Source organism: Oncorhynchus keta, chromosome 28, assembly GCF_023373465.1.
Source record: "Oncorhynchus keta strain PuntledgeMale-10-30-2019 chromosome 28, Oket_V2, whole genome shotgun sequence".
NCBI classification, from domain to species: Eukaryota; Metazoa; Chordata; class Actinopteri; order Salmoniformes; family Salmonidae; genus Oncorhynchus; species Oncorhynchus keta.
Window position 1 is genome coordinate 36661176 of NC_068448.1, and position 72089 is coordinate 36733264.

Here is a 72089-nt window from a genome sequence, read left to right on the forward strand (position 1 = left end):
GAGGAAAAGGTAAATGAGGCGCTCCAGAACCTCAAAGCGTCTGTTTGGCCACAGTCAATGTACAGGGTATGTACGATACAGTTGATTTGAACTGAAAATATTGACAAATCTGAAAGGGAAAGTGTAATCTCAGTTAGTAATGAACATGGAGCAAAGAAGCCCTGCGCTTCCGGATAACCTCATTTTCTATATAGCTAATATCTTCAGATTTGTTCACTCAATATAGCTCAACAACCCCATAATGCACAGCTCTACTGTAGTGATTTCAAGGACACTTTTGAAAAGTATATACAGTATACTAATCATTTAAACCCATTCTAATCCACACAAAAGGTGGCAGGTGAACTGTCAGCAAATTATAAAATGCTAATTGAATTCTGTACCCTCTTCCAAAATTAATCTTTGAGTTTGGCTTGTTTAATGTTTGCATTTAGGCTCCTCCATTACCCCCGCTGCATCTTGCTCTTCATCTTTGCCACAGAGACCTAATATTGATCTTAATAATTCTGCAGGTAGCCTAGTGGTTAGTATTGGCCCAGTAAACAAAAGGTTACTGGATCGAATCCCAGAGCTGACAAGGTAAAAATCTGTTGTTCTGCTCCTCAGCAAGGCAGTTAACCCACTGTTCCCCGGGTGCCGAAGACGTGGATGTCGATTATGGCACCTCTCTGATTCAGAGGGGTTGGGTTAAATGTGGAAGACACATTTCAGTTGTACAACTGACTAGGTATCCCACTTTCCCCTTTTCTGCTTGTGCCAATGTCTTCCATTCATCAAATTCCTTCTGTTTTGCTTCTTGGTGTCTTTAATGAGGCTTCTGCCTCTTCCTGCTTGGCCATTGCCGCATCCAGGACTTTAAAATGTTTTTGCTTCCCTTTCTCTTCTTGATTAGATTTGTATTGGTCTCTTTTCTTTTTCAGCTTGTCAAGTGTAGTTTCTGACTTATACTGCTAGTCAGTGCTCAGTTGTCAAAGTTGTAAAGCATGTCCTGACTGATAGAGCTCTAAATCGGTCTTCAGCATCTCCTCTTGGTCTTCTCGTCAGTCTCTTCTTTTACTTGTGTGTCTACCTTTTTTATCATATCCTCTTGCATTGAGTTTATTTTTATTTTCTTTGATGACTTCTTTGCTTGTACCTTTTACTATCTGCTCCCTTATGCTTCATTCCCCCATCCATCCCACTTCCCAGTATCTCTAGCTCTTGCATGAACAAGTCCTCGTTGCACTCTTATTTTGCTTGTCTACAGTCGTGGCCAAAAGTTGAGAGAGATGCAAATATTCATTTTCACAAAGTCTGCTGCCTCAATTTGCATGATGGCAATTTGCATATACTCCAGAATGGTATGAAGAGTGATCAGATGAATTGCAATTAATTGCGAAGTCCCTCTTTGCCATGCAAATGAACTGAATCCCCCCAAAAAAATTCCACTGCATTTCAGCCCTGCCACAAAAGGACCAGCTGACATCATGTTAGTGATTCTCTCGTTAACACAGGTTTGAGTGTTGACGAGGACCAGGCTGGAGATCACTCTGTCATGCTGATTGAGTTCGAATAACAGACTGGAAGCTTCAAAAGGAGGGTGGTGCTTGGAATCAATGTTCTTCCTCTGTCAACCATGGTTACCTGCAAGGAAACACGTGCCGTCATCATTGCTTTGCACAAAAAGCGTTTCACAGGCAAGGACATTGCTGCTAGTAAGATTGCACCTAAATCGACCATTTATCGGATCATCAAGAACTTCAAGGAGAGCGGTTCAATTGCTGTGAAGAAGGCTTTAGGGCGCCCAAGAAAGACCAGCAAGCACCAGGACCGTCTCCTAAAGTTGATGCGTGATCGGGGCACCACCAGTACAAAGCTTGCTCAGGAATGGCAGCAGGCAGATGTGAGTGCATCTGCACGCACAGTGAGCCGAAGACTTTTGGAGGATGGCCTGGTCTCAAGAAGGGCAGCAAAGAAGCCACTTCTCTCCAGGAAAAACAGGGACAGACTGATATTCTGCAAAAGGTACAGGGATTGGACTGCTCAGGACTGGGGTAAAGTCCTTTTCTCTGATGAATCCCCTTTCCGATTGTTTGGGGCATCCGGAAAAAAGCTTGTCCGGAGAAGACAAGGTGAGCGCTACCATCAGTCCTGTGTTATGCCAACAGTAAAGCATCCTGAGAACATTCATGTGTGGGGTTGCTTCTCAGCCAAGGGAGTGGGCTCACTCACAATTTTGCCTAAGAACACAGCCATGAATAAATAATATATAATAATATATGCCATTTAGCAGACGCTTTTATCCAAAGCGACTTACAGTCATGTGTGCATGCATACATAAAGAATAAAATAATAAAATAAAGAATGGTACCAACACATCCTCCGAGAGCAACTTCTCCCAACCATCCAGGAACAGTTTGGTGACGAACATGACCTCTTCCAGCATGACAGAGCACCTTGCCATAAGGCAAAAGTGATAACTAAGTGGCTCGGGGAACAAAACATCAATATTTTGGGTCCACGGCCAGGAAACTCCCCAGACCTTAATCCCATTGAAAATTTGTGGTCAAACCTCAAGAGGCGCTTGGACCAACAAAACCCCACAAATTCTGAAAAACTCCAAGTATTGATTTATGCAAGAATGGGCTGCCATCAGTCAGTCAGGATGTGGCCCAGAAGTTAATTGACAGCATGCCAGGGCGGATTGCAGAGGTCTTGAAAAAAGAAGGGTCAACTCTGCAAATATTGACTTGTTGCATCAACTTCATGTAATTGTCAATAAAAGCCTTTGACACTTACGAAATGCTTGTAATTATACTTCAGTATTTCATAGTAACATCTGACAAAAATATCTAAAGACACTGAAGCAGCGAACTTTGAGGAAATTAATATTTGTTTCATTCTCAAAACTTTTGGCCACGACTGTACTTTAACAACGTCTACTTTGACATTCTGTTCCTTTGGACTTTCTTGTGTGATTTTATTTTGTCTGTCGTCTTTTTTTAACTCTCTCACAAATTCCCTGTTCAGATCTTCAGTGTCCCTTTTTCTTTTAGACATTTGAAATGTTTCATGCATCTCCTTCACCCTTTCCTGAAGGCTCTCTTCTCTCATTATCTGCTTATACTCTCCATTTTCCTCTTCTCTCTCCCTCCCCCAAAGGCTCTCCTCTTGCATCCTCTGCTCATTTTCAATTGTATCTCTATTTTTCTCCTGTCTCTTCCTCTCCCGAAGGCTCTTTCATTTTGTAATTTTCAATGGTGTTGCCGTTGTTCTCCATTTTCCTCCTCTCCTCTCCGTCTTAGTTTTTATTTTCCTTCTGAACTTTTTTCTCAAGAGTATTTCCTATTAATTTCTCTCACCCATCACTTCCTTCTCTTTTTTTTTTTCATAACTTCACGGTCACTTGACAAGTCTGTCTCCTCCATTTTATTGCTCTCACTTTTCTATCCCATCTCTTCCTTGTGCCTTTCCAGATCTTCCATGACACTTTTCATGTCTTTTCCGGCCATGTGTTTTTTGGTCTTCCCTTTTCGTTTAGACATTTAGATCTCCCACTCCTGCAAGCTCTCCTTAATCATCCTCTATGCATTCTTCATTTTCCTACTTTTTACCTTATTTTCCTTCTGAACATCCTTTTATTTTTCCAAAATTATCTCCCGAATCTCAGAAAATGTCTCTTTCTCCCATTATCACTGATTATTATCCCTTCTGTTTGAGTTTTTTTGCTTTTCTGCACCGTTTCTCACAATCAGTTCTCTCCCCCCCTCCCATTCCTTTTGTAATCTATTGATTATTTTATCTAGTTCACTCATTACAAGAACCTGGAGGTTATCAATTCGCTCGTCAACCCAAATCCTCTCCTGGAAAAACATGACCTCCATTGCCTCCCTATCCAAATGCCTTCTCATTATGAATTTTTTAAAAGTAACACAATAAAATAATGAGGCTAAAAACAGGGGGTACCGAGTCTATGGGTAAGTAAAGTTGAGATAATTGAGGTACAGAAACATGAAGTGTGGTAGGTAGGGGTAATATTCATAGATAATAAACAGTGAGTAGCAGCAGCGTAAGAAAAGGGGGTCAATGCAAATAGTCCAGTTAGCCATCTGATGAACTGTTTAGCAGTCTTACCGCTTGGGGGTAGAAACTGTTAAGGAGCCTTTCGGACCTAAACTTCGTGTTCCGGTACCGCTTGCCGTGCGGTAGCAGAGAGAATAGTATGACTTGGGTGGCTGGAGTCTTTGATAATTTTTAGAGCCTTCCTCTGACCCCGCCTGGTATAGAGCTAATGGGTGGCAGGAAGTTTGGCCATAGTGATGTACTGGGCCGTACGCACTACCCTCTGTAGCGCCTTTCGATCGGATGCCCAGCAGTTGCCATACCAAGCGGTGATGCAACCATGCTCTCGATGGCGCAGCTGTAGGACATTTTGAGGATCTAAGGACCCATGCCAAATCTTTTCAGTCTCTTTACGGGGAATAGGCATTGTCGAGCCCTCTTCACGACTATCTTGGTGTGTGTGGACCATGATAGTTTGTTAGTGATGTGGACACCAAGGCACTTGAAGCTCTCGACCCACTCCGCTACAGCCGTGTCGATGTGAATGGGGGCGTGCTCGGCCCTACTTTTCTGTAGTCCACGATCAGCTCCCTTGTCTTGCTCATATTGAGGGAGAGGTTATTTTCCTGGCCCCACACTGCCAGGTCTCTGACTTCATCGCTATAGGCTGTCTCATCGTTGTTGGTGATCAGGCCTACCACCGTTGTGTCGTCGGCAAACTTAATGATGATGTTGGAGACTTGTGTGGCCACACAGTTGTGGGTGAACAGGGAGTACAGGAGGGGATCATGGAGCAAAGAAGCCCTGGTGTGGCAGATGTGTTGTTTCCTACCCTTACCACCTGGGGGCGGCCTATCAGGTAGTCCAGGATCCAATTGCAGAGGGAGGTGTAAGCTTAGCGATGCGCTTTGAGGGCATTATGGTGATGAACACTGAGCTGTAGTCAACAAACAGCATTCTTGCGTAGATGTTCCTTTTGTCCAGATGGGAAAGGGCTGTCAATTACCCATTGGATATTTTGACAGTATGAAGATCGCAACATTAAGTTGATTGTCTTTATAATTCTACCTTACTGGCATATCAAAGAGGGAAAAAAGTCAAACATTAACAGCTATGAGAACTTACCAGTTTGTGAGTGTCCTCTGCCAGGTCTAATGGTCTGAATCAGCATCTGGTATCCAAACCACCCGTGGAATGTTTGATGTCATAGATCAACAAAGCTCTACAATGCACCCGTATTTGTAATGTCATAGACAAAGATCCCCAATTAAATGTCATCCTTTTATGACATAATGCCACCTCCATCTGTCCCTCTGTCATTATTTTCCACCCCTTTCCTCTGTTTATTTCAAAAACGTTTTTTACTGTTCTTTAATTTCCTCTGTATATACAGTGCCTTCAGAAATTATTCACACCCCTTGACTTTTTCCATATTATTTTGTGTTACAGCCTGAATTTAAAATGGATTAAATTGAGATTTTGTGCCAATGATCTACACACAATACCCGACCATGTCAAAGTAGAATTACATTTTTAGAAATGTTTACAAATAATTGTAAAAAATGTACCTGAAATGTATTGAGTCAATTCAAACCCTTTGTTATAAGCAAACCTAAACACGTTCAGGAGTAAAAATGTGCTTAACAAGTCACAAGTTGCAATAATAGTGGTTAACGTGGGTTTTGAATGATTACCCTATCTCTGTACCCCACACATACAATGACCTTACACAGCCTGAAGGTGTGTTTTGGGTCATTGTCCTGTTGAAAAACAAAGGATAGTCCCACTAAGCGCAAACCAGATGGTATGGCGTACCACAGCATTCTGCAGTGCTGGTTAAGTGTGCTTTGAATCCTAAATAAATTACAGACAGTGTCACCAGCAAAGCACCCCAACACCATCACACCACCTCCTTCATGCTTCACAGTGGGAACTACATATGCGGAGATCATCCGTTCACCTACACTGCGTCTCACAAAGATACTGCGATTGGAACCAAAAATCTCAAATTTGGATTCATCCAGACCAAAGGACAAATTTCCCCTGGTCTAATGTCCATTGCTCGTGTTTTTTGACCGAAGCAAGTCTCTTCTTCTTATTGGTGTCCTTTAGTAGTGATTTCTTTGCAGCAATTTGACCATCTGGGGCGGCAGGGTAGCCTAGTGGTTAGAGCGTTGGACTAGTAACCGAAAGGTTGCAAGTTCGAATCCCCGAGCTGACAAGGTACAAATCTGTCGCTCTGCCCCTGAACACTGTTCCTAGGCCGTCATTGAAAATAAGATTTTTTTCTTAACTGACTTGCCTAGTAAAATAAAGGTAAAAAGAAAATCTGTACTGTTGATGTTGTAGGTTATTTGAACTCTGTGAAGCCTTTATTTGGGCTGCAAGCTGAGGTACAGTTAACTCTAATGAACTTATCCTCTGTATCAGATGTAACTCTGGGTCTTCCTTTCCTGTGACGGTCCTCATGAGAGCCAGTTTCATCATAGCGTTTGATGGTTTTTGCGACTACACTTGTAGAAACTTTCAAAGTTCTTAATTTTCCCGATTGACTGACCTTCATATCTTAAACTAATGATGGACTGTCATTTCTCTTTGCTTATTTGAGCTGTTCTTGCAATAATATGGACTTGGTTTTTACCAAATAGGGCTATCTTCTGTATACCACCCCGACCTTCCACATTCCACGAATTAACAAGACACACCTGTCAATTGAAATGGATTCCAGGTGACTACCTCATGAAGCTGGTTGTGGGAATGCCAAGAGTGTGCAAAGCTGTCATCAAGGCAAAGGGTGGCTACTTTGAAGTATCTCAAATATGAAAGCAGACACATCGATGGCCCTGAACTAACTTAATTTGACTCTATGTAAACTGGAAAGCACATATCCTGAGGATGCATTTATTCTAGCTGGGGATTTGAACAAGGCTAATCTGAAAACAAGGCTCCCTAAATTCTATTAGCACACCGATTGTGCAACCAGGGCTGGCAAAACCCTATATCATTGTTATTCTAACTTCCGCAACGTATATAAGGCCTTCCCCCGCCCTCCTTTCGGGAAAAGCTGACCACGACTCCATTTTGTTGCTCCCAGCCTATAGACAGAAACTAAAGCAGGAAGCTCCCGCGCTCAGGTCTGTTCACCGCTGGTCCGACCAATCGGATTCCACGCTTCAAGATTGCTTCGATCACGTGGACTGGGATCTGGTCTTCATTGCTGCGAACAACAACATTGATGTATACGCTGATTCGGTGAGCGGGTTTATTAGCAAGTGCATCGGCTATGTCGTACCCACAGCGTCTATTAAAACATTCCCAAACCAGAAACCGTGGATTGATGGCAGCATTCGTGCAAAACTGAAAGAGCGAACCACTGCTTTTAATCAGGCCAAGGTGACTGGAAACATGACTGACTACAAACAGTGTAGCTATTCCCTCCGCAAGGCAATCAAACAAGCTAAGCATTAGTATAGAGACATAGAGTCGCAATTCAACGGCTCAGACACGAGAGGTAGGCAGGGTCTACAGTCAATCGCAGACCAGGATGTCTTGCTCCCAGACAAACTAAACAACTTCTTTGCTCGCTTTGAGGACACTACAGTGCCACTGACATGGCCCGCTACCAAAACCTGCGGGCTCTCCTTCACTGCAGCCGACGTGAGCAAAACATTTAAAGGTGTCAACCCTCGCAAGGCGGCAGGTCCAGACGGGATCCCCAGCCGCGTCCTCAGAGCATGCGCAGACCAGCTGGCTGGTGTGTTTACGGACATATTCAATCAATCCTTATCCCAGTCTGCTGTCCCTACATGCTTCAAGAGGGCCACCATTGTTCCTGTTCCCAAGAATGCTAAGGTAACTGAGCTAAATGACTACCACCCCGTAGCCCTCACTTCCGTCATCATGAAGTGCTTTGAGAGACTAATCAAGGACCATATCACCTCCACCCTACCTGACACCCTAGACCCATTCCAATTTGCTTACCGCCCCAACAGGTCCACAGACGACGCTATCGCAATGACACTGCACACTGCCCTAACTCATCTGGACAAGAAGAATACCTATGTGAGAATGCTGTTCATCGACTACAGCTCAGCATTTAACACCATAGTACCCTCCAAACTCTTCCTGACGGGGCGCCCCCAGGTGGTGAGGGTAGGTAACAACATCTCTGATCCTCAACACTGGGGCCCCACAAGGGTGCGTTCGCAGACCTCTCCTGTACTCCCTGTTCACCCACGACTGCGTCGCCATGCACGCCTCAAACTCAAGCCTCATGTTTGCAGACGACACTACAGATGACACTACAGTAGTAGTAGTAGCCTACTAGGCTTGATTACCAACAACGACGAGACTGCCTACAGGGAGGAGGTGAGGGCCCTCGGAGTGTGGTGTCAGGAAAATAACCTCACACTCAATGTCAACAAAACAAAGGAGATGATTGTGGACTTCAGGAAACAGCAGAGGGAGCACCCCCCTATCCACATCGACGAGACAGTAGTGGAGAGGGTAGAAAGTTTTATGTTCCTTGGCGTACACATCACGGACAAACTGAAATGGTCCACCCACACAGACAGCGTGGTGAAGAAGGCACAGCAGCGTCTCTTCAACCTCAGGAGGCTGAAGAAATGTGTCTTGTCACCAACAACACTCACAAACTTTCACAGATGCACAATCGAGAGCATCCTGTTGGGCTCTATCACCGCCTGGTACGGCAACTGCTCCGCCCAGAACCGCAAGGCTCTCCAGAGGGTAGTGAGGTCTGCACAACGCATCACCAGGGGCAAACTACCTGCCCTCCAGGACACCTACACCACCCGATGTCACAGGAAGGCCAAAAAGATCATCAAGGACAACAACCACCTGAGCCACTGCCTGTTCACCCCACTATCATCCAGAAGGCGAGGTCAGTACAGGTGCATCAAACCAGGGACCGAGAGACTGAAAAACAGCTTCTGTCTCAAGGCGATCAGACTGTTAAACAGCCAGCAATAACATTGGGTGGCTGCTGCCAACATACTGACTCAACTCCAGCCACTTTAATAATGGAAAAATTGATGTAATAAATGTATCACTAGCCACTTTAAACAATGCCACTTCATATAATGTTTACATACCCTACATTACTCATCTCATATGTATATACTGTACTCTATACCATCTACTGCATCTTGCCATCTTGATATAATTTATCACTAGCCCCTTTAAATAATGCCACTTTTATATGTTTACATACCCTATATTACTCATCTCATATGTATATACTGTACTCTATCATCCACTGCATCTTGCCTATGCCGTTCTATACCATCACTCATTCATATATTTGTTTATTTATTCATTCCTTTACACTTGTGTGTATAAGGTAGTTGTTGTGAAATTGTTAGGTTAGATTACTCGTTGGATATTACTGCATTGTCGGAACTAGAAGCACAAGCATTTTGCTACACTCGCATTAACATCTGCTAGCCATGTGTATGTGACAAATAAAATTTTATTTGAAAATATCAAAACAAACTCTGAACCAATGACATTAATTTGGGGACAGGTCGAAAAGCATAAAACATGTATAGCAATTTAGCTAGTTAGCTTTCACTTAATAATAATAATAATATATGCCATTTAGCAGACGCTTTTATCCAAAGCGACTTACAGTCATGTGTGCATTCATTCTACGTATGGGTGGTCCCGGGAATCGAACCCACTACCCTGGCGTTACAAGCGCCATGCTCTACCAACTGAGCTACAGAAGGACCACTTGCTAGCTAATTTGTCCTATTTAGCTAGCTTGCTGTTGCTAGCTAATTTGTCCTGGGATATCAACATTGAGTTGTTATTTTATCTGAAATGCACAAGGTCCTCTACTCCGACAATTAATCCACACATAAAACGGCCAACCGAATCGTTTCTAGTCATCTCTCCTCCTTCCAGGCTTTTTCATCTTTGAACTTATATGGTGATCGGCATCTAAACTTTCATAGTATTAACAAGACTTCCGGCAAAACAGTTTGTCTTTCAATCACCCACGTGGGTATAACCAATGAGGAGATGGCACGTGGGGACCTGCTTCTATAAACCAATGAGGAGATGGGAGAGGCAGGACTTTCAGCACGATCTGTGTCAGAAATAGAAAGGAGTTCTGTCTCATTGGCGTGCAAGAGCAGTGTGTGTGCAATAATTGGTAGAGCATGGCGCTTGTAACGCCAGGGTAGTGGGTTCGATCCCCGGGACCACCCATACGTAGAATGTATGCACACATGACTGTAAGTCGCTTTGGATAAAAGCGTCTGCTAAATGGCATATATTATTATTATATTATAATTGAATAACATGGATTTCTAAATTTATATTGCGACGCTCGCGCACTCAACGAGTCCATTCTGGTCAGCATGTTAGTAAGGTTACCACTTCATATTTTCAAGCAGGTGGTGGCTGTATCATGTTATGGACTGCTCGTCATGTCATCAGTAAGAGAGTATTTTGGGGGGAATAAAAATTTACTGAATAAGGCTAAACACTGGCAAAATCCTAGAGCAAATCCTGGTTCAGTCTGCTTTCCAACATATATTGGGAGGAAAATGTACATTTCAGCAGGACAATAAGCTAAAACTCAAGGCCAAATATACACTGGAGTTGCATCTCAAGATGACATTGTATGTTCCTGAGTGGCCTGGTTAGTTTCGACTTAAATCGGCTTTAAAATCTATGGCAAGACATGAAAATGGTTGTCTAGCAATGTTCTACAACCAACTTGACAGAGCTTGAAAAATACAAAAAAGTGCCAATATTGTACAATCCAGGTGTCCAAAGCTCTTAGTGACTTGCCCCTACAGACTCGCCGCTGTAAGGGCTGCCAAAGATGATTCTTAACATGTATTATTGACTCGGGGTTGAATACTTATCTCATCAAGATAGTGTTTTATTTTTACAGAATATTTTGAGTAGATATTTTTGCTTAGCCTATTTCTTTTATTTTCATATTTGCCTGTGTCTGGTCGGCGGAGGTCTCACTTTAAAGACTAATGGTGCAGTAAAAATCGTGCACTTGATGCAGCTGTTCTGGCCTACCGGGTCAACTAAAAACCTAATCAAGCTTCTCCAAAGTGGGCTTATTTTACTGGGTTGGGCGGGTTTTTGTGTCTGATTGGTCTACTAAGTGTCAATCAAATCTGGAAACACTTTAAGTACACAACTGTTTGACTAAAATCATATGGTATCGCCAAGGAAGTGTTAGGCTGAGGATTGGTGAAGATTTAACCCGAAAATGAGAGCTTTTTCCTTATTAATATTGGCCTGGATGTCCTTGCTTGTGGTTTTACCAGTGATACGTTGTAAAGAACAGCGAGAACTATCCGAAGGTAGGACAGCTCAAATAGCAACTCAACTTGCATTCCAACGTTTTAAATGTTGCTAAGTATTTTGCAATCACGCTAGATATAAAGATGGAGTCATGGAAGTCGCTATTCAAACGTTATTACATTGTAATTTGCATGTAACTCTCTCGGACTGATAAAAAGCAATTGCATTGCAGATACAAAGTTCCACCGGGTGTTCTCGAGAGTTCCATGCCGCTGACGTGGACTGGATCGTGTCTGATTTAATTCAGACTTGTGCCTAATGTTCTATTGAAAACAAATACATGTCAAGAAAGATGCAATATAGGCAGGCCTACAATGCTTGATAGCATATTATGGATTTCATCAGGGGTTGAAGTATGTTATGCGCAAGTGGCAGAGATCAGTTAATATTAGGTTACTTACTTTTAGCCTAGTGTAATATATTTTTTTCTTGTAGGAATTTTCTAGCTACTGTACACATACTAATGTTTTTTTTTCTACTTCAGTTTAGCATAATGTTTACTGAGCTATAAATCAACATTGCATGTGTGCTGGAAATATTTTCTTTATTGATAGAGATTGATGGAAAGTATCACTTCACAGTTTTAACAAAACACTCATTAAACATACACTAATGACATACAGTATGCTATCATAAGAGAGAAGGGGAACATTTCAATGGTCAAGCAGACACATCTATACATTCTCAGAGACCACCTCTGGATATATTATCCAATTGAGCATGGTTGGTACAGACTGTTTACTTCAAGTTTTATGTGATTTTACATTGCACACACACTACACGGGCCAATTCTCGCATCAATGACATACTTCCATTGTTTTACATTTCTTTCAGGCAACCTTTTAGTTGTGACTGTTGCGACCAAAGAGACAGATGGCTTCAGGCGTTTCATGCGGTCTGCCCGACACTTTAACTACACTATCAAGGTATGGAAAGTTCTGACAAGATAAAACTGATCCGACATTTGTGTCCAGACAATGACTAGCAACCATTCACTCTCTCCCTCTGGAAAATATCAATACCTTTGTGAGGAAACAAGCCTTTTAGAAGAAGGCATATATCTTTTTGTTGTGGAGAATGTGTTTTGCAGTTGTTCTCTTTGGGTTTGAAGGTGCTTGGCAGAGGGGAGCCATGGAAAGGTGGGGATTATATGACCGAGCCAGGAGGGGGTCAGAAAGTGCGCCTTCTTAAAGCTGGTTTGCAGGAGATGGAGGAAGACAAGGTTGTCCTCTTCATTGACAGGTAGCCTTCAATCTGCCTTTACTCTTACCAGCATTATTGAATATATTATTGAATATATTCACACACAAAATTCAGTGTACATCAAAATTCAGCTTGCCCAACGACTGGTTCAGCACTGGTCTTACCCCACCAGACATGCCACCCGGAGTCTTTTCGCAGTCCCAAGGTCCAAAACAAATTCAAGAAAATGTACAGTATTATACAGAGCCATGATTACATGGAACTTCCTTCCATCTCATATAGGGGAAGTGAACAGCAAACTTGGTTTCAAAAAACAAATAAAGCAACACCACATAGCCTCTTCCCCATGTGACCTACTTGTGTGTATGTACTGACATGTATGTGTAACTGATAGATGCACACACACACACACACACACACACACACACACACACACACACACACACACACACACACACACACACACACACACACACACACACACACACACACACACACACACACTAAAAGTTAATGTTTTTAAATGTATGTCAATTGTAAAGTATTTAGTCTGTAATATCTTTTTCGTTATGTGTCAGACCCCAGGAAGACTAGCTGTAGCCATTGGCGTCGGCTAATGGGGATCCTAATAAATCCCCCCCTGAACAATGAGGCTCATAAAGGTTCTCTTTTCTCTCACTCTGACCAGCTATGATGTTGTCTTCGCCTCCGGTCCCAAAGAGCTGCTGAAGAAGTTCCAGCAGACAAGACACAAGGTGGTCTTCTCTGCAGAGACCCTCATCTGGCCCGACAGACACTTGGAGGACAAGCACCCCCACTTCCGAGAGGGAAAGAGGTTCTTGGGCTCAGGGGGTATGTAAACACACGCCTCTTGATCACTTAGCAATGGAAGGCAGCCATTTTGTTAACTGTCAACAGCAAGTTTTTGTCAGTTAAACACTAATACTAACAAACACAGTTTTGCTTTTTAAACCATTGACATGCAACAGTCCAGTTAGAAGTTGTCTCAGTCATTTTTATAGAAAGGAGGACATTGGGCCTAAGACATATGAACTGGGCATGAATTCACCTGACAGTTTATCCACTAAGGTTTGAGACTGTGAATGGCAGTTTTATAATCTTAATGTTTAAGTCAGCTGCTGAAAACAAGAGCGACCGAAGTCCAAACACGAATATGAAATAACATGAATTGGACCTCTATTACATTGACCATTTGTTTTTGAAATTCCGGTTCTACTGTTCAAACTGCTTTGTCTTTGTCATATCAAATCAACTTTTATTTGTCACATGTGCCGAATACAACTGGTGTAGAACGCACAAGCCCTTAACTAACAATGCAGTTTTAAGAAAAATAAGTGTTGAGTAAAAAATAGTTAAGTAAAAAATGTAAATAACAAATCATTAAAAAGCAGCAGTAAAATAACATTAGCGAGGCTATATACAGGGAGTACCGGTACAGCGTCAATGTGTGGGGGCACCGGTTAGTTGAGGTAATATGTACATGTAGGCAGAGTTAAAGTGACTATGCATAGATAATAAACAGAGAGTAGCAACAGTGTAAAAGAGAGGGGGGAGGACAATGCAAATAGTCTGGGTAGCCATTTGATTAGCTGTTCAGGAGTCTTATGGCTTGGGGTTAGAACCCGTATCGTTCACACGTTCTATCTTTGTCCCTAGGATTCATTGGCTATGTTCCTAACCTCAAAGAGATGGTTGCTGACTGGACAGGGGAGGACAGTGACAGTGATCAACTTTTCTTCACCAAGATTTATATCAACCCAGAGAAAAGAGTAGGCATCTACCTCTATACTGATCTTGTTATGGTTCTTTAAGTGGTCTCTCTCAGAACTACCTTAGCACTTTACTATCTATGCATTTCTTCTTGGTATGAGTACTGTATGTGTATTATACTGTAACATTATATCTATGCAGTATGTTTCCTCATGCTGTTTTTCTTTTCATAATAAGTGATATGTTTTTTCTCTCTAGAAATCCATCAATATAACACTGGACAACAGATGCCGAATGTTTCATAATCTTCATGGATCCCTTGGTGAGTTTTTAACAAATTACACATCTCTTTATCTCTTAGAGTATGTCTCGCCATTGTCTCCCACTTCACCTCTAGCCAACAAGTATACACATGTACTTCAACATTTTCGAATGAAAAGGCCACTGCACCACTGAAACCTACTGACATCAGCTTTTAAATTGTTGATCCTCCCCCTCCTGGGACAACAAAACGGCTGTTTCAGTTTACACTTTTCCCCGTTCTGTAAAGAAATGCTTGGAGAAGAAAAGAGGAAAGTGCGACCTCCCTCTGGTTTCACTTCCTGACTGTGTTAGTCGTGATTGGCTGATTGAGGCTTTGATGAAGGTGTATGAGTGTGATGCAGGTTGTCATATCCTTAGGCTTTCTGGTTCAGCCGACAGACTGCTTTGAGCCTTTCTTCCCTCTCTTTTACTCTCTTTCTCTCCTCCTCTTCCCCTCCCTCTCTTTTTCCTGTATGCCGCTGGCTGAGGCTGAGCCTGTGTTAGGAATTTATGAGTTTGCTGTGAGAGAGGGATGTGTCTGAGCTCACGTAGACCAGAGAGGGAAGGGGGAGGGGTCGGGCACAGCTCCTCCATGCTTTTTCCAGATGTTCCCAAAGCACAGGGCTGGATGTGTATAAACTTTTTAAGCAGCTGCAAGTTAGGTGGGCGTGCTGAGTAAACGCTACATCCTACCAACTCCACAGCAACGGCTTCCTGTTAATACAGTGCCTTGCGAAAGTATTCGGCCCCCTTGAACTTTGTGACACATTTCAGGCTTCAAACATAAAGATATAACACTGTATTTTTTTGGGGAAGAATCAACAACAAGTGGGACACAATCATTAAGTGGAACGACATTTATTGGATATTTCAAACTTTTTTAACAAATCAAAAACTGAAAAATTGGGCGTGCAAAATTATTATTATCAGTACTGTGGATTGATTAGCCACTGAGTGGCATGCTTCAAGTCTCTCTTGGAAGACACGTGGCCGGCCAACAATTGGCAGGCTTTACTGACTTTATTGTCCCCATGGGGAAAATTTGTTGCAGTGGCATGTACACGTTTATTTTTTTTAAAATTTCACCTTTTAAGGAATACCTAGGATAGGATAAGTAATCCTTCTCACCCCCCCCCCCTAAAAGATTTAGATGCACTATTGTAAAGTGGCTGTTCCACTGGATGTCATAAGGTGAATGCACCAATTTGTAAGTCGCTCTGGATAAGAGCGTCTGCTAAATGACTTAAATGTAAATGTTTATTTAACCAGGTAGGCCAGTTGAGAACAAGTTCTCATTTACAACTGCGACCTGACCAAGATACAGCAAAGCAGTGCGACAAAAACAACACAGAGTTACACATGGGATAAACAAACGTACAGTCAATAACACAATAGAAAAATCTATGTACAGCGTGTGCAAATGTAGTAAGATTATGGAGGTAAGGTAATAAATAGGCCATAGTGGCGAAGTAATTACAATTTAGCATTAACACTGGAGTGATAGATGTGCAGATGATGATGTGCAAGTAGAGTTACTGGGGTGCAAAATAAAAAATAACAATATGGGGATGAGGTAGTTGGGTGGGCTATTTACAGATGGGCTGTGTACAGGTACAGTGATCGGTAAGCTGCTCTGACAGCTGATGCTTAAAGTTAGAGAGGGAGATATAAGTCTCCAGCTTCAGTGATTTTTGCAATTCGTTCCAGTCATTGTGTCGCAGGACTGGTACTGATGTTACGGTTTGTGTGTTTGCGCCTAGATGAGGTGGTGTTGAAGTTTGAGGACGGGCAAGTGCGGGCCAGAAATGTGTTGTATGATACATTACCCGTCATTATTCATGGCAACGGGCCCACCAAGGTAACCTTCCAACTTTTGACCCTTTGACCCCTATTGACCATTGTAATTCTATTGACCATTGAAATTCAGACACAATAAATAGAATGTAAATATAAGACCAGAAAAATCATCCAAATATTTGGAAAAAGGTAGATAAACAGTATCAGGAAGTGGTAAAAATAAAAATAAATGTTTCTTGTTTAAGCTCCAGATCAACTACTTGAGCAACTACATCCCCACAGTGTGGACGTTTGAGACGGGATGCAGTGTGTGTCTTGAGGACCTGCGGCCACTCTCAGGACTCAAGGTGGGTTGCCTGTCTGTTTATGTGAAGTATTCTGGTAATACACTCTTAGGGCGTATTCTCATTGAAGAGAGTTGAAGCAGAGGTATCGTGATGATATTTCAATTGATCTAATATGTACATACACTTTTCAATTGACATGAGCAACGGAATTTCACGTGCCTATAGAAGGTTCGGTGGATTGGCGATGGATATTCTTGCTTCGCAGCTTAAATTTACCGTAAATATCCCAGTATAGCCACCAGCCAGTAAGCATCCTTTTAACAAACTATTCAACTATGCAAGCAACTTCATCTTAACCAACTTTTCATCTTAAGCATATTACACTCTCTTGTATAATGCAACAATTCACAACCGTGTGCAGAGTATTAAAGGGTTTATTTTCTTATCCGTACACTCAATATATTTCAGGTTAAAAAAAGTCTTAAATATAAGGAACACATTTCAGCTGTTTCAAAAGCATTGCTCTGCCATTTCGATATTTACTGTAGGAGCATTTCGCTTGAAGAGACCATTCTGTTTACTGTTGACTGCTCAGATAGCCTGCGACCTCCGTAGGAGAAGTGACAAGTTTACATTACACTAAAAGGTCTAGCCGAGGTTAGTTTCTCTAAACCTCTAATGTAGCTCTCGTAGTGAGAATACACTCTTACGATGAATTGTAATACACCTGCGTCGGAAACGACACGCACGGCCGACACGCAATGAATACCGGTGCGATTAATGGTCACCTGTGGAGTGTGCCGATGGAGCTTGATTGCAAGTTGGGTGACAAGATTCTCTGGGGGGGATTGGATGAAAAGGCATTTGATTTTTATATGCAAGGTTTTCAAGTCGACTGCAATGTACATGACAATGTTATTACATGATTATTTTTAATACCGTACAGGAGAGCGAATACCCACTGGTGGTTATTGGAATCTTCATCCAGCAGCCCACCCCCTTTGTCAGTGTGTTCTTTGAGACCTTGCTCAAACTGGAATACCCAAAGAACCGACTCAAACTCTTCATCTACAACCAGGTGAGAGAAACATATTTTATTACATAGTACCATCCATCTAACATTTAAAGGGATACTTTGGGGGTTTTGTCAATGAGGCCTTTTATCTACTTCCCCAGAGTCAGGTGAACCCATGGATACCATTTTGATGTCTTTGCATCCAGTATACAGTATTGATTGTTAGCTAGCTGTTACCATAGACTTGTAGTCATGGCGCTATCGCTAGTTACTGACTTCCTTCAAACTGCATGCAGAGAAATAAAAATTGTATCCACGAGTTCATCAGGCTCTGGGGAAGTAGATCATTGTAAGTAGATGCAAGAATCCCTTTAATAAATGTGTATAATTAAATATTTTCCCTTTTGATTTGAGTAACCGTTTGGTCTTGTATGAATGGAACACCGTGTTAGTTACACCCAGTAACCTCTTGTGCATTTCTCCCTCCGAATTGTTGCCAATCCACACATGTGCTCACATGCCTCTGTGGATAGTATAACAATGACGAGGAATGTGTCGGATCTGTGCAAGTACCAGTCAAGGGTCAACCGACTTAACTTCAGGGTCCGTGCATGAGATATGTTGACATGAATCAAAGTCGTATTACAACACTTGAAATTTGTTGTTAAAAGTTGATGCTTTCATAAGTTCTAGTCTTCCAGAATTGAAGTAGAGAGGAGATTCAGCAACTCTTAGTGGGCAATAGAAGTTTGGGAAAACCCTGAAGAAGGCCGAAAGCTGGAACGCGCTGGTTTTCCTTTCATTAAAAAAAAAAGCGTTTCTATTCACTTCTAATTTCCATCAAGAGTTGCTGAATCTCTACTTCAGTTTTGCTCCTCAATTCATACACCTTGGTTGGAGAGTGAGGTAGCCATATTTATCAAGAATTGAAATGACAGAATTCATTGAACAGATTACCATATCCCACATTGTAGCTCAATGGCTTTGTTTAATATCAACCTCAAGCATCTGGTGGGCTGTAATGCTCTCATTGTAACTCTTTATTTTTCCTATATGTGAATGTGACTAAGACTGTTACAGAAGCACAACAACTCTTGTCTTTGCTACTGTCCCACAATGTCCTCTTACAGGAGCAGCACCACGAGGTAGTGGTCAGCTCTTTCCTGAAGGACCATGGGAAAGAGTACCAGGATGTTAAGGTCATCGGGCCTGAGGAGAACCTGGACAGGGTAGCTTCCCGCAACCTCGGCCTGTGAGTTCACCTTGGCTTTCTCTCTCACACTAGCTTTGGATGCGCACATAGAATCTAGCTTGACATTATTCCCATGTTTTTCAAAGATGTTCAGCATGTGACCCGGGGTAGTTTACTGATTAGGTCCGCTGCCTTCAGCGCATACATGCACTGTATCAATCTGGGTTCGAATCCCCAATGAAGAAAAAAAAAATGTTAGGTTTGGGACTGCCCCATAAATGTGTGTTTACTATGTTTCCTATTTTTTGGTTCCCAGTGATATGTGCCGACAGGACAAGGACTGTGAGTATTTCTTCAGCATGGATATCGAAGTGGTTCTGAAGAACAAGGACACCCTAAAGATTCTCATCGAGCAAAATGAGTAAGCGGCAATAAAAATGAGCCTGTCGATTATGCCTGACCAGATTCCCGATCTCTGATGACGCATGCAATAACTGTTCTCCTAAAAATACTGGACACTCACACACACACGTGTATTTGGGTGGATACACTTTCAAAGCTCAGCTGGTTTTCAGTGGGACGTGATTAATCATCCCCCTGTCACCCTTCAGGCCTATAATTGCACCCATGATAACCCGAGAAGGCCGCCTGTGGACCAACTTCTGGGGAGCACTCAGTGCTGATGGTTACTACGCTAGGTCGGAGGACTATGTGGACATTGTGCAAGGACGCAGAGTGTAAGTCACACACACATTATTTCCCATAACTGATTATACCAATATGGTCATTATGGAACAATGTTATTTTATAGAGAGCTGAGGTCTGATGTTTTTTTTTATGACTCTCCCCGGGGGGCAGAAATGCTTGTTTCCTGCTGTAGGATCATATTTTGCTAAACTCGGCAACACTACTACAGCTTCCATGCCAGTATCATAGTCTTGTTTTAGAGAGCGCTTCCAGCACAATGTATGGGAAGCCTGTTCTAAATATAATTTATTGTCACTACAGTGGTGTGTGGAATGTCCCTTACCTGACCAAGGTGTACCTGGTGAAGGCCAGCCTCCTTCACGAGGAGCTCTCCAACAATGACCTCTTCAGCTCGGGCACTCTGGACCTCGACATGGCCTTCTGTCACAACGCCAGAAACAAAGTCAGTGTTGGAAAGCTATGGTCAAATTCTCCATTTCATTTTGGGCATAAAATAATGCATGACAGGCCTCCAAGTGGCGCAGTGGTCTAAGGCACTGCATCGCAGTGTTAGCTGTGCCGCTAGAGATTCTGGGTTCGAATCCAGGTTCTGTGGCAGCCAGCCGCGACTGGGAGACCCATGGGGCGGCGCACAATTGGCCCAGCGTCGTCCGGGTTAGGGGAGGGTTTGGCCAGCAGGGATGTCCTTGTCCCATCGCGCACTAGCGACTCCTGTGGTGGGCCGGGCGCAGGCTGACACTGTGTTTCCTCCTACACATTGGTGCGGCTGGCTTCCAGGTTAAGTGGGAATTGTGTCAAGAAGCAGTGCGGCTTGGTTGGGTTTCAGAGGACGCACGGCTCTCGACCTTCGCCTCACCCGAGTCCATACGGGAGTTGCAGCGATGAGACAAGACGATGAGACAAGACTGTAACTACCAATTGGATACCACGAAATTGGGCAGAAAAAGGGGTAAAATATAAAATAAAACAAAAAATGTAAGAATACTTTACTGTCCATTACCTTGCAGAGAACTTAAATGTGTCTTTATGCTCACAACATAAAGAAATGGGTCAGCAGCACCCTTGGAAAAATTGGAGGAATTAAGTGCCTTACTCAAGGGGGCACCGGCAGGCAATGGCATGTAGGATTCCATCGTAATTTATTCTGAAGTCTCGTCTTGCTCTCAGTCCTTCAGTGTCCAGTATTAGTCACGGGTGCTTAGGTTTCAAAAGATTACAAAACTCTGATTAGAAGTGAGACACCCAAACAGCGTCGAACCCGTAGAAGTCCCAAAACTTAGGCCAGGTATTAAAATGATAGCTTCAAACTAAATGATAAAAAAAAGGTTTTAACGCCCTTTGCTTCAATTTCTCAGGGAGTCTTCATGTATGTTACGAATATGCACACCTTTGGACGGATGCTGTCGACAGAAAACTACCAGATGAGCCATCTCCACAACGATTTGTGGCAGATCTTTGAAAACCCTAAGGTGAGAATTGGGTTGTCAAGTAGTCATTGGGGGGGGGAAACAAAGGCTCCCCTTGACTCAATTCAGGCCTAGACAGCATCATGTATCTCACAACTTTGAATTAGTTTGAAGACGAATTGCAGCACTTCAGCTGAAGAAGGGCTTATTGCATGTCATTACATGCAAGTGTATTTTCTGCAGTGCTTTGCAACAGTAAGAATGCCATTGTCTTATATAAATCTGCTTATGTGGACACTTTGTATCTGTTCATGTGTTAACTTGTCTAATCACAATAACTATAGGAATGCATCTCTACACTGAGTATACCAAACATTAGGAGCACCTTCCTAATATTTAGTTGCACCCCCTTTTACCCTCAGAACAGCCCCAATTCGTTGAGGCATGGGCTCTACAAGGTATCGAAAGCGTTCCACAGGGATGCTGGCCCATGCTGACTCCAGTCTGATCGCCTTGAGATAGAAGCTGTTTTTCAGTCTCTCGGTCCCTGCTTTGATGCACCTGTAGTGACCTCGCCTTCTGGATGATAGTGGGGTGAACAGGCTGTGGCTCGGGTGGTTGATGTCTTTGATGATCTTTTTGGCCTTCCTGTGACATCGGGTGCTGTAGGTGTCCTGGAAGGCAGGTAGTTTGCCCCCAGTGATGCGTTGGGCAGACCTCACTACCCTCTGGAGAGCACTGCGGTTGCGGGCGGTGCAGTTGCCATACATGGCGGTGATACAGCCCGACAGGATGTTCTCAATTGTGCATCTGTAAAAGTTTGAGGGTTTTAGGGGCCAAGCCAACCTTCTTCACCATACTGTCTGTGTGGGTGGACCATTTCAGATCATCAGTGATGTGTACGCCGAGGAACTCGACGCTCTGCACCTTCTCCACTGCGGTCCCGTCAGTGTGGATAGGGGGTACTTCCTCTGCTGCTTCCTGATGTCCACGATCAGATCCTTTGTTTTGTTGACATTGAGTAAGAGGTTATTTTCCTGACACCACACTTCGAGGGCCCTCACCTCCTCACTGTAGGCTGTCTCGTCATTGTTGGTAATCAAGCCTACCACTGCAGTGTCGTCTGCAAACTTGATGATTGAGTAGGAGGCGTGTGTGGCCCGCAGTTGTGGGTGAACAGGGAGTACAGGAGGGGGCTGAGCACGCACCCTTGTGGGGCCCCAGTGTTGAGGATCAGCGTAGTGGAGATGTTTCCTACCTTCACCACTTGGGGGGTGACCCATCAGGAAGTCCAGGACCCAGTTGCACAGGGCGGGTTCAGACCCATGGACCTGAGCTTAATGATGAGCTTGGAGGGTACTGTGGTGTTGAATGCTGGGATAGGGTGAGATTGAATATGTCTGTAAACATTCCAGCCAGCTGGTCTGCACATGCTCTGATGACGTGGCTAGGGATGCCGTCTGGGCCGGCAGCCTTGCGAGGATTAACACGCTTAAATGTCTTACTCACGTCGGCCACGGAGGAGAACCCACAGTCCTTGGTAGCGGGCGGCGTTGGCACTGTGTTATCCTCAAAGAGGGCGAAGAAGATGTTTAGCTTATCCAGAAACAAGACGTCGGTGTCCGCTCCGTGGCTGGCTTTCCCTTTGTAGTCTGTGATTGTAGACCCTGCCACATATGTCTCGTGTCTGAGCTGTTGAATTGCGACTCCTTTTCATCTCTGTACTGAAGTTTTGCCTGTTTGATTGCCTTACGGAGGGAATAACTACACTGTTTGTATTCAACCATATTCCCAGTCACCTTGCCATGGTTAAATGCGGTGGTTCGCGCTTTCAGTTTAGCTTTCACCTGGATTCAGCTGGTGAGTCCGTGTCATGGAAAGAGCAGGTGTTCTTAATGTTTTGTACACTCACTATATATTCTTCATTTTCCTCAGGATTGGGAGGAGCGTTACATCCATGAGAACTACACAAAGATAATGAGAGACAAACTGATTGAAACAGTGAGTACTTGTTTTTCTATCAAAGTATAATATTTAAAAGCTCACTCAAGATCACTGACATTGCCTATTGCTCTATATAAAATGATGATAATGGCTAATAAAGGTGATAACCAAAGTTTCTTAATATATAATAATATATACCATGTAGCAGACCCTTTTATCCTAAGCGACTTACAAATCATGTGTGCATACATTTTACATACGGGAGGCCTCGGAAATCAAACACACTATTTCAAGCGTCATGCTCTACCAACTTAGCTACAGAAGACTATTTCCGGGTGGTCAAAGTCCAGTTGGCTACAAATGAAGACCACAAACTGCATGCTCAAAAATATTAATAGAATTGACTGTTTATGGAGAGAGTAGAAATTCCATGCCTATCTACTACTCTTTGAAAATGCAAGGTCACTTTTTTTGCCCCCTTCCAGCCTTGCCCTGATGTATACTGGTTCCCGCTATTCTCTGATATCGGATGTGACCACATTGTTCAAGAAATGGAAAACTTTGGACAGTGGTCAGGTGGCCGAAATACGGTATGTATTTATACTCCTAAACCAATGTAGCCTACAATTATTATCTTACCTAACAAACCTGTAAATGTAGTAACTTGAGCATTGTAATCATGTTTTTATATGTTCTTATTTACTGAAGGACACAAGGATCCAGGGTGGCTATGAGAATGTCCCCACCATTGATATCCACATGACTCAAATCAATTATGAGAAAGAGTGGCAGAAGCTTCTGTTGGATTACATAGCCCCAATCACAGAGACAATGTATCCTGGATACTACACCAAGGTATGTTTAAAAAAACATCAACACACATTTGTATTCATTTTAGATTGATTTATGCGCAGCTCAACAGAAATTCATATTTTCATTACTCTTTTTAACTCCTGAATTATATCATTACAATGTGGAGAACAATAGAGAATGCATAAATGATCAGGAAAGTTTTATTTGACATTCCACTTTCAGCTGAGGGGTTGTTTGTGTGGTTATAATGGTACATCGTGGTTCTTGCTTTAGTAAGTCCCACAAAATGTAAATATTTCTGCAAATTTGTGCACCGTTCTGTTACCTATCGCCACCTTGTGGCCTGATATCCGTTGATTTAGCCAAGTAGAGTTATGTTTGTTTATCTAAATATGTTTAAATGCACACCTCTCCTGTTATTTTGATTAACTTTTGAATATTACTTTGTTCACAGGTTAACAATATTAATATTCTTATGTATGTTTTCAAAATGTAGAATTATACTGTATGCTGCAGGATTTACAGTAGAATAGTCTACATTTATACAATTCATCATTCATTTAATTCAAATGCAACAGACGTGTTTAATTATATTGCAAAAATATATTTTGAATAGAATCTTATGTATAGAACAGGGTCCCTCTATGCTACCATGTTGACCCTGACATGCGTCTCTTTTCTTATCAGTGTATCTCTTACCTCAACTTCGTAGTGAGGTACAAACCTGACGAGCAGCCCCTGCTCACCCCGCACCACGATGCATCTACTTTCACTATTAATGTAGCTCTCAACAGCAAAGAAATTGACTATGAGGTAAATGAGTATTAAGGGTCCAGTCCAGTAAGACACACTAAACTGGCAGGTAACCTAGACAAATACCCCTTAAGCCCTTGTTTGAGGACAGGATGCAGGTGTTTTGTCCTCTTTCCTGTCTCTTCTCTGGGAATGTATGCTGGAATCGGGGAGCTCTTTCTTTTTCTTAGCTGAGGTTTCAACCAGGAGGTCAAGGGGCATGCGGCCTGTCCCGGCAGCCCTCCCGGCTCGTTTGTGAATGCTGCATGACTCTTTGCATCACTCTGGTATTTTCTGTCTGTCTCTCTCTTTGCAGGCTCAGTTTGACTTGGCGTTTGTAGTTAGATATAAGCCAGACGAGCAGCCCTTTTTAAGGCCACACCATGACGCGTCCACATTTACTATAAATATTGCACTCAATCAAAAAGTGCTTGATTACCAGGTGAGTGTGTTTGTGTGATGATTTACACATTGACTTGGGGAGTTGGCCTCTAAAGACTGGGTTGGACCAACTTTGATATGTGAACACTTGTAGGGCTACTACCCCCATGGTAATATTTGTAACACTTATGGATGTGCCCTGATTTGTTATACCCTCAGGCACCTCTGTAATTAAAACCCTGCGCCCCACTATTATTAACATCTATTACAATTGGTTAGGATAACCCGACTACTGTATACGGTCATTTAGTGTGAAATTGGAACAGAAAGATCAGTGAAGTTGTGTGTTTTCCTGAAATGTTGCAATCAAGTTTGCCAATCAACTTATTTCAAGTAGGAATGCAAGTGTATGAATGTACAGTATGTCTTCTGCAATGTTCTAAGCATGCAGACCACCAGTTGCTTTGTATGTTTTCATCACTGTTTGTTTCTATGAATACAATTATTCCAAGGGTGAGTTTCCCAGAAACATCAAGACCGTCTTTAGCATTAAGGTACTCGTTCCTCCATTACCCACCAATGGATTTAAGATGATCTTATTGCTAAAGATGGTCTTTATGTTTCTGGGAAACTCACCCCAGATTGCTTTCATCAGCATCATTTTGGTGACTCTCATTCTTTCTCCTTTGCACGTAAAAAAAAACCCAACCATCACTTGAAAGGCTTTTGAAGATGTGTTGTATTGCATCCGTGTCATTACCCTGCATCTTTCGAACTTGGACAAGAATAGGTGCATAATCTGGTTTGTTTTGAGAAGAAAGTGCTTTCCGCACAGTTACTGTTTCTCCACTGTTCACAATGTGTTATTTGCACATAGTTATGTACCTATGATGAAAGCCTTCAGTGTTCTGCTGTGCAGTATGACCTTGAGTCTTAGACAAGTTGACGTTTCTCTATGTATAGAATGTGAAGCATGTGTGAATCTCCTGGCTGGATATACCTTTCCTGACTTCATCTCTGTTTGCTTTCCCATTGAAGGGTGGGGGATGCAGGTTCATACGGTATAACTGCTCCGTCGAGGCACCCCGCAAAGGCTGGGCCCTCATGCACCCTGGACGGCTCACCCACTATCACGAGGGCCTGCGAACCACTGCAGGCACTCGATACATCGCAGTGTCATTTGTGGACCCCTGAGTGCCAATGGCAATGTGCTGCCACTTCCAGGTGTCAGCTGTTGTTTCTATGGTGCCTTTACTGAACGTTTGTTAATTCAGGAAAACTCCATTAGCCAAATCCAAGTGTGCGTTGCGGGAGACCTTTTCTCTTGAAACCCCTTTCCACTGAAAGTCATTTGAAACTTTTGTGAGACAAATGTACTGTTTTAGTATTATAATAACTTGTTTTGTTGAATCAAGACACTCCTTCCTACATACAGTATGAGGCAATAAGAATAACTTTATTTGTAAAGTGCCCTTCATTTCTAAATACACTCCTAATACAGTAGGCAATGCACCATGGTCTTGGAGATTATTAAAACATCTGTCCTATTTATTATTTTGATATTTGTATAAAAGGAGTTTATTCCAAAGATTCTGTGTGGCTTTTCAAATGTGTAATATCTAAAGAACACAGCTCGTAACACATTCTCAGTCCCCTTGTCACTTTCATGTTGAAAGCAAGTCCATGTTCAGCACCCAAACATTGTCGATGCAATGAATAGAGCCGACATGAGTCCTTATTCTACATGTCAGACAGGCATGTTTGTTCTACATTGCCTACTTCTATCAGAATGTTCCAAAACGTTGCATCCTGCTGAAAGCACACCAGAACATATACTGTATGTTTCTCTTAAATAACTATACATTTTTTTAACATTCCATGACAAGTAATCATTTCGGACAAAGTTTGACTGAATTGATCTGATGCTGCCTGGGCATACTCTGAAGAATGTTGTAAACACTAGTAGAGATAGTTGTGAGAATTTATATTTTGGTCATTTGTCAATAAAACACTGAACCAAACTATGATTCCATTGTGCAACCAATCCTTTGAGTAGTTAGTACTGTATCAAAAGCCAAAACACCATTTTTATTGTGGCCCTAACAAAGATAGCGGAATGAATGAATTACAGAATGGACTGTTCAGTCAGAGGTTATGCCAATGACATGTCCTAAATAAATGTATATTCATCGATTGGTCCCAACATAGTGTATACAATACCTTCTTCTCCACAAATCTAATGGCCAAATGCCTTTACTTTGAATATTTAGACAGTGGCTGCTGTTTAGGCTGGGGTAGGGTGAAGGTGCCCCTAGGCTTAGATTCAGATCTTGGGTCAGTTTAGCATTTTCCCCACTAATGGTTAAGGTTTGAATTGGGGGAGGGGAAAATAATCCTATATCTGTATTTTGGGGAAACAGATTTTAGGCTGTGACTTTTCAACTGATGTGTTGTCGTTATAGTGATTACAGTTTGTTTTTTGATTACTCTATTTCCATACATATTTTTTGAAATATTTACTGATAGATCTTACTAGTTAATTATTTATTTTTTTACTCTCAAGCCACAAAGTATTGTCTCTCGAGATACAAGGCGTATATGGTTTCTTTATCTGGAATTATTTTAAAATGTGTTGATTTATCGATATTTTGTATTTATTTGCGTACTTTCTGTATACCCACATTTACGTTATTAAATGATTGATTCATCTATTTACAGTGATTGTAGGTAGTTCCACTCCACTCCAGTAGGTGGCGATAACGTGTCTTTGCTGTAGTTGTCAACCACCACAAAACTGACAAGGACATGAAAATGACAAAATTTACTCCTTTTCCATTCATTGGCTAGGTCATTTAATTGGATAGGTCGGAGAAAACAGCTAACTAACTAGATTTTGTAACATTTAAGTACATATTCATTGCTATAAATCGAAGGACCAAGATGCAAGAAGACTGGTTATAAATCAGTCCACCCTTTCGTGGTAAGACTTCTCCAGTGATGCTAACGTTCGTTGGCTAATGTTAGCTAGCTGCTAACGTTGTTACATTCACATGAGACAACGTGAAGCATCGGAGCCTTCTAGCTATCTACCTTTGTAGCTAACTCTTTAGCTAGCTATGTCATGTCCAAAGTCAGAGAGAAACTTGTAAAAAAATGTCACTTGTGGTTAGTTAACGGCAGCAAACTACCCGCCATTAGCCAGTCTTTGGCAAATGACAGGAGTGGGATGTTCGCTAAAAGACCGGTAACCCAGACTACACAAACTAGCTACGCCACAATAATACCAAAGTCAATATCAGCATGTGAAATATTTAGCTAGCTCTAAAATTTCACAATTGTCAACGTGATTCCAGTTTTCGCAAGGCCAACGGCCCTTTCACACAGAAACAAACAGGGCGAGTAGGACAAGACGAGAAGCAAAAATCACGGAAAAACTGAGCTGATTAATTTGGTTCACTGTTTCGTTTTAGCACATGTCGGTGAAATATATATACTCCGTCATGACGATATACAAGGTCTGTGGTCTATCTATAGGCAAATTATCCCCTATCTCCAGTCATGAGAACGTTATCATGACGTCGCACGTTTCATTTTTAGGGTGGATTATCCCTTAGGTCACTGCGGTAACGTTAATGTAGTCTGTTTGACCACTGCAGCCTCAGCTGAGTCTCTTGCGAAATGTAGGTGAATGGTAACGATCAAGTTATTGTCTAGCTAACTAGATACAGTAACATTAGCCTAATATTTTCCCTGAAGGTTGATCTAACAAGTAGGTAAGGTAAGTGGCACCTACCCTCAGTTTTACTCAATGCTGAATCGCTTTTGATGGGAATTTTTCTACTCTTTACACAAAAGGTCAAATGGGGTCCGCTTATAGTTGTCCTTTTTCACATATGTACAAGTGTGAAATGTAAATGTTTTTTTTTTTGTTGCAAATCCAGCTCTCCCTGAGGAACCCTCGGACTGTTGGGTCAAGGGCCAGGGATCACAGGCAGTCATCCAGGGGGAGTGGTGCCTATGCACATAGTCAGGCAGTTTGCTACAGATTGTACATAAACCAGATAATGTGATTAGTGCTTTTAAGACAACTAGGAATCCATTAGTTAACATTTGCATACTCTTTTTGCCTATAGCTTCCTATTAGTTGATTCTGATATTTTTCAAGTGGGAAACTGAGCAATTTTTTTTTGTCTCGAAAGCGGCATTAAAGGGAAAATCTACCCAAACTCTTTTTTTTTTTTTCATTAGTCAACTGTTGATACAGTCCCAAATTGTGTTGCATGTCAGCAGTCACATTTTCAAGATATTGCACGTTTGACTGCTTTAATGCAAAACACATTTGAGATTGCAATTGAGAATTGACTGCAAAGAGTAGGCTGTGGCTGAAAAAGACATCTGAATTTTACATGGGCTACAACATGCTTGTGGCTTGAACTTTGTCATTACTGACAGGGCAGTAGTCCATGTGAACCACGGCTGTCTGACACTGGGAATGGGGACAGCTGCCAAAAGCAAATCATGCTTGTCCTTACAGTGTAGGCCTTCCTGAAGGTGACTCACAGAGCTGCTCTCTCTCTCTCTCTCTGTTGAACACTTATCTCTGTTGAACACTTATTGGCTGAGTCACTAGGGTTGGGTAGGTTTAGGATCATATTGAACAATAATAAATTAAGATTCTTTACTTTGAGCTTTTTACTATCATTATTAAGAGTGCACTCTAAGATCCTTTTCGATATTATGAGTTGATGCATTGCTTGCTGATGTCAACTCTACAATATGACAAAAATAAGGTTTCAGGAGTTGTAGTTAACTCACTCAGGCACTTTAATCACAGATTACCATGGAGTTTTGGTAGATTATCAGATGGCAATGTCTAAGGCTTCTGTTAGGTTGACACCTGACACTAGTAACCTGGTGCCAAGAGCTCCTGGTGACAGTCAATTGGCTGTGAAGTCTGGCACTCCTGCAGAGCACGTGCCAGTGCATGTGCTTTTTGGCTTAGACCTGTAGGCCCATACTGTCTGTCTCCAGGACTACAAAAATGCTTTGATAGTGTCTTCTATCTTTTTATATCTATCAGGAAGTCAAATGAACCCGGTTGAGATGTGTTTACGATGGTTGTGTGATTGACTAGGCTACTGCATGAGTAATATAGGCTATATGACGATTTCATTAGTTAAGATTAAAACTAGAGCCGGGAATTTAACCTTTATTTAACTAGGCAAGTCAGTTAAGAACGAATTCTTATTTAAAATGACGGCTGAGGAACAGTGGGTTAACTGCCTTGTTCTGTGGCAGAACAACAGATTTTTTTCCTTTATCAGCTCGGGGATTCGATCTAGTAACCTTTCGGTTACTGGCCCAATGCGCTAACCACTAGGCTACCTTCCGATACTATATGTAGGCCTATTGCGATTCTCAAGATTTATTGTGATTTTATGTTTCAAAAATATTGCTCACCATATGTTTGCTGCAGTGGGCCAATTCCACGGTAACAAAGTGATGCTGAGACTCACGTTATTCACTTTAAAATGTATGCAAAACAAAAAGCAATGATTTCAAAGTGAAAACAACAACTCTATGCACAAGGACTAATTTAAAAAGAAACTCCTCGGACTTTGACAAACACATTTTACTTGAAGAACAGTGCAGATGCGAAGTTTGTTAAAATAATCACAGATTGTGCTTTTAATGCCGTCATTCTGTTACCAAACTATGCATATGCACTGAAACATTTTAAAGTGGAAAATGTGAGTCGCGGCATCACTCTATTAATGTGGAATTGCCCAGAGGGACAAGAGAGACATGAGAAAACAAGCTTTGATCCGTCATGGAAATAAGTGCTGAAAACAAATTCGCTCACTATTGAAAAAAGATGGAGAACAAGATATGTAGGGAAAATACTGGTGTTTTTATGCAGTTACAGCCAACTAACACAAGTAATATTGCGTTATAGCGTTAAATAATATCCCGATATGTGACTATTGACCCCCCCCAATCACAAGTTAAAAATCAGCTGATTGACCATTAGCCTATTGTTTGTCAATGTTATTTATGGAAACTAAACTGATTCTATTCTAGCTGGTTTTCATTCTGAAGTAGATTTTTCTCCTGTGTAATTGTCATCTGATAATGAGGTGTCGTTCAGCTCCGAAAATATTCACAATCTATCTTGCTTGCATATGGTACCCAAATCTAAAGCAATCTCCTGAAAAAGTCAACTGTAAAACAAGTTTAGAGTGGATAATAGCCTAGGCTTACTAGCTGAAAAGGGATCTGGAAACATCCCGGTTTCCTTTCTGTGGGATCCTAATAGGAGAGTGAATGTATTGTTTACATCCTCACCATTTTGAACAGAGCAGCATTTTTCCTATTAGCAGCTGGCATTCAAAGGACCGTTCTACTCTACATTTGACTCCCCAATGAACAATGTAGCCTATGTTTTAAATAGGGGTCAGTTAATGAAGTTGAGTTTTTCTGCTACTATTTGACTAGTAAGGTGTCTTGTCATTCCTTCTGTTTTCACTGTTGAAACACTTCGAATGCCTTCTACAATTTGTATTTTATAGCAGGTAGGCTAAGAAATGTAGCCTAATCACATAACATGGTATTATCTTTTTTTTAAAGACCTTGTCAACCGGGATATGATAAGGATTTGGCTTTGTTTTATTTTATTTTCTCCCTGGGTTTTTAACTTTCAGTTCGGATTAGTCGCTCGCTAAGCCTATCCTTCCAATGCCATCACCGTTTCAGAGGAAGCTAGGGCCTACATATTAGTGACAGCCTACATTTGTAAATGAGTTCATCCTTTTTTCCCTCTTTTTTTTTCTTCTCTTTTCTCTTTTTAATTTTTTTTTTTTTTTACCTAGGATGATCTGTTTTCAGTATTACACATTTTGTCTCTTTGCTCTCTTTTTCAGTGCAATGTCTCTGGTTTTCACACGACCTAACCCCAACGCTATTGGCAAGAAAGACAAAAGACTCATGGCGGAGGTGAACGCCAGCCCGCTCAAGCACTTTGTCACGGCCAAGAAGAAAATCAACGGCATCTTCGAGCAGCTGGCCGCGTACATCAAAGAAAGCTCCTACTTTCTGGAAGGTAGCTACCAGCCTTCCACCTTACCACAAGTTGTGGTCGATAAAGCTGGCTTTCGTTTACACCATTGAACAGCACAATGTTTTGTGGTTTGGAATTGATTGACACTTGCCTGTTCTATTGGCAGCTAGGTTTCAGTCCAAACAGCACTGTGTGTAGAGTACAACGGAAATATTATTCCGTCTGTCTTTGGCACTCAACACCCACACATGTCATTCACTTAAGTGAATTTTCCGGCTCAAGTTTGCTTTGTAGTGCTGATTACAATGTATTTATGCCACATTCTCTCAGTATTGGTCCAGTTTAGAGGTGTGTGTACAGTGGGGCAAAAAAGTATTTAGTCAGCCACCAATTGTGCAAGTTCTCCGACTTAAAAAGATGAGAGGCCTGTAATTTATCATAGGTACACTTCAACTATGACAGACAAAATGAGAAAAAAAATCCTGAAAATCACATTTGTAGGATTTTTAATTAATTTATTTGCAAATTATGGTGGAAAATAAGTATTTGGTCAATAACAAAAGTTTCTCAATACTGTTATATACCCTTTGTTGGCACTGACAGAGGTCAAACGTTTTCTGTAAGTCTTCACAAGGTTTTCACACACTGTTGCTGGTATTTTGGCCCATTCCTCCATGCAGATAGTTGAAGTGTACCTATGATAAATTACAGGCCTCATCTTTTTAAGTGGAAGAACTTGCACAATTTGGTGGCTGACTAAATACTTTTTTCCCCCACTGTATGTGTGTATGTGTGTAATAATGACAATTACAACAATACTGAATCAACACTTTTTTATTTTAACTTAATATAATACATCAATAAAACCAATTTAGCCTCAAATAAATAATGAAACATGTTCAATTTGGTGTAAATAATGCAAAAACAAAGTTTTGGAGAAGAAAGTAAAAGTGCAATATGTGCCATGTAAAAAAGCTAACGTTTAAGTTCCTTGCTCAGAACATGAGAACATATGAAAGCTGGTGGTTCCTTTTAATATGATGAGTCTTCAATATTCCCAGATAAGAAGTTTTAGGTTGTAGGAATTATAGGACTATTTCTCTCTATATTTCAATTGTATTTCATATACCTTTGACTATTGGATGTTCTTATAGGCACTTTAGTATTGCCAGTGTAACAGTATAGCTTCTATCCCTCTCCTCGCCCCTACCTGGGCTCGAACCAGGGACACATCGACAACAGCCACCCTCGAAGCAACATTACCCATCGCTCCACAAAAGACACGGCCCTTGCAGAGCAAGGGGAACAACTACTTCATGATCTCAGAGCGAGTGACGTCACCGATTGAAACGCTATTAGCGCGCACCCCGCTAACTAGCTAGCCATTTCACATCGGTTACACCAGCCTAATCTCGGTTGTTGCTAGGCTTGAAGTCATAAACAGCTCAATGCTTGAAGCACAGCGAAGAGCTGCTGGCAAATGCATGAAAGTGCTGTTTAAATAATATATAAAAATAATATATGCCATTTAGCAGACGCTTTTATCCAAAGCGACGTACAGTCATGTGTGCATACATTCTACGTATGGGTGGTCCCGGGAATCGAACCCACTAATTACAAGCGCCATGCTCTACCAACTGAGCTACAGAAGGACCACAGAATGCTTACGAGCCTGCTGCTGCCTACCACCGCTCAGACTGCTATATCAAATCATAGACTTAATTATAACATGATAACACACAGAAATACGAGCCTTAGTTTCCAGATTTTACCATATTAATGACCTATCTTTTCGAAAACAACGTTTATTCTTTCAGTGAAATACGCAACCGTTCCCTATTTTATCGAATGGGTGGCATCCCTAAGTTTAAATATTGCAGTCACATTGCACAACCTTCAATGTTATGTCATACTTATGTACACTTCTGGCAAATGAATTGCAGTCTTTGTTAGGAAGACATGGTCTTCACACAGTTCGTAACGAGCCAGGCGGCCCGAACTGCTGCATATATCCTGACTCTGCTTGCACGGAATGCAAGAGAAGTGACACAATTTCCCTAGTTAAAAGAAATTCATGTTAGAAGGCAATATTAACTAAATATGCAGGTTTAAAAGTATATACTTGTGTATTGATTTTAAAGAAAGTTTTTTATGGTTAGGTACATATTGGTGCAACGACAGTGCTTTTTTTGTGAATGCGCTTGTTAAATCATCACCCGTTAGGTGAAGTAGGCTGTGATTCAATGAGAAATTAACAGACACCGCATTATATGCAACCTAGGACAAGTTAGATAAACTAGTAATATCATCAACCATGTGTAGTTAACTTGTGATTATGTTAATATAAGTTTAATGCTAGCAAGCAACTTACCTTGGCTCCCTGCTGCACTCGCGTAACAGGTAGTCAGCCTGCCACGCAGTCTCCTCATGGAGTGCAATGTAATCGGCCACAATCGATGTCCAAAAATGCTGATTACCGATTGTTATAACTTCAAATCGGCCCTTATTAATCGGCCATTTCGATTAAACGGTCGACCTCTCGTCTAGTTCCTAGGGGTTTGCAATGGTTGTGTGATTACATTTTTTTCTACTGCCTACAGACACCTATAGGAATGAGGAGCTGGACCCGGTCACGACAGAGGAGCAGGTTCAGGAGGTGCACGGTTACCTGTCAAAGGTGGCAGGGATCGGAGAGGTGCTGGCACGCAGACACATGAAGTGTGTCTTCTTCGGAAGGTACATTCCCTCCACCGCGTAATGACCACTGGCGATGCCGCCACCAGTAATTGGAGTTCGGAAGCTGCACGTTTTCCCCGCTATTCATTTTTCAATGAATCACACAATCAAATTTGTCTCTCTAAAAATGGGTTGGACTACTGCACATTTCTGGAAAATGCTCTAGACCTGTTTTAAATGTTCCTCACTCATCAGTGTGTTCTACTTTATAGGACAAGTAACGGGAAGAGCTCAGTGATCAACGCCATGCTGTGTGATAAGGTGCTCCCCTCTGGGATAGGACATACCACCAACTGTTTCCTGCAGGTGGAGGGGACAGACGGCAACGAGTCCTTCCTGCTCACAGAGGGGTCAGAGGAGAAGAAGAGCATCAAAGTCAGTACCTCCACACGAGGTTAAAGAGGAACTTTTTAAAATGGCAATAGGAACAAGTGTTTCTTTTTTGGAATAAAATTAATTGTCGGTAAAAAAACAAACAAGACGTTACTTAAAGCTCTTTAAAGTTGGATACTGCACCCTGGAAGACTTCTCTGAACTCTTCGCACGCTAGCTAAGTTCACACACACACAATACGTTTGCGAGGTGCTGACTAATGGGGGGGGGGACACATACTTTATGAAAAATAAAGTCGCACATGTGTCCTCCCAGAAATGTATTGAAGATAAACAAACGTTTCGGCACTGAGCCTTCCTCGGGGTTTGCTCAGCACAACACACACATCTTTTTAGAGGAAGTTTAAGATTTAAATTGAATGTAGTTTGTTGAGATAAGAGCATGCTCTCAACCTTTTGATGTGTTCAAATCTCCCAAGCCCATCTTAGTTTAGTCATTGTAATTACTGTGATGCAATGCCCATCTAAGTATAACAGCAGTAAAACAGGTGGCTTGTACTTCTGTACTGTATGAATACATTTCTACTTGTCCAACAGCAGATGCAGTCAGATCTGTCACGGTGGCTTTCTGTTGAGCAGTTGTCTTATTTAGTAAATGGTGGGTGGCCCGGTAAACCAATAGTCCTCCCTCAAAACCATGACTCTCACTGGTTATCCAGCACCTATTTGTAATTGTACGCAAGCAAACCTCTCTTAGCCAGTTGCACCACAGTTTAACGAGTACCACACCTTTGTCACTTGGAAAGTAGACCTCTCTTAATGGAATATAGCTACTTCTTATCAATTGTATTCTTTAAAATACCAGCATCCCGGAATGCTGATGCAATGTTTCACATAATCACCTAAAGGAGCCCAGAAATATCCACTTCCCTGTTGACTGTAGTTTATGACCCAGAAATGGCCGTGTGCCTATGATGTGCATCCTGATCAAACCTGTTACTGACCCGCGTCTCCAAACATAGCAACAGAATCAACAAAACACCAGCAACCCTGAATGCTCTCAGCTGCTCTTATCATGTGTTCACATTCCAGCTGTGTAAGTCCTAACCAGATGGGATGGTGTAGCGCTGTGGTAGCCATGCTGGTTAAGTGAGCCTTGAATTCTAAATAAATCAGTGTCACCAGCAAAGTACCCCCCCCAAACCATAACACCACCACCTCCATGCTTCACAGTGGGAACCACACATGCAGAGATCATCAGACCAAAGGACAGATTTCCCCTGGTCTAATGTCCATTGCTCATATTTCTTTGTTCAAGCAAGTCTCCTTATTGGTGTCCTTTAGTAGTGGTTTCTTTGCAGCAATTCCACCATGAAGTCCTGATTTCACGCAGTCTCTGAACAGTTCATGTTGAGATCTGTTGTGTCTGTTACTTGAACTCTGAAGCATTTATTTGGGCTGCAATTTCTGAGGCTGGTAAAACTAATGAACTTATCCTCTGCAGCAAAGGTAACTCTGGGTCTTCCTTTCCTGTGGCGTTCCTCATGAGAGCCAATTTCATCATAGCACTTGATGGTTTTTGCGACTGCACTTGAAGAAACTTTCAAAGTTCTTTATTTTCCGTATTGACAGACCTTGTCTTAAACTAAAAATGGACTGTCGTTTCTCTTTGCTTATTTCAGCTGTTCTTTGCCATATGGACTTGGTCTTTTACCAAATAGGGCTATCTTCTGTATACCACCCCTACCTTGTCACAACACAACTGATTGGCTGAAACGCATTAAGAAGGAAAGAAATTCCACAAATGTAACTTTGAACAAGGCACACCTGTTAATTTAAACGCATTGCAGGGGACTACCTGCAATGAAGCTGGTTGAGAGAATGCCAAGCAAGTGCAAAGCTGTCAAGGCAAAGGGTAGCTACTTTGAAGAATCTCATATATAAGATAAACAAATCAAAATATAACTTTTTTTTTGTTATTTCATAGTTTTAATTTCTTCACTGTTATTCTTCAATGTAAAAATAAAAATCTTAAATGAGGTGTATCCAAACTTTTGACTGTACTGTAGGTCTGTGTGAAGCATGTTGGCTGCTAACAGCTTCCCCAGGCCTCTCCTCTCTCCCCATGGGGACTAAACCCCGGAAAGCCGGTCATTTCCGCTGGCTAATGATCAACACAGACCTCTTGCTCATAGGAAAAATCTCTGCCTGGCTACTTTATTTGTTGGCACAGATGAGTAACCTTTTTGATGCAACCTTTTTCCCTCGAATCCTTATCTCTATGGAAATATGTTATGTCATCGTGGTATTGTTGCTATGGGTTTAAATAGGGAAACACATGCCAATAGATTATGAATATATTTCCTTCCTAGTAATCTGTCCTTTTATTGCAATAACTCATACAATCAAATGTAGTCAAATGTCATATGTGAACACATGTTATTGCATGTTTTGTCTCTCTCTTGCACAATCACTTTCTATTTCTGTCTCGCTCACTGTTTCTCAGACGGTGAACCAGCTAGCCCATGCTCTACATCAGGATGAGGACCTGGATGCAGGAAGCCTGGTGTGTGTCATGTGGCCTAAAGTCAAGTGTGCCCTGCTTAGGGACGACCTGGTGCTGGTGGACAGGTGAGGGCAACACACACCACACATATAAAAGGATCAGGTAGACCATTCCCTTCTGGCATTCAGTTATTTTAGCACAACCAGGGGTCCTCTGGAAGTGCTCGGAGGTTGATGTTGGAATGGGTACCACTCTTCACTTCGCCATTAAATTTTGTATGACTACTCCTCCTCTACAAACTACATTATGCTCATATACTCTGAAACGCAACATGTATAGTGTTGGTCCCATGAGCTGAAATAAAAGATTCCAGAATTGTTTCATACGTAGAAAGTGTATTTATCTCAAGTTTTGTGCACAAATTTGTTTATATCCCTGTTAGTGAGCATTTCTACTTTGCGAAGATAATCCATCCACCTGACGGGTGTGGCATATCAAGAAGCTGATTAAACGGCATGGTCATTACACAGGTGCACCTTGTGCTGGGGGACAAAAGGCCACTCTAAAATGTGCAGTTGTGTCACACAACACAATGCCACAGATGTTTTGAGGGAGCGTGCAATTGGCATGCTGACTGCAGGAATGTCCACCAGAGCTGTTACCAGAATTGAATGTTAATTTCTCTACCGTAAGCCGCCTCCAAAATCGTTTTAGAGTATTTGGCAGTACGTCCAACCGGCCTTACAACCGCAGACCACGTGTATGGCGTGTGTGTGTGCGAGCGGTTTGCTGATGTCAACATTGTGAACACAGTGCCCCCTGGTGGCAGTGGGGTTATGGTATGGGCAAACATAAGCTACAGACCACAAACACAATTGCATTTTGTTGATGACAATTTCAATGCACAGAGATACCGTGACGAGATCCTGAGGCCCATTGTGCCATTCATCCACAGCCATCACACCATGTTTCAGCATGATAATGCATGTTGAAAGGATCTAAACACAATTCCTGGAAGCTGAAAATGTCCCAGTTCCTCCATGACCTGCAGACTCACCAGACATGTCACCCATTTGAGCGTGTTTGGGATGCTCTGGATTGACGTGTACGACAGTGTGTTCCAGTTCCCCCCCAATATCCAGCAACTTCGCACAGCCAGTGATGAGGAGTGGGACAACATTCCACAGGCCACAATCAACAGCTTGATCAACTCTATGCGAAGGAGATGTCGTGCTGCATGAGGCAAATGGTGTTCACACCAGATACTGACTGGTTTTCTGATCCACGCCTCTACTTTTTGTTTTAAGATGTCCGACTAAGAGATGCATATCTGAAATCCATAGATTAGGGCCCAAGTCATTTACTTCATTTGACTGATATGACCTGTAACTCAGTAAAATCATTGAAATCGTTTCATGTTGCGTTTTATTTTTGTTCAGTATAGTTTCTACTGTGGCCTTGTGACTTGAAGTCATCCCATATTTCTGCTCCTACAGCCCCGGTATTGACGTCACGACAGAGCTGGACAGCTGGATCGACAAGTTCTGCCTGGACGCCGACGTCTTTGTCCTGGTGGCAAACTCTGAGTCCACTTTGATGCAGACGGTAAGAAACATGTTTCTACTCTAGAAAGAAATCCACTCGGCCCAAACTTGCATGTTGACCAAATGCCATGTCTGAGGGTATATTGGATTTTGAATAGACAAATGCTACTCTTTGCAGGAGAAGTCATTCTTCCACAAGGTCAACGAGCGTCTCTCCAGTCCAAACATCTTCATCTTAAACAACCGCTGGGATGCCTCTGCTTCGGAGCCGGAGTACATGGAGGAGGTGAGTTAGCGTTGGCAGTCACTGTCACGCTGAGATTAGTTTTAGCGGTGGCAGTCACTGTCACGCTGAGATTAGTTTTAGCGGTGGCAGTCACTGTCACGCTGAGGTTAGTTTTAGCGGTGGCAGTCACTGTCACGCTGAGGTTAGTTATAGCGTTGGCAGTCACTGTCACGCTGAGGTTAGTTATAGCGTTGGCAGTCACTGTCACGCTGAGGTTAGTTTTTAGCGTTGGCAGTCATTGTCACGCTGAGGTTAGTTTTTAGCGTTGGCAGTCATTGTCACGCTGAGGTTAGTTTTAGCGTTGGCAGTCATTGTCACGCTGAGGTTAGTTTTAGCGTTGGCAGTCATTGCCACGCTGAGGTTAGTTTTAGCGTTGGCAGTCATTGCCACGCTGAGGTTAGTTTTAGCGTTGGCAGTCATTGCCACGCTGAGGTTAGTTTTAGCGTTGGCAGTCATTGCCACGCTGAGGTTAGTTTTAGCGTTGGCAGTCATTGCCACGCTGAGGTTAGTTTTAGCGTTGGCAGTCATTGCCACGCTGAGGTTAGTTTTAGCGTTGGCAGTCATTGCCACGCTGAGGTTAGTTTTAGCGTTGGCAGTCATTGCCACGCTGAGGTTAGTTTTAGCGTTGGCAGTCATTGCCACGCTGAGGTTAGTTTTAGCGTTGGCAGTCTTTGCCACGCTGAGGTTAGTTTTAGCGTTGGCAGTCATTGCCACGCTGAGGTTAGTTTTAGCGTTGGCAGTCATTGCCACGCTGAGGTTCGTTTTAGCGGTGGCTGTCATTGCCACGCTGAGGTTAGTTTTAGCGGTGGCAGTCATTGCCACGCTGAGGTTAGTTTTAGCGGTGGCTGTCATTGCCACGCTGAGGTTAGTTTTAGCGGTGGCTGTCATTGCCACGCTGAGGTTAGTTTTAGCGGTGGCAGTCATTGCCACGCTGAGGTTAGTTTTAGCGGTGGCAGTCATTGCCACGCTGAGGTTAGTTTTAGCGGTGGCAGTCATTGCCACGCTGAGGTTAGTTTTAGCGGTGGCAGTCATTGCCACGCTGAGGTTAGTTTTAGCGGTGGCAGTCATTGCCACGCTGAGGTTAGTTTTTAGCGGTGGCAGTCATTGCCACGCTGAGGTTAGTTTTAGCGGTGGCAGTCATTGCCACGCTGAGGTTAGTTTTAGCGGTGGCAGTCATTGCCACGCTGAGGTTAGTTTTAGCGGTGGCAGTCATTGCCTCGCTGAGGTTAGTTTTAGCGGTGGCTGTCATTGCCACGCTGAGGTTAGTTTTAGCGGTGGCTGTCATTGCCACGCTGAGGTTAGTTTTAGCGGTGGCTGTCATTGCCACGCTGAGGTTAGTTTTAGCGGTGGCAGTCATTGCCACGCTGAGGTTAGTTTTTAGCGGTGGCAGTCATTGCCACGCTGAGGTTAGTTTTAGCGGTGGCTGTCATTGCCTCGCTGAGGTTAGTTTTAGCGGTGGCAGTCAGTGCCACGCTGAGGTTAGTTTTAGCGGTGGCAGTCAGTGCCACGCTGAGGTTAGTTTTAGCGGTGGCAGTCAGTGCCACGCTGAGGTTAGTTTTAGCGGTGGCAGTCAGTGCCACGCTGAGGTTAGTTTTAGCGGTGGCAGTCAGTGCCACGCTGAGGTTAGTTTTAGCGGTGGCAGTCATTGCCACGCTGAGGTTAGTTTTAGCGGTGGCAGTCATTGCCACGCTGAGGTTAGTTTTAGCGGTGGCAGTCATTGCCACGCTGAGGTTAGTATTAGCGGTGGCTGTCATTGCCACGCTGAGGTTAGTTTTAGCGGTGGCTGTCATTGCCACGCTGAGGTTAGTTTTAGCGGTGGCTGTCATTGCCTCGCTGAGGTTAGTTTTAGCGGTGGCAGTCATTGCCACGCTGAGGTTAGTTTTAGCGGTGGCTGTCATTGCCACGCTGAGGTTAGTTTTAGCGGTGGCTGTCATTGCCACGCTGAGGTTAGTTTTAGCGGTGGCTGTCATTGCCACGCTGAGGTTAGTTTTAGCGGTGGCTGTCATTGCCACGCTGAGGTTAGTTTTAGCGGTGGCTGTCATTGCCACGCTGAGGTTAGTTTTAGCGGTGGCAGTCATTGCCACGCTGAGGTTAGTTTTAGCGGTGGCAGTCATTGCCACGCTGAGGTTAGTATTAGCGGTGGCAGTCATTGCCACGCTGAGGTTAGTTTTAGCGGTGGCTGTCATTGCCACGCTGAGGTTAGTTTTAGCGGTGGCTGTCATTGCCTCGCTGAGGTTAGTTTTAGCGGTGGCTGTCATTGCCACGCTGAGGTTAGTTTTAGCGGTGGCTGTCATTGCCACGCTGAGGTTAGTATTAGCGGTGGCAGTCATTGCCACGCTGAGGTTAGTTTTAGCGGTGGCTGTCATTGCCACGCTGAGGTTAGTTTTAGCGGTGGCTGTCATTGCCTCGCTGAGGTTAGTTTTAGCGGTGGCTGTCATTGCCTCGCTGAGGTTAGTTTTAGCGGTGGCTGTCATTGCCTCGCTGAGGTTAGTTTCAGCGGTGGCAGTCATTGCCACGCTGAGGTTAGTTTTAGCGGTGGCTTTCAGGGCCAAAACTTATTTTTATTTTAGGACTAATCTTCCAAGAGTCTTTAAAATTGACAAAACAACTTTATAATATGTTCACATTTTCACACCACACTGTTCCAATCAACAGAAAGAATACACTGACATATTGACACGTAAGGAAAACACTGGTGTGTGTGGGGGAACTCGGGCGGGCTTCAATTTTTTAATTTTTTATTTTTTTAACAGAATTAGGATCACAAAGCTGCCACTAACAGGTCCTGATCATCATCATAAAGGGAAAGTGTTTGATTAAATACTTACAGCATTGTTACATTAGTAGGAGATATGCATCTTTCAAATGATTTGACACGGATATAAAGCGCTCCGCACGTCATCGTTGTTAACAGTTGGGAAAATTGTCAGTGAGACGGAAGCGACAGCAGCGAAGTCCTGTATGGCAATACTTTGAGAAGTTTCTAAAGGAGAAGGTGGTGAAATGCAAACTTTGCGAGGTGAAATTGAGCTACTGTGGCAGTACAGGTGCAATGCTGAAAGGGAGGCACCGTGAAACTGAGAAAATCTCACAACACTGATTACAGAAATTATTGCATTTGATATGCAGCCATTATCAAAGGTAGAGGATGTCAGCTTCAATGTTGCCCGACTGGAATGTCTAGAAACATAAAACAAGATGACATGTCGAAAAATTGTGACGGTCCGGATGGAGAAATTGTACAAAGCGCACCATACTTGGCGTTAACAGATTGTTGGACGTCTATGAACACGCTGTTACATATAGCACTGCAACGATCCATCACAATGATTAGAAGTGAGAACATGGAGAGGCACACAGCAGAGAATTGTTGCTGAATGGGTGGGGAACACTGGTAAGGGTTTGGACTAGATGGCACAACCACAGTCAATTGGCTATATTGTAAAGATTCATGAATTTTTGTTGCTTTTCGGTTTTAATCAAATAAAAATAGTTGTCACATACACATGGTTAGCAGATGTTAATGCGAGTGTAGAGAAATGCTTGTGCTTCTAGTTCCGACAATGCAGTAATATCCAACGAGCAATCTAGCCTAACAATTTCACAACAACTACCTTATACATACATACATACATACATGCATACATACATACATACATACATACATACACACACACACACACACACACACACACACACACACACAAGTGAAGGAATGAATAAGAATACGGACATAAATAATGCAGTGGATGGTATAGAGTACAGTATATACATATGAGATGAGTAATGTAGGGTAAGTAAACATATGAAGTGGCATTGTTTAAAGTGGCTAGTGATGTATGTAATAAATATATTTTCCCATTATTAAAGTGGCTGGATTTGAGTCAGTATGGACGCAGCTGTTGGCTGTTTAAGTCTGATGGCTTTGAGAAACTGTTTTTCAGTCTCTCGGTCCCTGCTTTGATGCACCTGTACTGACCTTGCCTTCTGGATGATAGCAGGGTGAACAGGCCGTTGCTCGGGTGGTTGTTGTCCTTGATGATCTTTTTGGCCTTCCTGAGACATCGGGTGGTGTAGGTGTCCTGGGGGCAGGTAGTTTGCCCCCGGTAATGCGTTGTTCAGACCTTTACTACCCTCTGGAGAGCCTTACGGTTGTGGGCGGAGAAGTTGCCGTACCAGGCGGTGATAGATCCAGACAGGATGCTCTCGATTGTGCATCTGTAAAAGTTTGAGTGTTTTTGGTGACAAGCCGAATTTCTTCAGCCTCCTGATGTTGAAGAGACGCTGCTGCTCCTTCACCACACTGTCTGTGTGGGTGGACCATTTTAGTTTGTCTGTGATGTGTACGCCGAGGAACTTAACTTTCTACCCTCTCTGTGGATAGGGGGGTGCTCCCTCTGCTGTTTCCTGAAGTCATTGTTGGTAATCAAGCCTACCACTGTAGTGTCGTCTGCAAACTTGATGATCGAGTTGGAGGCGTGCATGGCCACGCAGTCGTGGGTGAACGGGTAGTACAGGAGAGGACTGAGAACGCACCCTTGTGGGGCCCCAGTGTTGAGGATCAGCGGGGTGGAGATGTTGTTACCGACCCTCACCACCTGGGGGTGGCCTGTCAGGCAGTCCAGGACCCAGTTTAACAGGGCGAGGTCGAGACCCAGGGTCTCGAGCTTGATGATGAGTTTGGAGGGTACCATTATGTTAAATGCTGAGCTGTTGTCGATGAACAGCATTCTCACATAGGTATTCCTCTTGTCCAGATGTGTTAGGGTAGTGTGATTGCGTCGTCTGTGGACCTGTTGGGGCGGTAAGCAAATTGGAGTGGGTCTAGGGTGTCAGGTAGGGTGAAGGTGATATGGTCCTTGACTAGTCTCTCAAAGCACTTCATGTTGACGGAAGTGACTGCTACGTGGCGGTAGTCATTTAGCTCAGTTACCTTTAGCTTTCTTGCGAACAGGAACAATGGTGGCCCTCTTGAAGCATGTGGGGACAGAAGACTGGATTAAGGATTGATTGAATATGTCCGGAAACACACCATCCAGGTTAGGCATCAGTGTGGTTGGGTTTAAAATAAAAAATGTAAGACTATCAATTGTAGAAATGGACAGGGTTTATGACTTTGTGGCTGTGGTAACTAGTGACAACCCTATGGTAGGTTGCCAGAACTGCGGTAGATTGATTTGCAGTCATACACAGGACCATATCTGAATTGTGAATTCACGTCAATTTTTTTATTTTTATCGTTTGAACGAGAGAAGTTTGAAACATGAACATTTGTCACATACCCAGACCGGACCTTCTCAAATCGTATTTGAAATAGATGGTGAACAATCTATTCCTATTATTGACTGAATCTCTCTTACCAAATGAATCCGGTTGCGAATGGAGTTTGGACGGTTTTAAAATGGTGTACATTGTGAACTGTGTTACAATGGGAATTCTGAGCTGAATTAGCGTTAGCTTTGACCCTTAGATCACGGTTACACCAGATACCAGTGTTTTGGTGGATGGGTTTGTGCCAGATTCTGGGTCGTGGTTGAGCCGAGTACATGGGGTAACTACTCCCTGCAAGAGTACAGTATTAGATTCAGCAATTAAGTTAATGTTGAGGTAGGGTTGGCACTAGGGTCTGCCAAAGTGTTGATTTCAAGTATAGGGTTGCACTTCACATGGCCGTATCATGCCGGTGGTTGAGCGAGGCCTTTCGGGCTTGTGATACTCAACCCACCACTCTCTGTGCCGTCTACTTCACCCAAAGAAGTTGGATGTTACCTTGAACGTCTTCTATGGGCTAGGAGAGGTTGTAATCCACCACAGTCTTGTTAATAACTTGTACATTTACATTTGAGTCATTTTAGCAGGTGCTCTTATCCAGAGAGACTGACAGAAGCATTTTAGGTTAAAGTGCCTTTCTCAAGGGTTATGGACATTTTTAGGTAAATTATCCATTTTAAATGGTTATTTGAGTCGTCCAACAAGGGAAACACTTGAGATGTTTGATATAATACAACCCAACACAACACGGACATGACACCTGGAGATTGGCCAGGAGACTGAACTGAGACTGACTGTCCTGTCTGGCTTTATGTCCTTGAAATAAATGTCAGGTTGAACATGAGGGCTGTAACGATGCCAGTATCGCAATACTTTTTCCATGGGGAAAAATAAAAACATAACTGACTCTGGTACTTTAAAAAAAACAGCTGTACGTAAATTATTGTGTGCTATGGACTTGAAAATAAATAATCGTGACTCTGGATGACAACATAATGATGTTTGTTTTCAACATTAGGCCCGTTTTCCTAAAGAAGTTAATACCGCTCTGCGTTTTTGTTTCCTTGGCACGACACTAACAAGTATCGCGATACTGGTAACGTCCCGGCCCTTTAGTGAACATCCCATATGTTGTGATCATTTCAGGTCTGCCAATACAACTTGTTGAAGGAAGAGCATGTGCCTGTAGGCTTGTTTACACGTTTGTATGTATATACCATTTTTCCTGCTGTGTGTGTGTTTGAAAAGTTGCGTGTGCATCAGAAAGCGGTTTGTTTACATAGAAGTTGATACGGCCACTTGCAACTTCAAATGGCGCTCGTGTGAGTTAACATGTAATCAGACTGTCGACAAATGTTAAGAGATTTGATAACCTAGAAACCTGCTACATGCCAGTGAGGCAAGGTACAATATCCCAGATAAAGCAAGATGAATACTATTATTGAGCATAGCCATCAGTCTTACATGTCCTCATGGTCCTCACTCACAATTAGTCAAGGTCCTGACGTCAGCTATCCAGCTACAGAGCGTTCTGACGTCAGCATGGCCAGGTGGACTGGGGACATTAAGATTCATGTCAGGATCCTGGGGCAGAAGATCTCTTTGAAAGAAAGAGAGGGACCTAGAACAAGCATCTCTGTTTTGACACCGAGTTTAATATAAGAAACTCAGAGGGGTGGTCTGGCCCCATCCGAGGACATGACAGGGCAGGAAGTCTTACAGCCCCCACACCACTGGTCCTTCACTCACAATTAGTCAAGGCCAACTCCCCACACATCACTCGGGATGCCCACACAGCCTTAGAAATTTAGGGACAATTAGGAGTGTAGCGCAGATGTGATGGTAAACACAAAATGGCTCTATTGAACCCGCTCACTCTGTGCCCACCCCAGGTGAGGAGGCAGCACATGGACCGCTGCAGCAGTTTCCTGGTGGACGAGCTGGGTGTGGTGGACCGGGCCCAGGCCAGCGACCGCATCTTCTTTGTGTCTGCAAAGGAGGTCCTACAGGCTCGCGTTCAGAAGGCCCAGGGGATGCCAGAAGCAGGTACACACACACACACACACACACACACACACTTGGGTATGACATGACAAGCTTGGCATACCTGTATTTGGGGGGTATTTCTCCCATTCTTCTCTGCAGATCCTCTCAAGCTCTGTCAGGTTGGATGGGGAGCCTTGCTGCACAGCTATTTTCAGGTCTCTCCAGAGATGTTCGATCGGGTTCAAGTCCGGGCTCTGGCTGGGCCACTCGAACATTCAGAGACTTATCCCGAAGCCACTCCTGCGTTGTCTTGGCTGTGCTTAGTGTTGTTGTCCTGTTGGAAGGTGAACCTTTTCCCCGGTCTGAGGTCCTGGAGCAGGTTTTCATCAAGGATCTCTACTTTGCTCCGTTCATCTTTGCCTCGATCCCGACTATTCTCCCAGTCCCTGCCGCTGAAAACATCCCCACAGCATGATGCTGCCACCACCATGTTTCACCGTAGGCATGGTGCCTGGTTTCCTCCAGATGTGACGCTTGGCATTCTGGCAAAATAGTTCAATGTTGTTTCTCAAGGTCTGAGAGTACTTCAGGTACCTTTTTGCAAACTCCAAACGGGCTGTCATGTGCCTTTTACTGAGGAGTGGCTTCTGTCTGGCCACTCTACCATAAGGGGCTGATTGGCGGAGTGCTGCAGAGATGGAAGGTTCTCCCATCTCCACAGAGGAACTCTGGAGCTCTGTCAGAGTGACCATCAGGTTCTAGGTCACCTCCCCGACCACGGCTCTTCTCCGCCGATTGCTCAGTTTGACTGTCCGGCCAGTTCTAGGAAGAGTCTTGGTGGTTCCAAGCTTCTTCCATTTAAGAATGATGGAGGCCACTGTTCTTATGGACCTTCAATGTTGCAGAAATGTGTTGGTAGCCTTCCCCAGATCTGTGCCTCAACACAATCTCTACGGATAATTCCTTCGACCTCATGTTTTTTTTTTCTCTGACATGCAGTGTCAGCTGTGGGACCTTATATAGACAGGTGTGTACCTTTCCAAATCATGTCCAATCAATTGAATTTACCACAGGTGGATTTCAATAAAGATGTAGAAACATCTCAAGGATGATCAATGGAAATTGAGTCTCAATAGTAAAGGGTCTGAATACTTATGTGAATTCTGTTTTTTTTTTAAATACATTTTCAAAAATGTTTAAACCTTTTTTCGCTTTGTCATTGTGGGGTATTCTGTGTAGATTAAGATTTTAATAAATTTTAGAATAAGGCTGTAACATAATAAAATGTGGAAAAGGTCCAGGGTTCTGAATACTTCCCTAATATATTGTAAGCCACACAGGTAGACATTCACAGAAAAACAATGATCTAATATCCAAGAAAATTAGACCCCCCAAAAAAATAACCACACTCCTTACTTTTTTCAGGTGGTGCTCTGGCCGAGGGATTCCAGGCCAGGATGTTTGAGTTCCAGAACTTTGAGAGGCGCTTCGAGGTAAGGCTTTCTATTGAAATAACCTGAGTGAATCAGGTTTTCAGTTTACAATACTTTGTCTCGGTTCCCATTAGATATGTACCGAACTCTGCTCAAGTGCCGGTGCAGTTCACTTCCAATCCAACACCATTCTTTTATCACTTGTTTCACATCATGTCTGCATGCTCCAGTTAGAGAGTGAGCTCTACAGTTGAAAGCCATTGAATGTGTCGAGATTCTGCCCATTCGCTAGGCCCTCTTTTGAAACGCTCTGTTTTTCCCTGTTCTTGTAGGAGTGTATCTCTCAGTCTGCGGTGAAGACCAAGTTTGAGCAGCACACTGTGAGGGCCAAGCAGATCTCGGAGACCCTACGGCTCATCATGGACTCGGTGCACGTGGCGGCTCAGGAGCAGAGGTGAGTTCTCGGGTCAAGCCAAGTACCCAGGCTGCCTCAATTGTTAATGTCTTCCTTGTCTCCTTTCCTTCATTTGAACCGATATGATAGAAGTGATGGGGAACGGCTGCTGTGCGAGGCAACCGGTTGTGCTCCATGTTTTGTGAACCTTGTGTGTTCAGGATTCACTGCCTAGAAACCAGGGAGGAGCGCCAGGACCGCATGGAGTTCATCGACAAACAGCTGGACCTGCTGACGCTGGACTGCAAGAGCAAGATCAAGAAGATCACAGAGGAAGTAGAGCGACAGGTAGGTTTAAAATGGGCTCCCGCGCTACGATTGAATTCTAAGAATGGTCTAGTGAACCTTGTTCTTCCTGTGTGTGTGTGTGTGTGTGTGTGTGTGTGTGTGTGTGTGTGTGTGTGTTTTTACCTGTGTGTAGGTGTCCAACGCCATGGCAGAGGAGATCAGGCGACTCTTTGTGCTGGTGGATGACTTCCACATGGACTTCCATCCGTCTCAGGTGGTGCTCAAGGTGTACAAGAACGTGAGTGATTCCCTGGCCTCCAACACAAACGAGCGCTCGCACGAGCACACACACACCTCCTCCTGCTCCTTTTGCTACCGGGTGTTTATGCTTGATTCTACTAATCGGCTGTCATCGGGACTTTGATTAGCTGAATCAGGTGTGTTTGAGCAGGGCTGGAACAAAAGCCTGTATACCCAGTAGGTCTCTAGGAGGAGGATGGGCCACTGTTGCCGTAGGCCTCAATCCTTTTCAGAGTGTTAGTGGAATTCTCCCTACGGCCTGTTTTGTCCTGGTGTCTATCTTCTCTAAGAGAAGAACCCTTTGCAGGGAATTACCTGAACACACCCTGGAATTACCTGAACACACCCTGGAATTACCTGAACACACCCTTTGACATTTTAAGGGTGTGTTCAGATTGGCAAACTTCCATGAACTTGGATTGTTTTATATTTTAGGGAGTGTTCAGAATGTCATACTGTGCCGTTTGTTTTCTCTGACCAAATGTGTTGCACTATGTACAGAATAGGGTGCACATTTTGGAAATGGCTGTAGTGTAAGGGTCAGGCCAAAAGCAGTGCATTACATAGGTAATAGGGTGTCCATTTTGGACTGAACCATTGAGATTGCGGTGGTGATGTTGTACTGTGTGCGTGTTCTTTCCAGGAGCTCCACAGGCACATTGAGGAGGGCCTGGGCAGGAACATGTCTGAGAGGTGTTCCACAGCCATCACCGCCGCCCTGCAGTCCACCCAGACAGAGATGATCGGTCAGTCCTGCAGCACTCACACAATTCCAAACCCCATCCCATTCTTAAAGGAACCATTTGGTCCACCAGCCACACTGGCTGAAATATTCCCAGTAAATTAAATTGTTGTTCAATTCTGAAACCACGTGAAGATGTTCTCAACTAGCATCCCCCTTCTCAGATGGTCTGAAGCCCCTGCTGCCAGGGCCGGTCCAGGAGCAGGTGGACAAGCTGGTGCCGAGGCAGCAGATCTTCACCCTCAGCTACGACCTGGCCTGCGACAAGTTGTGCAGTGACTTCCAGGAGGACATTGGCTTCCACTTCTCCCTGGGCTGGACCATGCTGGTCAACCGCTTTCTGGGACCCAAGAACACACGACGTGCCCTCATGGGCTACAACGACCAGGTGTGTGTGCTTGTTATTTCCTTAAGAAAAGGGTTAGGTAGAGGTAGCCCTTCACCACACATATAGGATCAGGTTTACACCAGCCCCCAATCCTGACCCTAAAGGCGTCATTGTGATCGCTTCCTCAATTTTTCGACTTTTTAAATGTATTTATTCTTAAAGAATAGAATTTACAATGCCTCTAGTTTATTTACATTTTCTTACCCCATCAGAACCCCAAAAATAAATCCAAGCTTGTTTTATGTTGTAATTGTAAGCAAACACTGTATAGGCTCAAAACATGGTTAAAACTATCATTTTGATTTCATGGATGGTCAGTCCATAGCTCTTGTCTATTCATGTTGAGTGGTTCCATTTCTCCAGCACCATCCCTCAGCTATTTACCAAGTCATTGGCTGGGTGACCGCTTTGTTATTGTTTGAAAAGCATCTTGTCCCTGTAAAGAGAGAAGATAAAATAATACCTTTCTCAGTGGAACAAGGGGCGAATCCTCTTTGGGAGCAGACAAGCATACTCCATTCTGGGTTGTTATTCCTGTGCTTCCTCAGTGCTTTGAGATCACTCTGTCAAGTTAATCCCCCATGAAGGCAGTAAAAAGAGCCATGAATTACTATCGGTACAATAAACGTAGGAACTGGTTCACTCATGGATGGGTTGGTTGTTTAGCTACAAAACCGACGTGTGCGCAACTATGGGTCGGAATGGACTGTGTTGGCTGAGATTGTTGACATGTAAGCTACATTTCATCTATGTTTATTGAAAACAAATAGATTTGCACAATGAGCACTTGTCTCTCAAATACATTTGTTACAGTTGTTGGTTTGCGAGTGAATTTTTGCCCAAATGACGTTCACATAAAATCCAGTCAAAACGCCTCAAAACAAGACATGGTGTCAAGAACGAAGTGAAACGAGCCACTTCTGATTCCCCACATGGCACTTTGTCATTGTTGCAAGCGATCTGGCCCTCCAGAATCACAACAGCACTCTGACTTCTGCCCCATTTTGAAGCGCGCACGTGGTTTTGTGACGTTGTCAGCTGACCCATCTATAGACTGTAAACACAGAGTTCACTGGTTGCCTCTTTCCATACAGCATGCCACAGAGCAGCACCAGGCTGGCTGCTGACGTGAACTACATTCATTGTCAATGAACAATATTTGTTCAACCGCTGTGATAGGACAATTAGAAAATCCATAAGAGTAGCAGTTTAATTCCACACACGTATCGCCACGTCATCCATGCTTAGTATTGCTTTTTAAGCGAGCTAGCATACATACATTGGCTTACGTGCGTTGCTATGGTTACACCGTACCACAAGCTGTCAGGAGCAGTCTCTCTTAAAATGGACCATAAAGTACTACATTCGATATTTGCATATGAAATGTCTTCCCGCATCGCTTGAATTGGTGCTGGCTGCATCCATATTCCGCACATTGTGGCATTGCTGACAAGTTGGTTATTTTAATGTGGGGATATCATCCCCCCCCCCCCCCCTGATTCACTTCCGGTTATCAAATCTCTGAAAGGAGGAGTATGATGATGGCGTAACGGTGGCTTTTGAAGGCTCTTATTGGTCAAGACGTAGCATCAGCTACGCACGGTTTATTTACTTCATTGGTGTCTGTCCTGTAGGTTCCTCGGCCCATGGCCCTCACCCCGGTCAGCACCAGCATGCCCCCGTTCCCCCAGAACTCCATGACCCAGGAGGAGCTGATGGTCTCCATGGTGACCGGCCTGGCCTCACTCACCTCCCGTACATCCATGGGCATCATAGTCGTCGGTGGCGTGGTAAGGATAGAGGAGACACACTCCGTGAAGGCTTTAAAGAATGTGCAAATGGTTGTTGACAATGCCCTAAACCAAAAGTATCGTCTCCGAAAACAAGTAGGAAAGGAGTTGACACTTTCAATGTTTTTCCCTGTTTAACCCAGGCATGAAATGTATGTTCTTCCTTTGCACTCAACAACAGTTCATTTGAAAATGTTAAGTATTGAAAATGTGTGTGTCAGATCTGGAAGGCAGTGGGCTGGCGTCTGATTGCCCTTTCGGTAGGGTTGTACGGCCTGCTGTACGTGTACGAGCGCCTCACTTGGACCACCAAGGCCAAGGAGAGGGCCTTCAAGCGCCAGTTTGTGGACTACGCCAGCGAGAAGCTGCAGCTCATCGTCAGCTACACCGGCTCCAACTGCAGCCACCAGGTTCAGCAGTGAGTAATGGACACCCCATCTACAGCGGTCTGTTTCGTCTGACTCCCTCACTCCTCTTCTCACTACATCCCCTCTTATTTTATTTTATTTTTGACATTTATTGCACCTTTATTGAACCCGGTAGGCAAGTTGAGAACAAGTTCTCATTTACAATTGCGACCTGGCCAAGATAAAGCAAAGCAGTTCGACACATACAACGACACAGAGTTACACATGGAGTAAAACAAACATACAGTAGAAAAATAAGTCTATATACAATGTGAGCAAATGAGTTGAGATAAGGGAGGTAAAGTAAAAAAAAACATCCCTTCCTATCTATCTCTCCTTCTCCCTCTATCCATTTGCTCTCCATCTGCCCGCTGCCCTCCTACTCCACCTCAACCGAGTCTTACAAGGCCAATATTATCCCCTCAACAAAGAGATGGGATGTTTGGCAGGGCTCCACACTGCCACTCTCCGTAGTTCAGGTCTGCATGTTTGACAGCTAGTATAGAATTTGCTAAAGCCTCTTCATAGAACCACTGGCCAGTCAATCTGTCACACAACGTTATGTAAGCCTGCTTTATATAAATAGATTGTCTCCTGCCGTGTGGGAGTTGTTCTCTGAACATGCCTCATAGAGGCCCTCTGGTGGTGAGAGGGACTGGCAGTGGGATCTGGTTTGCCTATAAGCTACTGAGTGAGCCTATTGCTCTTTGCAGTTGTAGGTCATTCTGAAAACAAAGCTGACTTAACAGTCGTAAATAGGACCCAAGGACTCCTGATTTACGATCAGTTTTCATTTTTTATATCACGAGGCCTAAAATGACACGGATAGGGGCAAACCGATCCTAGATGAGCACCTCTACTCAGAGATGCTTGGTACACATATGGCCCCTGAATCTCAGAGCGCTATTCCTCAAAATGCCTAAACGCTTGAGGACATGCTTAAGTTGACATGGCTCTACAGGAATTTTGTTCAGTGAGTTCACTAAGTAGAGTTGAGACTGCGTAGGGCCTGAGCTGCTGGTGTGTGTCTGTCTGTGCAGGGAGCTGGCCGGCACCTTTGCTCAGCTGTGTCAGCAGGTGGACGTGACGCGGCAGAACTTGGAGGATGAGATCACCGACATGAACACGAAGATAGAGCTGCTGGATGCGCTGCAGAGCAAGGCTAAATTGCTCCGGTAAGACGCTCGGTAACACACTGGTTGCATCTGAAATGGCACCCTATTCCCTATAAAACCAAGTGCCCAAAAGACTCTGGTCAGAAGTAGAGCACTGCATAGGGGATAGGGTACTATTTCGGACACTGCTCAGTCAACATTGCTCAGTGATCAATGCTCCTTGGCATTCTCAATAACTACAACGGGCTCATAGTAAAGGGGAAAAAATTATTGGGCTTAACTGCACTGAACAAAAATAGAAACGCAACATGTAAAGTGCTGGTCCCATGTTTGATGACCTGAAATAAGAAATGTTCCGTACGCACAAAAAGCTTATTTCTCTAAAATTGTGCTCAAATTTGTTTACTTCCCTGTTAGTGAGCAATTTATCCTTTTGTCAAGATAATCCATCCACCTGACAGACATATCAAGAAGCTGATTAAACAGCATGATCATTAAACGGGTGCACCTTGTGCTGGGGTATATAAAAGGCCACTCTAAAATGAGCATTTTTGTCACGCAACACAATGCCACAGATGTCTGAAGTTTTGAGGGAGTGTGCAATTGGCATGCTGACTGCAGGAATGTCTACCAGAGCTGTTACCACAGGGAAATGATCTACCATAAGCCTCCAATGTTTTAGAGAATATGGCATTAGGTCGAACCGGCTTCAAAACCGCAGACCACATGTAACTACACCAGCCAAGGACCTCTACATCCAGCTTCTTCACCTGTGGGATTGAGAGGGGTGAGGGGTGCTGAGGAGTATTTCTGTCTGTAATAAAGACCTTTTGTGGGGGAAAAACTGATGAGAGAATTATGTTCAGGACAGCGGAGTCAATCACCACCTTCCGGAGATACCTGAAACCCCACCTCTTTAAGGAATACCTAGGACAGGATAAGTAATCCTTCTCACCCCCCTAAAAGATTTAGATGCACTATTGTAAAGTGGCTGTTCCACTGGATGTCATAAGGTGAATGCACCAATTTGTAAGTCGCTCTGGAAAAGAGCGTCTGCTAAATGACTTAAATGTAATGTAAATGTTCTCGAGGTACATCACCCAATTGAATTATAATACTCTTGTCTGCAAACCAGCATTTGTAAGATCCGAATGAAACAGACGGAGGCCCAGCTAAATAGTCAAAGGTTTATTCACGGAACGTTCTAAAGTCAAGAATACAATTCTGACTTCTCACGCCCACACATTCACACAGCCATGCTCACACACACACACATACACACACACACATACACACCCACATACCCACATACATACCCACACACAGACGCACATGCACACAAACAGACGCACACACATATCCTGCTACGCACACACTGTCTCACTACCCAGCCAACAGAGATGGTGACCTTGTCCTTGAGACGTACTCCCAGTTCTCTCCCAAATCTCTAGTCAGGTCGGCACCAAGCTCAGACGGTCTGTGTTTAAAATACCATAAAGACATATTGTTTTACCCTAATTCTGACTAGGACTACACATTTATTGATTATGATTTTATACATTCTAATCAATTCCATACAATTATGTTTCAGGTCGAATATTCAAATCATTCAATTACCAGACAATTCTCACCTATGAAAAACTCATTCTGATTGGCTGGGCCTGACTCTCACCCATTGCTGTGCCCCTGCCCAGTCATGTAAAATCCATAGATTAGGGCTTAATGAAGTCATTTCAATTCACTGATTTTACTTAAATGAACTGTAACGCAATCTTTGAAATTGTTGCATGTTGCGATTTTTATTTTTGTGCAGTGTGATATTAAAGTACCATCTGTTTTCATTGAAGACAAGGCACTACTACTGTCTTGATGGTGTGTACCTATCTGAGTATGGTGTTGCCTTGTCCCCTGGCAGGAATAAGGCTGGCTGGCTGGACAGTGAGTTGAACATGTTCACCCAGCAGTACTTGCAGCAGGGCCGGTAGAAGTGACCACTGACCGGCCGTGAGATGAACCGTGGAGAGAACGTTGACCGCGAAAAGACCACGACTGTTCTGTGTTAACCCGAGGGAGTCCTCGCTACCTAGACAATGGGGTCGGGGTCAATTTGGTTTTCAATGTGGTCAAATCAGGAAGTGAACTGAAATTCAATGGATGAATTTGAAAATGCCGTATCGTAACAAAATACAACAACAGAAATTGGAATGGCCTGAAAATGAATTGACACCCAACCCTGCTAGACATGGACGACCCCCTTCAAATCATTCACTCTCTCCTTTAGGACGTTTTAGAATATTTTTGTTGCACTCACATTAATTTAAAGATAACATCTTTTATCAGTACATTTTATGGAAGAGGAATTGATTTGATACCAAATACAGCCATATGATATGTTGTCATGCGTTGCAAAAGATGTTGCATATCGTTTGTGTACTTGATTTGACGTTACATGCCTTTGAACACAGAAGATGATTTAAGTGCCACCCTGAAATGATGGCAATCTGAAGGTAGTCACACACAAAAAAACTAAACCTTTTTGTTGTAAATACCAGGGAACATCCAAAAGTGCAGCAGAAATGCAAAGTGATTTATTCCTATAAGCTTACTGTACCACGGTGTGGTGGTAACTCTATATTCAGACTATGAAATGACACTGGCTATATGAAAGAGCGTAGACTAGCATACTCGGTGATGGAGGCGTTAGTCCGTTCTGAATGCACTCGCATGCCTTGGGGTCGTGCACTGTATTATGTCCTGCTTGCTTTCTTTGATTTGTCTGCTGCTCCGTGTAAATCAGTGTTGGACAGAGTGGATCACGCTCTGTCCGACCTGTTGCCTGTAGCAATTCAGCGATCATTGTTGAGAAGTTGTAGCGCTAAACAAGCAGTCTAAACAGCTAAGATACTAAACAACCCTTTTGGGCTTTATAATAATTTACAAACAGGCTTCTATTTAAAATGACAAATGCAAATGAACTACAAGTAAGGATCTTTTAAAAAAAGAACTTTCAGTGTGTGGTCATTGAGCCTGTGCTTTTTCATCATAGTGACTCTAAAGGATCGTTATAGTGGAAACATCACCATTTATTTATCATGATCAAACCTCTGCACCCCAAAGCCTTGCTTCTTAGCAGGTGATATTTTAGATGGCGAAAGGTACATGTACTTGCTATGTTGGCATAATCCTTCTTTCTCTTTTAAATATGATATTCATTGAAAGGCCTATTTATGACTTGTAAATGTCTCTCAACCTTAATGTCTCTGAATAGTGTCACTAATGGCAGTTGTCCTTCAGGTATATGTCTGGCTGTGCGCGCGTTGGGTCGTGGTTGTGCCAAGGCAGTTGGAAAGTGGTCTGGAATGTTCTGAATGAAAATGTGCACTTTATACTTTGCTGCTTCTGTTTTCATTTTTTGTACTTGACAATTTGGCTTTTAGTTTATTCCCCCCTAGTTACAAAGCAAATACTATGTTGGATAGATGTTTGAGAGATTGTAATGTGTAAACTTGCATGCAGTGATGACTGTAATTTTGTCATGTTAACCATTCATGTAAAAAAGCTAGTTAAGTGCATTAAAGAAGTGTTGATGAAGAAGAATGAAATGTGTATGGAGAAGGTGTTCATTGTATTTGGCTTAACCCTTCGAGTTGCAGGGATCTGCGTTATGGTGGAATCGGTGACTTGTATTGATTAACATTAGTTTCAGCTCAGGGGAGCATAATTGAATACACAGGATAATGACATTTACAGTCCAATTAGCTCCTTTGCTTTAAGATAAATTTTTATTGGCTGTAAATCACAGTAATGAGTCCCCTTGCACCTGTCAGGAGCTGGATATGGAAATATAGTGCTTAATTAAAGAACTATAGAATTTAAAGTGATTTAAAGGACTTATTTAAATTGCTGTTGAATGTAATCTAGAGAGGGACAAGTTTAACCAAATGTATAATGTTACTAAACCAGAGAGAATATTCTATGGTATGGTGCGAGTACTTCATATGTTTACTGAACAAAAATATAAATGCAACATGTAAATTGTTGGTCCCTAATTTTCATGAGCTGAAATAAAAGATCCCAGAAAGGTTCCATATGCACAAAGGTTTTCTCATTTTGTGCACAAATTTGTTTTCATCCCTGTTAGTGAGCATTTCTACTTTTCCACGATAATCCATCCATCTGACAGGTGTGGCATATCCAAAAAGCTTATTAAACAGCATGATCATTACACAGGTGCACCTTGTGCTGGGGAGGGTAAAAGGCCACTCTAAAATGTGTAGTTATGCCATACAACACAATGCCACAGATGTCTCAAGTTTTGAGGGTGTGCAATTGGCATGCTGACTACAATACTGTCCCCCATAGCTGTTACCAGTGAATTGAATGTTCAATTCTCTACCATAAACCGCCTCTGATGTTGTTAGAGAATTTGGCAGTACATCCAACCTGCCTCGCAACCCTAGATCACATGTAACCATGTCAGCCCAGGACCTCCACATCTGGCTTCTTCACCTGCTGGATCGTCCGAGAGCAGCCACCCAGACAGCTGATAACTGAGTAGTATTTCTGTCTAATGATGCCCTTTTGTGGAGAGAACTCATTTTGATTGGCTGGGCCTGGCTCCCGTGCTCAGCAATGTGAAATCCATACATTCAGGCCTAATTAATTTATTACAATTGACTGATTTCCTTATGAACTGTAACTCAGTAAAATCATTGACATTATTGCATGTTGCATTTTATATTTTTGTTCAGTATAAATTCTAGGACTGACTGGCCATTCACTTTAGCACCTAATAAATGAACATTAACTTTGTCTCATCAAACATCAGTCCAGCTGTCACTTTGCAGAATCTCTTAGTTGGTCTAATGATCAGTTCAAACAGTGTATTAACCACTGTCCACTTCACCTTTACAGTATGCCAAGTAAGTAATGTGCTCAATGTCTGTGGCATCAGTTCACTGGGGCACCAACAACGGAGCATTTCTCTAGGTGTCATAACCCTAATTATTGTCCTGCCCATTACCTGAAACGCTCCCATTTATAACCATGATATTCCACTGTTCAAACAGTAATTAAGTCAGTAATGAACAGAGAACCACTGTGCCTCCTTTACGATCCCCAGACTCATTTGCATGTTAATTATCATTAGTGGTGGGGGAAACAAGCCCTATCAGCCAAATTAGCAATTTTAATAATTCTCTCCACCAACATTTCTCTCAGATTTGAAGTGTTCGCTGTAAGCCCCGGGAATGTATTAAATGAGATTAGGGTTTTGCTACCTTTGTTGCCATTGTTTTGGATGGCTCTGAGGTCAACATTATTACATGTAATTTCCCCATAATTCATTCTCTATAAACTATATCTCTCTTAATTGTGCTTTGATGCAAATCACTTAATGTATTTCAATGAAAATACTCACAAATTTGCATTTAAGTAGTGGTAGTGTGAGAATAAAGAATACAGCAAATATTACAGCATATACTGTCTCTATGTCTAAGCCAACAAAGTCTGTGTGGAAAGTCATAGAACATAGAACTCTTTTTTAATGTCTGTATATGTAAAAGTGTACAAAATAGTATGCATATTACTGTACAGTTTCTGTCTTGATTTTTTACAATTTATTTGCTATGCTCTGTGGTGATGCGTGGCCCACATTTACCAGAGGAGGGCGACAAAATCTAGTTTTTGGCCACTACACTTCCTCCGTCTGAGAGAGGAGTAATGTGTCCAACTGAAACAAACCTATATTTAAGAAGATGAGCGACTTACATTTTAATGTCATATACTAATGCTTTTATTATGGTAAACATCAATATAACATTTGCGTAGAGCAGGTTACTCTTTTTAGGATTAAAACCTAACTTTCAAAGTACAGATATAACATGAGGGGCAGAATTGTTTATAAGATTAAATGTAATCTGTCAAATATGTTTATTTATTGAATATTATATTAATAGGCTATTAGTATTTTTATTTTATTTCAGGACGCATACCTGAATGAATGGTGCGTAATGACGTTAAACAGGTAATAATATTTGAGTTAAACAGGCGAGCATTGAGGAGGAACCACCACAATAGCAACATTTATCAACGGGCTATTTGAACGATCCAAATCCATTAAATTACAAATGTCTGTTTACAACTCAGTGACCGTAATAGTATGTAATTTATTCAATCTCGGTGGATTTGTGGGGACTGGGGATAATTGAAGTTTCCAATTAATGAAAAGACGCTTAAATGACAACGAAAACCCTTTGCGCGAGACCGAATCGACAAGCACCAGACAGAGTGAGTAATGATTTTTATTTTATCATTAGATTGAATTTTGGTGTAATTTCGAAACCTAAATTGAAATAGTTTTTTGTTGTTGTTAATTCCATTTTCTTAACTCTGTTTATATTGGATAGTTCAGTCAGGTCGTTATCCCTTCAATTGTATTAGGTTTAGTCTGGTTTTATGGGACCTTTTTAGGCCTACCCACCAAATGTTCACCCTCCTGGATTATATATTAGAACAATTATGCTATCAATATGACAATTCACACAGATTGTAGAGGATGAGTTTCTCCCATTCACATTTGTTGAGTGGGCCAGGTACAACCCCATAACACCTGGGGTCTAGACCTATTCATTAGTCAGATTCCGTTGCAAAACGTTTTATGTTTACCGTTTTCTCTAGGAATCATATTGAAGCAAACCGAGTAAGCGAAACGGGGCAGGACCTACCTGAATTTGTCCAATATAAACTCGCGTTTTTGTGGCAAAGCGTTTTCTAAATGTACCTATTGTCCCTCCTCGTTTCGTCCGTTTGCTTCTGTTTAAGATACGTTTTGCAACAGAATTGGTCTAATGAATACACCCCTGGTAGGTCTCGTTCAGTTTGATTCCGTTTGGTTCCTAGAGTAATGGTAAACAGTTTTTGCAACGGAAACCGTTTACTCCAAAGACCAGAGTTTCTATTGGACAATGTAGGTATGTCCCTCCCTGTTTGGCTAAGTTTGTGTCCGCTTGGTTCCTAAAGTAAACGGTAAAGGATTTCCGTTGCAAAACGTTTTGCATCTGAATCCAATTAATGAATACACCCATATAAAACCTTGTTAATTTACTGTAGACCTAGGCCCTACTTTAAAGGGACAATCTGTGGGTGCGGCATGATTTTTTGGATTTATAAATTAATTATTTGTAGCAATTGATTATTGAAGAATAATAACTTATAAAAATGCCACATAAGCTTAGTTCAACTGTTGTACCCCATCAGAACTCAAAATATAAGCTTTGTTTTACTCTGTTTGTGAACAAAGCAAATGTAAACGAACACTGCATGATTTAAAACTATCATTTTGATATACTACATGACCAAATGTATGTGGACACCCTTTCAAGTGAGTGGATATGGCTATTTCAGCCATACTTGTTGCTGACAGGCATATAAAATTGAACATACAACCAAGCAATCTCCATAGTCAAACATTGGGGCAGCGGGTAGCCTAGTGGTTAGTGTTGGATCAGTAACTGAAATATCGAATCCCCGAGCTGACAAGGTAAAAATCTGTCGTTCTGCACCTGAACAAGGCAGTTGTTCCTTGGCCGCCATTGAAAATAAGAATTTGTTCTTAACTGACTTGCCTAGTTAAATAAAGGTTAAATAAAAAGATTGGCAGCAGAATGGTCCGTACTGAAGTGCTCAGTGACTTTCAATGTGGCACCGTCATAGGATGCCACCTTTCCAACAATTCAGTTTATGAAGTCTCTACTCTGCTGGAGCTGCCCCGGTCAACTGTAAGTATTGTTATTGTGAAGTGGAAATGTGTGCATGACAATGCCCCTGTGCACAAAGTGAGGTCCATACAGAAATGGTTTGTTGAGATCGGTGTGGAAGAACTTTCCTGGCCTGCACAGAGCCCTGACCTCAACCCCATCGAACACCTTGATGTATTGGAACGCCGACTGCAAGCCTGGCTTAATCGCCCAACATCAGTGCCCGACCTCACTAATGGTGTTGTGGCTGAATGGAAGCAAGTCCCTGCAGCAATGTTCCAACATCTAGTGGAAAGCCTTCCCAGGAGAGATGATTTTGGAATGAGACGTTCAACGAGCAGGTGTCCACATACTTTTGGCCCTGTAGTGTGTCACGGATGCTCTCTCCTTGTATCCATTGAACTGTTTAGGAATGTAAGTGGTTCCATTTCCCCAGTCTCATCTCTCAACTTTTATACCAAAGCAGAGACGGGGGAACACTGTTGTTTCAGCTGCAGATTATCCCTGTGAATCTGACTTTATAGTAGATTGCATGTTATGGCATGAAAGTGAAACCAATGTAATGACGCATGTGAACTTTACACATGCACACTTATCACATCACAGACATTTCAGCTGCCTGTGTTCACATGTCAGCAGATAAGAAGCTTTGAGGGCGACGAAACGGAAACATTTCAATTTTTATTCACGTTCATGTTTGATTTGTGAGATCTGTCAAAGCTAAAGCAACTGCACAGATGTCAAGCTGAATACATGAAAATCTAATGCCTTTACAGAAGCATTGAGGTCTGTGTTGATATTATGCGCTTTCCCTCCGAGGCGAAGTCTCAAGTGACAACAATGGCAGAGCTTTGGGCACCGGCAGAATTCCTGTGGCTCTGCTGCTCTACTCTGACTTGGCTCCATCTGTTGGCATGTTCAGGGGTTGGGAGGGCAGAGTGTGTGTCACATGTTTTTGGCCTGGTTAGTTGATGACCTCCCATCACATGGAGAAAGTGATATGGACATGGTGAAGGAGTAGGTAGACATGTATGTCTGCCCATCAACCAAGTTCAAGTGGTTTAACCTATAATCTGTGGGGTATCAAAGTACCAGCGTCAGAAACTCTGCAAGGTTTATTTTATTGGTGTAAAATATTCCCTATCAATTGATACAATATCTGGATCATGGTGTGGTATCATAACCATGGACAGCAACTTTCAGTAAGAGGTGAAATCCCAGTCCCATTATGAGTATTCGCTGCAACTCGATGCAATAGCATTAGCCTTACAGGTGTCACAGGGTGCTCTCGATTTGGACTGAACCCGAGTATCAGCCGTCATGTGAGCAGTAGGGATGCGGCTGAGAAATGGAGTTTGAATGTGATGCCGTTAGTAGTGGTGTGCGGGTCAGTTGTTTGTTCAACCGTACCTGCCCACAACGGCTAACAACCAACCCATCCGCAACCGCCCAAACTATATGTGAAAATCTGAAGCTACAGTCAGACAGCGGAACAATTTTTCGACAGGGGGTGCAGATTTTTGGGGAGTGATTTTAGATAAGAAATAGCAAAAATTCAATCTATTTTTTTTACTTCAATTTATTTGAGTAAATACTTTTGTCACTTTTTTTTCTTAACTGCATTGTTGGTTAATTAAGGGCTTGTAAGTAAAGCATTTCACAGTTAGGTCTAAAGCTGTTGTATTCGGCGCATGTGACAAATCAAATTGGATTTGATGTTGCCCTAGAAGACAAAATAAACCCTTACTCACCAGAATATCATAAATCAGTAGAAGGAATGCTTCAATGAATGCTGGTTGAAATACTATCAGCTTTTATGATGTTGATAAAGATGGACACCATCTTTAGAGGTGCTAAAAAAAACTCAATTACATTATAGATATAAATTGCACTAGAATGATAACTTTACCTTTTAAAAATAAATAAATCCATAAATGTTTCTGTGTATTCAACCCGCCCACCACCCGCCCTTCATCCACACTATTTCATGGCCCTAAACCTGCCCCCCGCGTATATAACCGGGTGGACTGTGGGTTACGAGTCAACCCGTGCATCACTAGCCGTTACATACAGCAGCTGTGTCAATGCATGTGAATGATTCTTTTTGAGCCATGGAGAGGTGCTGAGAAACAGGAGTGACGTCATGCCAGGCCTGGCCCCCTTTCCCCCTGCACCCCTGGGTGTACTAGTCACCTGCGCTCTCATCATCATCATCTCATTCACTTTACACCTTTTTGGATGAATGGAGCCACATTGGTCATGTTTTTGCTGGTCACATTGAATACTTGTCTCTTAAAGTTGTACCGTTTTTCTCGCAGTATATTGGCTGTTGTGATCCCATTGTTATAATTTGGTAATTTGTCATTCCCTTTGTAGTTTTATTTGGCTTTTACATGCGCCTATGTAATTCAATTTTTTTGTAGTTCTTGTTTCATTATTTTTTTATACGACCCTACCGCTCAGTACGTCTGATCTTTATTCGTTTCAGTCCGGAGCACTTGGCTCTCTGCAGCATTCTGCTGTTCTCACTTTGATCCAATGATCCATCTGTCATAGAGCAGGGGTTTGGTAGCTTGTGCTCGGTCCTTTTTTTACAACCAGGACCTGGTGCAGCAGAGGCAGCAGCAGACACACTTCCCTTAACATCACCTCACTGCAAATGGACACATCAGCACACAGACGTCAGTCAGACAAAGGAAAAAGGGGAGGAATTATGGGAATACGAGGGGCACGGCACTAACACACTCGCTCTGATAGGCGGGTGAAAAAGGCTTTATCATCGCGGGCCTCGCCAGCACGGGCTGCTGATGTCATCATGGCCCAGTGTGTGTGTGTGTGTGATGGGGTGGACTTCTTCCCGTGTGGGCACCAGGGACAAAGTGCCCTTTATGCGGTGTGCCGAGCTCCAAGGCAGACACATTGTTCAGCAGTAAAACATTCTGTAACCAAAAGCACATGTTCCAGAGTGGAGGACAGACGGACAGACGCAGGCAGGCCCCTGCAGTATGCTCCACAGAGCAGGGGGGAGCTGTTGTCCTGTCTGGGACGGTGGGGCTCTCTGACTCCAGTGCCACACTCTTGTTAGACCTTGTTCATTTCACGTGGATCAGGAAACCAAAATGAAGACCCGGTTGTCTCACCATCAATGATGTGCAGGCAAAAAGCACATTTGGCTCAACGCATTTGAACCACAGTTGAACATGTTCGTTTACCACTGAATGTTTTGACGTTGTAAAATATATATGATTTTTAACAGGAGCCTGGCATTTTTACCGCAATGAGTTTGGATTATTACCAGAATGGAACACTTCCTAGACTGTCATATCTTCTGAGGCTTTAAGCGTCATTGCAAGTGTTGCTGGTGCTGTAGATGCTTTTGTACATGAACACGTAATGTTATTTCCAGTGAAGCCAATGTAATGATGCATGTAAACTTGGCAAGGCCATGCCCTTTGGTCTGGACAAATGTTGCAAATCAAATCGTGTCGATTTACAAGCGACGATCTTAATGCCACATTACGTCTCGTAGTGTAAATGACCTTTTGACCTTTTTGTATTCTCTGATGCACTTCCCAGCTCAAGCCAAATCAAAACACTTCCTGTAATTCACCAAAATTTCATTCGACAACAGTCCATTTGACCAACAGAAAGAATTGAAGTGGGCAAGATAATTTGGCTTCAATGTTGGCAGCTGGCATATTGATTTGACCAGGGCATAGAAGATCATGTATCAGTTAGCGTTTTTTAAAGTCAACGTTAACACAACAAAAGTGTATATAGGGCATCACCCATCACTTGTAACAGTTTCAAATGGCCTTGTTTGAGACTAGACATAATTCCTAAATGCTTGGGATCAACAGGGCAAGGTATATTATGTAGAGGTAGTCATCTGTCCTCTGGGAACAAGCCTTGCAGTTTCTGTTGAAGCACGAGCCTCACTGCTTGACATCCTCTGTTCCCGCTCACTTCCCCTGTTCAGATCTGAGGTCAGAGGCAATTAGCCTAAATGCTAATTTTCTGATTTTAAATTCCTACCTCTTTTTTTTCTGTCTTCTTACTGTTCACACAAAGTATATGTAGGCAATTTATGGAGGACGGAATATTTGACCTATTCAAGAATGTTGGATGTTAGTAGATTAAACCGGAATTTATTGAACAGAATCTTAATGTAAGTTCATTTGAAATGTCCTTCATTTAGTTCAACTATTCCACCCATCCTCTCAAAGTTTCTCAGTGGTCATATCATCTTAGCTGTTGTAGGCTGTCTTGGCCTGAAGAGTGATCCCGATCTCCTCTCTCCCTGTATCATAACCTGTGTCATTACCAGGTCACCAGAATTGCGTATTATTAGCAGAGCTGCTGCTTGTGCTTAACAGCCGCTGTCTTAACAACCAGCACAATTCTGCTTGTGCTTAACGGCCGCTGTCTTAACAACCAGCACAATTCTGCTTGTGCTCTTTTCCCTTGTAAAACTGATGTGCTGACAAATCCCTAAAAGCGAATGGTTAGCTGCTGTTCCATGATGCGCTCAGTCAAATACATGTTTTTTTTACAATGATTCCCCTCACAGAGGGTTGCCTGACCAGGTAGATGCTCAATACGCAGATGAACAACTTAAATTCAAGTGTTGGGTAAATTCGAAGCGGCCCCCGTTCTCAAGATGCCCGGCTGTAAAATGCCAGTGACTCTACAGGAGGTCAGCCCTAATTAAAGGGACAGCGCGCCACATTAGTCATGCATGGAGTTACAGTCAAGCAGGTAACAGAATTTAGATCAGTCTGGCCCCGGGCGGCGGCTGAACCCCTGACCCCCTTTTTGCGGCCCACTTGTGTTTACCTTAGTTGAGCTGCCTGCCTGCCTGCTTTCGCTTGAGCAGGGGACTAAACAGTTTCTCATTTCCTCGTTCTCCCCCCCCCCCTCTCTCTCCACAGTGAAACAGGCTCTCTGAGCTCTATCTGTTCTCAGAGGGCACCTCCACCCCAACAGGCCTGCCTGCAAAATAACGACGACAGAAATCACTGAGCTTCCTCTTCTTTGACATGGCAGTGCACCTCGGAGAAGGAGGGGAGACAAGGGTAGGTCCGCCAGTGCATGTGTACACTGTGTTATGGGGAGAGAGGGAGTGTCTACCGGTATTTTTGTTTGGATGTCTGATTACTTTCTTGTGGATACTGGATACTTACAGGATTGTTAATGACCCCCCGCCCTGGGGATTGGTGCAGGTGTTAATGAGAAAGGTATTGAGATTCTTGCAGTAGTGCAGGTGTCTGTACTTGTGTTATGGAGTTCAGCAGTGTTTTGACAGAAGATGTGTGTGCAGTAAACATTTCTTTGTCTTGTGTGGTCTGAACGATAGTTCTACAGGTCTGGTCCACGTTTAGAATCAACCTCCAAATAAACACTCTTGGAAACCTTGGCTTGAGTTGTGTGATATCCTCATCACTGACATCCGTCTAGGAAGTACATGCAGGTCCAATAGTCTTATACTATATGTGCTGAAGCCAATTAAAAAATCCAATCAAATTGTATCTGTCACATGCGCGAATACAACAGATGTTGTATTACCGTGAAATGCTTACTTACGTAACACGAGAATTACATAACAATAACTAGACTATTTACAGTGGGTACCGAGTCAATGTGCAGGTTAGTTGAGGTCATTTGTAAAGTGACTATGCATAGATAATAAACCGTGAGTAGCAGCAGTGTAAAAACAAAGAGGGGGGAGGGGGTTTGTCAATGTAAATAGTCCGGGTGTCCATTTGAATAATTGTTCAGCAGTCATATGGCTTGGGGGTCCTAGACTTGGCGCTCCGGTACCGCTTGCCGTGTGGCAGCAGAGAGAACAGTAAATGACTTGCGTGACTGGAGTCTTCCTCTGACACCGCCTAGTATATAGGTCCTGGATGTCAGGAAGCTTGGGCTCAGTGATGTACTGGGCCGTACGCACTGCCCTCTCGTGCCTTACGGTCAGATGCCGAGCAGTTGCCATACTAGGTGGTGATGCAACCGGTCTGGATGCTCTCGATGGTCCAGCTGTATAACTTTTTGAGGATCTGAGGACCCATGACAAATCTTTTTGTGTTGTTGTGCCCTCTTCACAACTGTCTTGGTGTGTTTGGACCATAACAGTTTGTTCGTAATATACAGTGGACACCAAGGAACTTGAAACTCTCGACCCGCTCCACTTCAGCCCCGTCTATGTTAATGGGGGCCTGTTCAGCCCTCCTTTTCCTATAGTCCACGATCAGCTCCTTTGTCATGCTCACATTGAGGGAGCGGTTGTTGTCCTGCCAGTCTGACCTCCTCCCTATAGGCTGTCTCATTGTTGTCATCGTTGTTTGCTGACAACCAGTGTTGTCAGCAAACTTAATGATGGTGTTGGAGTCGTGCTTGGCCACACAGTCGTGGGTGAACAGGGAGTACAGGAGGGGACTAATCACGCACCTCTGAGGGGCCCCAGTGTTGAGGATCAGAGTGGCAGATGTGTTGTTACCTACCCTTACCACCTGGGGGCGCCCCGTCAGGAAGTCCAGGATCCAGTTGCAGAGGGAGTTGTTTAGTCCCAGGGTCCTTAACTTATTGATGAACTTTGAGGGCACTATGGTGTTGAATGCTGGGCTGTAGTCAATGAACATCATTCTCACATAGTTGTTCCTTTTGTCCAGGTGGGAAAGTGTGTCATCTGTGGATCTGATGGGGCAGTATGCAAATTGGAGTGGGTCTGGGGTATCTGGGAGGATGCTGTTGATGTGAGCCATGACCAGCCTTTCAAAGCACTTCATGGCTACCGACGTGAGTGCTACGGGGTGGTAATAATTTAGGCAGGTTACCTTGGTGTTCTTGGGCACAGGGACTATGGTGGTCTGTTTGAAACATGTCAGTATTACACACTTGGTCAGGGAGAGGTTGAAAATGTCAGTAAAGACACTTGCCATTTGGTCAGCGCATGCTTTGAGTACACATCCTGGTAATCCATCTGGCCCTGTGGCTTTGTGAATGTTGACCTGTTTTAAAGATCTTGCTCACATCGACCATGGAGAGCGTGATCACACAGTCATCCGGACCACCCGGTGCTCTCATGCTTCAGTATTGCTTGTCTCGAAGTGAGCATAAAAGTCTTAAAGGTCCCCAAAGCACACACATCTCAGTTCGCTGCAACAAACAAGCTGCTACAAACACTCAAACTGGACGATTTTATCTCAGTCTCTTCATTCAAAGACTCAATCATGGAAACTCTTACTGACAGTTGTGGCTGCTTTGTGTGATGTATTGTTGTCTATAGCTCCTTTCCCTTTGTGCTGTTGTTTGTGCCCAATTATTTTTGTACCATGTTTTGTGCTGCTACCATGTTGTGCTGCTGCCATGTTGTGTTGCTACCATGTTGTCATGTTGTTTTGCTACCATGCTCTGTTGTCATGTGCTGCTGCCATGCTATGTTGTTGTATTAGGTCTCTCTTTTATATAGTGTTATGTTGTCTCTTGTCGTGATGTGTGTTGTCCTTTATTTTTTTTAAACATTTTGGTAGGCTGTCATTGTAAATAAGAATTTGCTCTTAACTGACTTGAATAGTTAAATAAAGGTTCATTCATAAAAATAAAAAAAATGTAGCCCGTCTGGTAGGCTCGCGTCACTGGGCAGCTTTCGGTTGGGTTTCCCTTTGTAGTCCGTAATAGATTGCAAGCCCAGCCACATCCGACGAGCGTCAGATCCGCTGTCGTAGGATTCAGTCTTAGTCCGGTATTGACGCTTTGCCTGTTTGATGGTTCGTCTGAAGGCATAGCGGCATTTCTTATAAGCTTCCAGGTTAGTGTCCTGCTCCTTGAAAGCGGCAGCTCTAGTCTTTAGCTCGGTGTGGATTTTTCCTCTCATCCATGCCTTCTGGTTTCAATATGTACATACGGTCACTGTCGGGAAGACGTCGTCAATGCACTTATTGATGAAGCCGGTGACTGAGGTGGTGTACTCCTCAATGCCATTGGATGAATCCCGGAAAATATTCCAGTCTGTGCTAGCAAAACAGTAGCATCTGCGTAGCATCTGCGTCACCTGAATCAGGAGGATAGAATTATGGTCAGCTTTGTATGCATCTCTGTGTGTGGAGTGAAGGTGGTCTAGAGTTTATTTGTATTTTTTGTGTCCCCCCCCTCTGGTTGTACATGTGACATACTGGTAGAAATGAGGTGAAACAGAGGAGATGAGGCTAGGTCTAGGAAATGACTAGTTGAAACTCAGTCAAAGGTAGGTGTGTGTGTGTTATCTGTGATCTAGTCTGACAGAATACTCTCCATACCTAATGAATGTTTGGTTATCACTGTGCATTTTGAAACTATTTGACTTAGACTGTCTGTTTGTGTCGTTCAGATCATCTGAGAGCCCATTGTTTGGAGACCTCACAGGTTCCTACTAATCCAATCTCAGATGGCTGTCTCAGCTCAGGACCTTTAGCCATGCTCTGGGGATTGACAGGGGCTGGCCGGGGGTTGAAAAGTCACAGCCTTGTTTCATTACAAGGGGAATGCACGGCTATCACCGGCGATATATCCCGATGTCCGACCCTTGCCCGCTTCGTCTTTGGAATCCAGATATTCAAATCCCCACCAGAAGGAATCTCTATCCAAATAGAAAATGAATTTGGGTCTCTTCTCCCTCTCGTCCCAAAGCCCTTAAGCGCTTTCTCCCTCTCGTGTGTTTCTCCTTCATTTTGCCAGTGACATACCTCCCAGCCGGTTCTCCGTCCAACCTAAACACGAGAGATCCTCTCCTGCTATTACTTACACCGCACTGCAGCCTCCCTCCTCAACACCAGCCCCCCTCCACCCCCGCTGCCCCAAACCCCACTTCCATATTCCGAATTGCCAATCCCAATCTAATTTATGGAATATTTTGGAGGTAACTGTATACGCTGGCGATAACATCTCCAGGCCCCCGTGACGGACAGGAACTAGGCAGCGTGCGGTTAATAACATAAACTGCTGAAAAAGAGCCCAGGCCGGTGCGCTAGCTGGCAGAGGAGCAGGCTGGAGCAGGAGGGGAGAGAGGGAGAGGGTACTGCGGAGGAGAACCAGTGTGCTGGGGTAATTGAGACCATGTGAGCCTCCCCCAGTGGAAGGATTAAAGAAGAAACGGAACTCTCTCAGCCCAGAGATGGCTTTCAATTAGATGCGCCCAGGGCAAGGGAGGTTTTTGGAGAAGGGGAAACCTGGCCTAAGATTGGAGAGAGGAGTGAGAGGTGAAAGAGGGAGGGCATGTCGCCCCCCCCCCCTTATAAAAGGCTCTGTATGCTTTTGGAGCAGGTGGAGGGGGGGGGCTGGGACTAATGGATACTAGCTTGTGTCAGTGTGACTTCACATGGCCCACTTAAACATAATCAGTGATGGCACATTCACATTTGTGCTGGATTCCCATGCCAGCCTTATGATGCCGTTTTCAATCTGGAAAGCAGGAATAGAACGAACGTGGGTCGGAGGCAAATGGAACATTTCACTGATGTCACTTAGGCATGTTCCAGGCAAGCTGACCAATGTACAATCTCTACCTCTAGTGCTAGGGAGACTCCAAAAGATCAGAGTGTCCTGTACATCTGTCGTACGTTCACACTTTAGGTGACTGCCATATGGCCACCTTTTACGTTGACATTTGTACCACAATAGTTCCTCATTATCTTCTGAATGGAACAGAACCATTTACTGAAGTAGTTGTACAAGACGGGTCATTCATTCAAAAAGTAAAAGAATTGGGTCTGATGATGACCCCACCCTGGTTTAAACCAAAGCAGTTTGAACAACGTAGCCAGAGAATGCAGGCCCTGGGTAAACATTTGAATGTTGAATGTGGCCATGGGAAGTGATGCGTGACCTTCTTTTTTTTTTTACACACACACACACACACACAAAAAAAACATGGGACAAATGAAATCATGTGTTACCTAGCGAGTCAGTCGCAGCAACAGATCATCGGTTATAGAGTCTGACATGGATGATTGATATGTATGGAACCTTCCTATGGATGGCGTAAACCCAGCTTCACAAAGAATCACTTCATTCTGCCCCGACATATCCAGTGGGGGACCTTTTGTACATGCCACTACGCGGACCCCTCTGGTGTTTAGGTTCTTGTTGGTCAGCGAAGCAAAAGCCCTAATTGTTTAGACTTCGCTGTTTTATTTTTACTTAAAACATTTTTTTTTTTTTAAACCTATCCATTAAAAATAGAGAAATCTCACTGTTATGCTTTCAGCGTCATTTAGCTTAAACCGTGGGGTTATTGTATGCATGTGGCTTAATTCCTGTAGTGGAGCCCGAGTTTATAAACTGACACAGGTAGGCATTTTGTGTATTACCTCATTTTCTAAAGGTCATAAATTTACAAAAGCCCATTCTCTAAATATGGGTTTGGCTATTTAAAAGTCCATATTTAATGGTCATATTTGCCAGAAACCTAATTATTTAAAACGTAGATGACATGTTAATAAAGGCACAATCTGTCAGTTCAACAGCCTGACCCTGCCACTTTGTTTGGTTAGCTGAGGGATGGGGCTGGGGAAATGTAACCCCTCTCAAACTTGGACAAATATGACAGTCTATGCACTACATAATAGTTGATGTATTAAGCAATGATTGTGTTGTGAAACAACCGTGAATGCACGGCCTTAATGTAAGCTGCTCTGTACAAGAGTGTCTGCTAAATAACTGAAATGTACGTTTATAAGTTACGTTCTTCGAGAATCAATGGGTGTCTATCGTTACCTGGACAGACCCATTGAACAGAAATGCTATCATCAAATT

At 43.1% G+C, this 72089-nt stretch overlaps 2 protein-coding genes across 4 annotated transcripts; both read left to right on the forward strand.

Moving 5' to 3' along the window:
• The first annotated feature begins 11204 nt into the window (after positions 1-11204).
• plod1a (procollagen-lysine, 2-oxoglutarate 5-dioxygenase 1a) lies at positions 11205-26996 on the forward strand. 2 transcript variants are annotated; one of them, XM_035740996.2, is made up of 19 exons: positions 11205-11396; positions 12232-12323; positions 12509-12639; positions 13289-13452; positions 14278-14390; positions 14590-14653; positions 16395-16492; positions 16677-16778; positions 17665-17796; positions 18864-18985; positions 19242-19346; positions 19537-19662; positions 19934-20075; positions 20989-21102; positions 22975-23040; positions 23469-23573; positions 23692-23838; positions 24484-24609; positions 26008-26996. In XM_035740996.2, the coding sequence occupies exons 1-19, from the start codon at positions 11303-11305 to the stop codon at positions 26161-26163; spliced, it is 2199 nt and encodes a 732-aa protein (XP_035596889.1). In that variant the 5' UTR covers positions 11205-11302; the 3' UTR covers positions 26164-26996. The 2 variants fall into 2 exon arrangements, with proteins under 2 accessions (XP_035596889.1, XP_035596890.1); XM_035740997.2 differs by lacking the exon at positions 24484-24609 and adding an exon at positions 24905-25030.
• Positions 26997-27742: 746 nt separating this feature from the next.
• Positions 27743-58371, forward strand: mfn2 (mitofusin 2). 2 transcript variants are annotated; one of them, XM_035740998.2, is made up of 18 exons: positions 27743-27949; positions 31890-32068; positions 34627-34762; positions 34975-35137; positions 37601-37725; positions 39097-39205; positions 39323-39430; positions 46594-46747; positions 48113-48180; positions 48453-48574; positions 48736-48862; positions 48996-49100; positions 49746-49848; positions 50009-50232; positions 51867-52022; positions 52244-52440; positions 53470-53604; positions 55460-58371. In XM_035740998.2, the coding sequence occupies exons 2-18, from the start codon at positions 31894-31896 to the stop codon at positions 55527-55529; spliced, it is 2277 nt and encodes a 758-aa protein (XP_035596891.1). In that variant the 5' UTR covers positions 27743-27949; positions 31890-31893; the 3' UTR covers positions 55530-58371. The 2 variants fall into 2 exon arrangements, with proteins under 2 accessions (XP_035596891.1, XP_035596892.1); XM_035740999.2 differs by lacking the exon at positions 27743-27949 and adding an exon at positions 28583-28747.
• The last annotated feature ends 13718 nt before the right edge of the window (positions 58372-72089 follow it).

What these genes read in the sequence shown, in the direction of transcription:
- plod1a (XM_035740996.2), top strand. Translation starts at nt 11,303, where the DNA reads ATGAGAGCTTTTTCCTTATTAATATTGGCCTGGATGTCCTTGCTTGTG. An exon ending in ATATCAACCCAGAGAAAAGA is followed by an intron (nt 14,391 to 14,589) that starts GTAGGCATCTAC and finishes TTTTCTCTCTAG; the next exon opens with AAATCCATCAATATAACACT. An exon ending in AACTCTTCATCTACAACCAG is followed by an intron (nt 17,797 to 18,863) that starts GTGAGAGAAACA and finishes GTCCTCTTACAG; the next exon opens with GAGCAGCACCACGAGGTAGT.
- mfn2 (XM_035740998.2), top strand. Translation starts at nt 31,894, where the DNA reads ATGTCTCTGGTTTTCACACGACCTAACCCCAACGCTATTGGCAAGAAA. An exon ending in ACTTTGAGAGGCGCTTCGAG is followed by an intron (nt 48,181 to 48,452) that starts GTAAGGCTTTCT and finishes CTGTTCTTGTAG; the next exon opens with GAGTGTATCTCTCAGTCTGC. An exon ending in TCATAGTCGTCGGTGGCGTG is followed by an intron (nt 52,023 to 52,243) that starts GTAAGGATAGAG and finishes TGTGTGTGTCAG; the next exon opens with ATCTGGAAGGCAGTGGGCTG.